The sequence below is a fragment of the Triticum aestivum genome, chromosome 4B (genome assembly GCF_018294505.1).
Source record: "Triticum aestivum cultivar Chinese Spring chromosome 4B, IWGSC CS RefSeq v2.1, whole genome shotgun sequence".
Taxonomy (NCBI): Eukaryota; Viridiplantae; Streptophyta; class Magnoliopsida; order Poales; family Poaceae; genus Triticum; species Triticum aestivum.
The window spans coordinates 667,832,892-667,904,980 of NC_057804.1; the positions used below are offsets into that span (position 1 = coordinate 667,832,892).

Genomic DNA, 72,089 nt, shown 5'->3' on the forward strand with positions numbered 1-72,089 from the left:
CAGGCATATTTTTTGAATTGCCAGAGTTTTTCTTTAAAACATCATGTACATTTATAATGGTACAAAACATGTTTTTACATTGCACAAACATTTTGTTTTACATTGCATCCATTTTTCTTAAATGTTACAAACCATTTTTGGACTAGTGAACATTTAAAAAAAATGTAACATTCATTTTTTGAATTGAGTGTACCTTTTGTACATTGTATAAACACTCTTTAAAATGGCATGTACATTTTCTAATCAGTTGACATTTTTTTAATGCCACAAATATTGCTCGTACACATGATAAACATTTCTCAAATGCATGTTTAACATTTTCTTAAATTATGTAAATAGTTTTATGTAATATATATGGGGAAATACAAACCGGTGGTAGTTACCCACATGTCTCATATACTACCATGTGGTAGTATATATGTCACTTTATCATTCTATATATGTATACTATATCTAAGAATTCTCAAAGTGACCTATATGAAATAAAAAATGCATATGACTGCAAAGATTTTTGTGTATTTTGAAACTAACTCATATTTGCACGCATAAAATAGTATAATAGAAAACTATTATATACTACCTAAATAGTGGAATATATACTACCCAAATAGTCTTATATACAACATAATAAACGTACACACTCTCGATTCTGACAGATACTACATATAACATATAAAACTCACGTGAGGATAACTACCACCGGGTGGTAGGAAACATTTGTCCTACGTATATATTTTGCTCGGGGGGTGGCATCAAGGACGAACGTTGTCTGTTGAGATTTGGTCTTTCCTCTTCCCTCTTTTTTCATTTCTTCTATATTAGATGATAACCTAGTACTTCGTCATATAGACAAATTGAACCACGCACCACGGTTTGTACAACAATTTTGTAGGCTGGCAAAGTGACAGGGTGGCAGTCACATTTCCAAAAGTGACAGGGTGATCCAATAAAGGAGAAGGAATGTGAAGTAGAGATTGTTACATGTAATATATATTTCTTTATTTGGTTGAGAAGCTATTATAATTTTTAGGTGGGCCCTCCTGAAATTCAGGGGGGGCATGATTAGTAGGGACGAGACTTGTCTGCGCCCCACACGTGCGCCCATCGATGCTCCCGCGTACGTGGCTTGATTTGATTGGAACAAAATAAGGTCCGGGCCCACCCCGTTAAAATCAGGGGGACTATTATATTAGAAAGAAAAAAGAAAAAAACAGCCGTAGGATGAAGTGGGAACACGCATGGGAGCAGGGGGAGGGAGCAGGCAAGCTGGATCCTATTAGTAGATGGAACAAAAGGAATGGGGTCCCCCCCGCCCCTAAAAATCAGGAGACGGTTTGACTCAGCCTACATGGTGGACCCTACTTCGTAGGATTTGGTTTCCTTTAAAAAGATTGTCGGGAGTGGTCTGGCGTATTTGGCTGAATCGCTTGCTGCAGCGAGCGAACATCAAAGAGTCTTTTCCATGCGATAATTATATGAGACACTGTTTGTGGAGAGGTAAAGATTTGGAAAAGAAGAACCCGCCACTTGCTGCATGGGAGCTTATATGTAGGACCAAGATTCAAAAGGGCCTAGGTATTTTAAATCGAAACTCGCAATAATGGACTGCTTCTAAAAATGATTTGTAAGTTTTTGAAATGCGACAAAATTCCTTGGGTTAATCCAGTTTGCGAGGCGTACTATTAGAGTAGGTTTCCTCCTCTCGAGTCTGCACAATGCTCTTTTTTATGGAGAGAGTGTCTGAAATTGAATGCAATTTGCATCTCTGGTTCCGACCAAGTTATTATTTTATGTAAAGAGGCCTGGAATAGCAATAGTCTGCAAAATGTATGGCCCCATCTCTTCTCATTTGTCAATAATTCAAACATTTCCTCCAAACGGTGCTGCCACTGTTTTCTCTTTCTATTTGCCTCCGGTTGTTGTAGCTTACTTACAGTTTAAATACATGCATCAATTATGCAACCTTCGACTTTGGATAACTACTCGGATATTTATCTAATTGTGTGCGATGGCTCACCCCATTACACATGGTATTGCCATACAAATGGTGTGTGATGCATCACCCCAAAAATCCTACACTTATGAATGGCTTACGGAAGTCTGCGTAACATTCACTCAACACAATCCCCCCGCCCTATTTCAAGTGGGGGTGGGCCGGGGGTGGGCCCTACCTCCCCCCATCCCAATCACAATCTGCCATGTGGCTAGTTACTTAAAACTGACGTTATCTCACATGGTTTCTTCATCATGTGCAACCTCCCTCCTCCGCCCTATGACACACTCACGCAAGGTGATGGTTCGACGCTCCGTGTGCGATGGAGATTTTGATGTAGGTACCGCGGAGTTCGAAAATGTCAGCTGGTGATTTGAAACCGTGTGCGATAGAGATTTTGAACCATCAGCCGGTGTAGACTTGGTGAACTCTCTGTGATTCGAATTTGCATTTTCAAACTCTCCGCTGCGAAAATCATCAAGTTTACACCCGCGATACTTGGATTTTCGAACTCTCCTAGATGATGCAAATTCGAATAAGTAAATTTAGCGGAACCTATAGGCACCTACTGGAAATCGGTCGTCAGCTGTGTCATTCAGATTGGAGGGGCCAGCTCGGGTATAAACATGTGATTCATTTTCTTGTAGATAGACATAATAATACATACTGACAAGGCCTACACCATCTCGCCATACCTGAACATGTCCTACTCGCTTTATGTCCAAGAGCACTGCTATACACACGATGCTACCAACACGATTTGTGGACGACACTAAAGATCACGCCATGGAATGCACGGCAGCATCACTGGTGCACTGTTGGATATGACTGTCGGTTGTATGTCATGTATGCAATTTCTTTTTATTTTTTGAGGACAGAGTAGGGTACAAAACTACTCTGGAGGAGCACTAGACTCGGACAACATCAGCGATCGTAGACTTTCTGGGACGTCTGCAATCATCACTTTATCATCCATGCTCCTGTTCATTGCCGCTAGCTCATGTGCCAGTTTGTTGATTTGCCTGCTCCCATATTGGGCGTTGCAAGCAGCAAAACCCTTCATTTCCTCCTTCATATCCATGATTAGGCCATAGTAGGCGCTTCGGGTCGGGCGCTGGGATGTTAGCTCTGTGATGATGATATGATTGTCCATCTCGAGCACCACCTCGCCATTGAAGTATCTGCTCATTGTCTGAAGGCCGACCAAGGCCGCACGCGCCTCGGCTTCCTCCACACTGCTGCAGGGCGGGAGTTTTTTTACTGATAGATGATACGTCTCCAACGTATCTATAATTTTTGATTGCTCCATGCTACTTTATCTACTGTTTTAGGCAATATTGGGCTTTATTATCCACTTTTATATTATTTTTGGGACTAACCTATTAACCGGAAGCCCAACCCAGATTTGCTGTTTTATGCCTATTTCAGTGTTTTGAGGAAAAGGAATATCAGACGGAGTCAAAACGGAACGAAATCAACTGGAGAAGTTATTTTTGGAAGGAAAGCAACCCAGGGAACTTGGAGTGCACGTCAGGGGAGATACAGGCTGCCCACGAGGGTGGGGGCGCGCCCCCTCCCTCGTGGGGCCCCCGTAGCTCCACCGACATACCCCCTGCAACCCTATATAGCTACGTACCCTAAAATTTCCAGAACAGAAGATAGATCGGGAGTTCCGCCGCCGCAAGCCTCTGTAGCCACCAAAAACCTCTCGGGAGCCCGTTCCGGCGCCCTGCCGGAGGGGGAACCCATCACCGGTGGCCATTTTCATCATCCCGGCGCTATCCATGACGAGGAGGGAGTAGTTCACCCTCGGGGCTGAGGGTATGTACCAGTAGCTATGTGTTTGATCTCTCTCTCGTGTTCTCTCTCGTGTTCCTCTATGGCACGATCTTGATGTATCCCGAGCTTTGATATTGTAGTTGGATCTTATGATGTTTCTCCCCCTCTACTCTATTGTGATGAATTGAGTTTCCCCTTTGAAGTTATCTTATCGGATTGAGTCTTTTATGAGAACACTTGATGTATGTCTTGCCGTGATTATCTGTGGTGACAATAGGATATCATGTGCCACTTGATGTATGTTTTGTTTTTTTTCTTTTCGAAAAGGGGTGGTCCCCGGCCTCTGCATCAGCATGATGCATACGGCCATCTTATTAATAAAAAGGTTCAACAAGGTCTCAATGTCTCCGCAATTATAGAAAAAAAGATAAAGGCTCACACAGAACCAAAAGGCTAGATACACAAACTAGCCAAAAGAGATAAACCGCAACCGGTTGGCTCGAAAATAGACAGGTAAACTAATTGCCTATCCTATTACATGACCGCCATCCAAACCGGTTGAAGATATCCCGAGCTACCGTCTCCCAGCGGGTAGATCCAGTAACCAAACGCTCCCTGGCCTCCGTCGGAGTGAGTAGCGACCAGGAACGGATCAGCGCCGTAGCTCTGAAGATAACCTGCAAAAAATGAATATTTGTTGTTCTGTTAAAGACCAAATCATTTCTGCAATTCCAAAGCGCCCACACTAAGGCGCACACCCCCACACGAATATGTCTTGCTAACCCGGGCTCTACCCTATTTAGCCATGTTCCAAATAACATGTTGACCAAATTCGGTGGAGAAATATTGAAAGCAATATGGATAGTCCTCCATAAAATTCTAGCTAGTGGCCAATCAAGAAAAAGATGTTTAATTGTTTCACCCCGATCACAGAAACTACACCTAGTAGGCTCTGTCCAATTACGCTTTGTCAAATTGTCCTTGGTTAAAATGACTTGTTTGTGTAGAAACCACATAAACACTTTGATCTTCAAAGGAACTTTGACATCCCACACATGCTTGGAACTAGGAATCGAGCTCGAATTGATGACATCAACATACATTGATTTAACTGTAAATTCACCCGACCTAGTGAGATTCCAGCGTAATTTATCGGGTTGTTGTGAAAGTTGGACATTCATCAGTCTCCTAACTAGATGTAGCCAATCTTCCCAATGATTACCCACTAACGGCCTTCTAAACTGAATATTAAGGGGGATCGAATGAAACACCGTTGCAAAGAAAGCCTCACGTCGTTGAACAATACGATATAACGACGGGTATTGGATTGCAAGGGGCGCCCCTCCGAGCCAAGTATCCTCCCAGAATCTCGTACTGGCACCATCACCAACAATAAACTTTGTCCTCTGAAACAATGAAAGCTTAACTTTCATAAGCCCTTTCCAAAAGGGTGAATCAGTCGGTCTTACTGTGACCTGAGACAACGTTTTGGTTTGAAGATACTTATTACGAAGGATTTGTGCCCAAGTGGCGTCAGTTCCGCTAGATAACTTCCACAACCACTTGAGAAGGCATCTGTTCTTAACTTCAAGATTCTCAATCCCGAGACCCCCTTGGTCTTTCGGTCTACAGATGATATCCCACTTTGCTAAAGGTATTTTCTTTTAAGCTCATCTCCCTGCCAGAAGAAACGCGATCGATAGAAGTCCAGTCTTTTCCTCACACCAACTGGGACTTCGAAAAAAGACAAAAGAAACATAGGCATACTCGTGAGAACCGAATTAATAAGAATTAAACGGCCTCCATATGACATGAGCTTACCCTTCCAGCAACTCAGTTTCTTTTCGAATCGATCCTCAATACACTTCCATTCACTGTTCGTAAGCCTACGATGGTGGATAGGAATTCCTAAGTATGTGAATGGCAACTCCCCCAAACCACACCCAAACAATTGTTTGTAGGCCTCTTGTTCCTCATTGGCTCTACCAAAGCAGAACAATTCGCTTTTGTGGAAATTAATTTTGAGCCCACTCAACTGTTCGAACAAACATAGCAGCAGCTTCATATTTCTCGCTTTTACCAAGTCATGCTCCATAAAGATGATAGTATCATCTGCGTACTGAAGAATGGAAATTCCTCCATCAACTAAATGAGGCACCAAGTATCCCACTTGGCCAGCCTCCTTGGCTCTTCCTATCAAAATTGCCAACATGTCCACAACAATGTTGAACAAAATAGGGGACATCGGATCCCCTTGCCGTAGACCCTTGTGTGTCTGGAAGTAATGACCTATGTCGTCATTCACTTTAATTCCAACACTCCCCTTTTGCGTATAAGATTCAAGCTGGCGTCTCCAGACCTCGTCGAAACCTTTCATACGCAAGGCCTGTTGTAGGAAAGGCCAGTTAACTTTATCGTACGCCTTCTCGAAATCCACTTTAAAGATAACTCCATCTAGTTTCTTCGAATGGATTTCATGGAGCGTTTCATGCAAGACCACCACCCCCTCCAGGATGTTTCTATCTAGCATGAAAGCTGTCTGAGACTGCTGCACCACAGAATGCGCAATCTGTGTGAGCCTATTGGTCCCAACCTTGGTAAAAAATTTTGAAACTAACATTCAGTAGACATATAGGCCTGAACTGCTCAATCCTCAGAGCATCTGTCTTCTTAGGAAGCAGTGTTATTGTTCCAAAATTTAAGTGAAAAAGTTGAAGCCGTCCAGAAAAAAGATCATGGAACATAGGCAGTAAATCCCCCTTAATAATATGCCAGCACTTTTTATAGAACTCCACCGGAAACCCATCCGGCCCGGGAGCCTTATTGTTTTTCATCTGTGAGATGGCATCAAAAACCTCCTTTTCCGAAAACGAAGCAACCAGAATATCATTATCAACAGCAGTTAGTTGAGGCACATCCTCATTCCTAGACTCATCGAGGGACACAGCACTATCCTCCGGAGGTCCAAATAACTGCTTGTAATACTCGGTGATGTAAAGTTTCAGATTATCATGACCAACAATTGTTCCTTCGTCTTGCTCAAGCTGGAAAATTCTCTTCTTTCTGTGTTTGCCATTAGCAATAAGATGAAAGAATTGAGTGTTCGCATCCCCCTGGATCACTTTGCGAACTTTAGCTCTCAACGCCCACTTCAACTCTTCTTCGCGGAGAAGTTCCTTCAACCTCATCTCCGCGTCGAGCTTAAATTGTAACTCAGCAGGTTGCAAAATCGTTGATTCGGCTTTAATATCTAGGGACTGTATAAGAGCTAGAAGTCTGTCCTTCTCAATCTTGTAAGCTCCACTAAGGTTCTTTGCCCATCCTCGTAGAAAACTCCTCAAATGCCTAATCTTATTCTGCCATCTCTCGACAGACGATCTGCCTCCTGTGTCTGTAGCCCATTCCCTGGCTACTAGATCTAGGAAACCTTCTCGTTCAAACCACGCCAATTCGAAGGAGAAAGTATTTTTGTTTCCCACATGGTTGGGCTCGCCTGAGTCCACGAACAAAGGTGTGTGGTCCGAGATCCCGCGTGTGAGAGCCTGAACCGTCACGAGAGGAAACTTCTGTTCCCACTCGGCACTTGCTAGTACCCGATCCAACTTCTCATACGTCGGATTAGGCAAAGAGTTGGCCCAGGTAAACTGTCGACCAGAAAGCTCGATCTCTCTCACATCCAAACTCTCAATGATGGTGTTAAACATAAAAGACCATCTTCCGTCAAAGTTATCGTTATTCTTTTCCTCTCTCCTCCGAATGATGTTGAAGTCCCCCCCAACCAAAATTGGGAGTTGCTCAGACCCGCAAATTCGAACCAGGTCAGCCAGAAATTCCGGTTTAAGCTCAGGTTGTGCGGCCCCATAAACCGCCACCAGAACCCAGTTAAACCCATCTGCTTTAGACCTAACCCGAAATTTGACCGCGAAGTCACCCATCACAACGCTACGTACTTCAAGTGAATCACACCTCACACCAAGCAAGATGCCACCTGATCTCCCTCTTGGAGGAAGGCAATGCCAATCAAAATCGACACCTCCCGAAAGCGTGCTAAGAAACTGTGGCGCAAAATTATCCTGACCGGTTTCAGAGAGGGCAATGAAATCTAATCGATGCTCTAAAGATGCCTCAGTGAGAAACCTTCGTTTAGCCAAGTCCTTCAGACCTCTGCTATTCCAGAATATTCCTTTCATAAGTCATCATGGAATTTTTTGGCCGTACGAATCCTAGCACTCCTACGTACCGCGGACGCGGGGTACACCTTCCGCTTCCACTTACGTTTTGGTTTACTATTGACCTCCGTCCGGTCCTCATAACCGGGCTCTGGTGGTTGAATCACTACATCATCCACACTGAGTTCCTCCTCCTCAGATTCACCAGTGGGAGGAACAAGATCAGCACAAAAATTGTCAAGCACTCTTACCCCCAACGTATCAATCTCAGCATCATTCATAGGTCTTACTGCCGCTAGGTTTCTAATGGTTTCTAAAGCACGTTCTGCTTCCAGATCAAGGAGATCGTTAACCGAGTTTGTAATTTCAGAATTGTTATTCCCAAGCGAAACCCCTACTTGGTTTGCATTATTAATAATCTCATCCTTATAAAAATGCAAAATAGAATTGGATAAGTTGACTGACATACCAGTTGTCACCTCAATGTCACGAAGCTTGGCCGCCCTCATAGCGCACCTTTGCTGCATATCATCAACCTCCGGAAGGTCCTGGAGACGAGAGCTCATCCGTCTCCCCTCGGAGACCGGGTCGGGGATCCCGCCAAAAGCAATGACCTCCTCCCAAGTAGCGGCACTCGGAGGAGGTAGTGGCGAAGGAGTCCTCCGGCGGATGGAGGGAAGGCCGGGGGAAGAAGGTGCCGGGGCCGCCTGCCCGAGCCCACACCCCCCCGCCATATCCCTCAATCCCGAGAGCGTCGCTATCCCGACAGCCGGAGACGCCAGAAGGGTCGGGGCCACCTGGCCCTGACTCCCGCCCATAGCCTCAGGAGATACAGCCGCCTGCACAGCACCCGCACGGTGAACGTCCGAGGCCACCTGCCCCAGACAGACCCCTCCTCGGCCGGCCAACGGCGGCAGAGCTGCCAACACCGGCGAGAAGGTAGAAGGAGAGGGAGTCGTGGCCGCCTGCCCCGAAACCCCCCCTCCTAGGTGTAGCCACCAAGTCAGCCTCCGTCCGGCTCCACGAGAGCACAGAGGACCCTGGGAGAAACGGAACCACCTGAGGCTCCACGTCGCCTCCCCTCCCCAAGGTCGACTCGGAGAGGCCCGTTCCACGGCCTCCCTCCTTGGGACGGACAGCAGATCCAAAGTCCAACACCGGGAGCGAGAACTCGAACGCTGTTGGGGAACGTTGCAGAAAATTAAAATTTTTCCTACGGTTTCACCAAGATCCATCTATGAGTTCATCTAAGCAACGAGTCAAGGGAGTGAGTTTGCATCTACATACCACTTGTAGATCGCGTGCGGAAGCTTGCGATGGGATGGTGATGATGGAGTCGTACTCGACGTGATTCAGATCACCGATGTCCAAGTGCTGAACGGACAACACCTCCGCGTTCAACACACGTACGGGATTAGAGACGTCTCCTCCTTCTTGATCCAGCAAGGGGGGAGGAGAGGTTGAGGAAGATCGCTCCAACGGCAGCACGACGCGTGGTGGTGTTGGTGCAGTAGTACTCCGACAGGGCTTCGCAAGCGCGTAACGGAGGAGGAGATGTGTTGGGGAGGGGAGGGGCTGCGCCTTGGAGGTGTGTACCGCAGCCCTCCCCTCACCCCTCTATTTATAGGGGAAGGGGCAAGGGGGGGGGGGGGGCGACCCCTCTAGATGGGATCTAGAGGGGGCGCGGCGGCCAGGGAGGGGAGGCTTGCCCCCCAAGCAAGGGGGGCGCCCCCCTTAGGGTTTCCCCCCAACCCTAGGCGCATGGGCCCAAGGTGGGGGGCGCGCCCAGCCCTCCAGGGGCTGGCTCCCTCCTCTTTGCGGCCCATGTGGCCCTACGGGAAGGGTGGCCCCTCCCAGTGGACCCCCGGAACCCCTCCGGTGGTCCCGGTACATTACCGATAGACCCCCAAAACTTTCCGGTGTCCGCATGACAACTTCCCATATATAAAACTTCACCTCCGGACCATTCCGGAACTCCTCGTGACGTCCGGGATCTCATCCGGGACTCCGAACAACATTCGGTAGTCACATACTAGTCTTCCTAATAACCCTAGCGTCACCGAACCTTAAGTGTGTAGACCCTACGGGTTCGGGAGACATGCAGACATGACCGAGACCACTCTCCGGTCAATAACCAACAGCAGGATCTGGATACCCATGTTGGACCCCACATGCTCCTCGATGATTTCATCGGTTGAACCACAATGTCGAGGATTCGATCAAAACCCCGTATGCAATTCCCTTTGTCAATCGGTACGTTACTTGCCCGAGACTCGATCGTCGGTATCCCAATACCTTGTTCAGTCTCGTTACCGGCAAGTCACTTTACTCGTACCGTAATGCATGATCCCGTGGCCAACACCTTGGTCACCTTGAGCTCATTGTGATGATGCATTACCGAGTGGGCCCAGAGATACCTCTCCGTCATACGGAGTGACAAATCCCAGTCTCGATCCGTGTCAACCCAACAGACACTTTCGGAGATACCTGTAGTGCACCTTTATAGTCACCCAGTTACGTTGTGACATTTGATACACCCAAAGCACTCCTACGGTATCCGGGAGTTACACGATCTCATGGTCGAAGGAAGAGATACTTGACATTGGCAAAGCTCTAGCAAACGAACTACACGATCTTTGTGCTATGCTTAGATTGGGTCTTGTCCATCACATCATTCTCCTAATGATGTGATCCCATTATCAATGACATCCAATGCCCATAGCCAGGAAACCATGACTATCTGTTGATCACAACGGGCTAGTCAACTAGAGGCTCACTAGGGACATATTGTGGTCTATGTATTCACACGTGTATTACGATTTCCGGATAATACAGTTATAGCATGAATAAAAGACAATTATCATGAACAATGAAATATAATAATACTTTTATTATTGCCTCTAGGGCATATTTCCAACAGTCTCCCACTTGCACTAGAGTCACCAATCTAGTTACATTGTGATGAATCGAACACCCATAGAGTTCTGGTGTTGATCATGTTTTGCTCGCGAGAGAGGTTTAGTCAACGGATCTGCGACATTCAGATCCGTATGTACTTTGCAAATTTCTATGTCTCCATCTTGAACATTTTCACGGATGGAGTTGAAACGACGCTTGATGTGCCTGGTCTTCTTGTGAAACCTGGGCTCCTTGGCAAGGGCAATAGCTCCAGTGTTGTCACAGAAGAGTTTGATCGGCCCCGACGCATTGGGTATGACTCCTAGGTCGGTGATGAACTCCTTCACCCAAATCGCTTCATGCGCTGCCTCCGAGGCTGCCATGTACTCCGCTTCACACGTAGATCCCACCACGACGCTCTGCTTGCAGCTGCACCAGCTTACTGCTCCACCATTCAACATATACACGTATCCGGTTTGTGACTTAGAGTCATCCAGATCTGAGTCGAAGCTAGCATCGACGTAACCCTTTACGACGAGCTCTTCATCTCCTCCATAAACGAGAAACATGTCCTTTGTCCTTTTCAGGTACTTCAGGATATTCTTGACCGCTGTCCAGTGTTCCTTGCCGGGATTACTTTGGTATCTTGCTACCAAACTTACGGCAAGGTTTACATCAGGTCTGGTACACAACATGGCATACATAATAGATCCTATGGCTGAAGCATAGGGGATGACACTCATCTCTTCTTTATCTTTTGCCGTGGTCGGTGACTGAGCCGAGCTTAATCTCACACCTTGTAACATAGGCAAGAACCCTTTCTTGGACTGATCCATTTTGAACTTTTCAAAATCTTATCAAGGTATGTGCTTTGTGAAAGACCTATGAGGCGTCTCGATCTATCTCTATAGATCTTGATGCCTAATATATAAGCAGCTTCTCCAAGGTCCTTCATTGAAAAACACTTATTCAAGTAGGCCTTAATGCTGTCTAGAAGTTCTATATTATTTCCCATCAAGAGTATGTCATCTACATATAATATGAGAAATGCTACAGAGCTCCCACTCACTTTCTTGTAAACGCAGGCTTCTCCATAAGTCTGCATAAACCCAAACGCTTTGATCATCTCATCAAAGCGAATGTTCCAACTCCGAGATGCTTGCATCAGTCCATAAATGGATCGCTGGAGCTTGCATACTTTGTTAGCGTTCTTAGGATCGACAAAACCTTCCTGCTGTATCATATACAGCTCTTCCTTAAGATGTCCGTTAAGGAATGCCGTTTTGACGTCCATCTGCCATATCTCATAATCATAGTATGCGGCAATTGCTAACATGATTCGGACGGACTTCAGCTTTGCTACGGGAGAGAATGTCTCGTCGTAGTCAATCCCTTGAACTTGTCGATAACCCTTAGCGACAAGTCGAGCTTTATAGATGGTAACATTTCCATCCGCGTCCGTCTTCTTCTTAAAAATCCATTTGTTTTCTATCGCTCGCCGATCATCGGGCAAGTCTGTCAAAGTCCATACTTTGTTTTCATACATGGATTCTATCTCGGATTTCATGGCTTCAAGCCATTTGTTGGAATCTGGGCCCGCCATCGCTTCTTCATAGTTCGAAGGTTCACCGTTGTCTAACAACATGATTTCTAGGACAGGGTTGCCGTACCACTCTGGTGCGGAACGTGTCCCTGTGGACCTACGAAGTTCAGTGGCAACTTGATCCGAAGTACCTTGATCATTATTATTGTTTTCCTCTTCAGTTGGTGTGGGCATCACAGGAACATCTTCCTTAGCTGCACCACTTTCCCGTTCGAGAGGTGGTACTTCATCGAGTTCTACTTTCCTCCCACTTACTTCTTTCGAGAGAAACTCTTTTTCCAGAAAGCATCCGTTCTTGGCAACAAAGATCTTGCCCTCGGATCTTAAGTAGAAGGTATACCCGACAGTTTCCTTAGGGTATCCTATGAAGACGCATTTTTCCGACTTGGGTTCGAGCTTTTCAGGTTGAAGTTTCTTGACATAAGCATCGCATCCCCAAATTTTTAGAAACGACAGCTTAGGTTTCTTCCCAAACCATAATTCATACGGTGTCGTCTGAACGGATTTAGACGGTGCCCTATTTAAAGTGAATGTAGCTATCTCTAGAGCGTATCCCCAAAATGATAGCGGTAAATCGGTAAGAGACATCATAGACCGCACCATATCCAATAGAGTGCGATTACGATATTCGGACACACCGTTTCGCTGAGGTGTTCCAGGCGGCGTGAGTTGTGAAACGATTCCACATTTCCTTAAGTGTGTGCCAAATTCGTGACTTAAATATTCTCCTCCACGATCTGATCGTAGGAACTTTATCTTTTGGTCACGTTGATTCTCTACCTCATTCTGAAATTCCTTGAACTTTTCAAAGGTCTCAGACTTGTGTTTCATTAAGTAGACATACCCATATCTACTCAAGTCATCAGTGAGAGTGAGAACATAACGATATCCTCTGCGAGCCTCAACACTCATTGGACCGCACACATCGGTATGTATGATTTCCAACAAGTTGGTTGCTCGCTCCATTGTTCCGGAGAACGGAGTCTTGGTCATTTTGCCCATGAGGCATGGTTCGCATGTGTCAAACGATTCATAATCAAGAGACTCTAAAAGTCCATCAGCATGGATCTTCTTCATGCGCTTGACACCAATGTGACCAAGGCGGTAGTGCCACAAGTATGTGGGACTATCGTTATCAACTTTACATCTTTTGGCATCCACACTATGAACATGTGTAATATTACGCTCGAGATTCATTAAGAATAAACCATTGACCATCGGAGCATGACCATAAAACATATCTCTCATATAAATCGAACAACCATTATTCTCGGACTTAAATGAGTAGCCATCTCGTATTAAACGAGATCCAGATACAATGTTCATGCTCAAACTTGGCACTAAATAACAATTATTCAGGTTCAAAACTAATCCCGTAGGTAAATGTAGAGGCAGCGTGCCGACGGCGATCACATCGACTCTGGAACCATTCCCGACGCGCATCGTCACCTCGTCCTTCGCCAGTCTCCGTTTATTCCGCAGCTCCTGCTGTGAGTTACAAATATGAGCAACGGCACCGGTATCAAATACCCAGGAGTTACTACGAGTACTGGTAAGGTACACATCAATTACATGTATATCAAATATACCTTTGGTGTTGTCGGCCTTCTTATCCGCTAAGTATTTGGGGCAGTTCCGCTTGCAGTGACCCTTCCCCTTGCAATAAAAGCACTTAGTCTCAGGCTTGGGTCCATTCTTTGACTTCTTCCCGGTAACTGGTTTACCGGGCACGGCAACATCCTTGCCGTCCTTCTTGAAGTTCTTCTTGCCCTTGCCCTTCTTGAACTTAGTGGTCTTATTGACCATCAACACTTGATGTTCTTTCTTGATTTCAGCCTCTGCTGACTTCAGCATCGAGAACACTTCAGGAATGGTCTTCACCATCCCCTGCATGTTGTAGTTCATCACAAAGCTCTTGTAGCTTGGTGGGAGCGACTGGAGGATTCTGTCAATGACCGCCTCATCTGGGAGGTTTATGTTCAGCTGGCTCATACGGTTGTGCAACCCAGACATCTTAAGTATGTGCTCACTAACAGAACTGTTTTCCTCCATCTTACAACTGTAGAACTTGTCGGAGACATCATATCTCTCGACCCGGGCATGAGCTTGAAAAACTAGTTTCAGCTCTTCGAACATCTCATATGCTCCGTGATGCTCAAAACGCTTTTGGAGCCCCGGTTCTAAGCTGTAAAGCATGCCGCACTGAACGAGGGAGTAATCATCAGCACGAGTTTGCCAAGCATTCATAATGTCTTGGTTCTCTGGGACGGGAGCGTCACCTAGCGGTCCTTCTAGGACATATTGCTTCCTGGCAGCTATGAGGATGATCCTCAGGTTCCGGACCCAGTCCGTATAGTTGCTGCCATCATCTTTCAGCTTGGTTTTCTCTAGGAACGCGTTGAAGTTCATGTTGACATGAGCGTTGGCCATTTGATCTACAAGACATATTTGCAAAGGTTTTAGACTAAGTTCATGATAATTAAGTTCATCTAATCAAATTATGAACTCCCACTCAGATTAGACATCCCTCTAGTCATCTAAGTGTTACACAATCCGAGTCGACTAGCCCGTGTCCGATCATCACGTGAGACGGACTAGTCATCGTCGGTGAACATATCCATATTGATCGTATCTTCCATACGACTCGTGTTCGACCTTTCGGTCTCCGTGTTCCGAGGCCATGTCTGCACATGCTAGGATCGTCAAGTTAACCCTAAGTGTTTTGCTGTGTAAAACTGTCTTACACCCGTTGTATGTGAACATAAGGATCTATCACACCCGATCATCACGTGGTGCTTCGAAACGACGAACTGTAGCAACGGTGCACAGTTAGGGGAGAACACTTCTTGAAATTTTGTAAGGGATCATCTTATTTACTACCGTCGTCCTTAGTAAACAAGATGCATAAACATAATAAACATCACATGCAATTATATAGTTGTGACATGATATGGCCAATATCATATAGCTCCATTGATCTCCATCTTCGGGGCTCCATGATCATCTTGTCACTGGCTTGACACCATGATCTCCATCATCATGATCTCCATCATCGTGTCTTCTTGAAGTTGTCACGCCAACGACTACTTCTACTTCTACGGCTAACGTGTTTAGCAATAAAGTAAAGTAGTTTACATGGCGTTCTTCAATGACACGCAGGTCATACAAAAAATAAAGACAACTCCTATGGCTCCTGCTAGTTGTCATACTCATCGACATGCAAGTCGTGAATCCTATTACAAGAACATGATCTCATACATCACAATTCATCATTCATCAGAACTTCTGGCCATATCACATCACATGATAAATCGCTGCAAAAACAAGTTAGACGTCCTCTAATTTGTTGTTGCATCTTTTACGTGGCTGCAATTGGGTTCTAGCAAGAACGTTTTCTTACCTACGAATAACCACAACGTGATTTTGTCAACTTCTATTTACCCTTCATAAGGACCCTTTTCATCGATTCTGCTTCAACTAAAGTGGGAGAGACAGCCACCTGCCAGCCACCTTATGCAACTAGTGCATGTCAATCGGTGGAACCGGTCTCACGTAAGCGTACGTGTAAGGTTGGTCCGGGCCGCTTCATCCCACAATACCGCTGAAGCAAGAAAAGACTAGTAGTGGCAAGCAAGTTGACAAGATCCACGCCCACAACAAAATTGTGTTCTACTCGTGCATTAGAGAACTATGCATAGACCTAGCTCATGATGCCACTGTTGGGGAACGTTGCAGAAAATTAAAATTTTTCCTACGGTTTCACCAAGATCCATCTATGAGTTCATCTAAGCAACGAGTCAAGGGAGTGAGTTTGCATCTACATACCACTGGTAGATCGCGTGCGGAAGCTTGCAATGGGATGGTGATGATAGAGTCGTACTCGACGTGATTCAGATCACCGATGTCCATGTGCTGAACAGAAAGCACCTCCGCGTTCAACACACGTACGGGACGGGAGACGTCTCCTCCTTCTTGATCCAGCAAGGGGGGAGGAGAGGTTGAGGAAGATTGCTCCAACGGCAGCACGACGGCGTGGTGGTGTTGGTGCAGTAGTACTCCGACAGGGCTTCGCAAGCGCGTAACGGAGGAGGAGATGTGTTGGGGAGGGGAGGGGCTGCGCCTTGGAGGTGTGTACCGCAGCCCTCCCCTCACCCCTCTATTTATAGGGGAAGGGGCAAGGGGGGGGGGGGGGGCGCCCCCTCTAGATGGGATCTAGAGGGGGGGCGACGGCCAGGGAGGGGAGGCTTGCCCCCCAAGCAAGGGGGGCGCCCCCCTTAGGTTTCCCCCCCAACCCTAGGCGCATGGGCCCAAGGTGGGGGGCGCGCCCAGCCCTCCAGGGGCTGGCTCCCTCCTCTTTGCGGCCCATGTGGCCCTCCGGGAGGGGTGGCCCCTCCCGGTGGACCCCCGGAACCCCTCCGGTGGTCCCGGTACATTACCGATAGACCCCCGAAACTTTCCGGTGTCCGTATGACAACTTCCCATATATAAAACTTCACCTCCAGACCATTCCGGAACTCCTCGTGACGTCCGGGATCTCATCCAGGACTCCGAACAACATTCGGTAGTCACATACTAGTCTTTCTAATAACCCTAGCGTCACCGAACCTTAAGTGTGTAGACCCTACGGGTTCGGGAGACATGCAGACATAACCGAGACCACTCTTCGGTCAATAACCAACAGCGGGATTTGGATACCCATGTTGTATCCCACATGCTCCTCGATTATTTCATCGGTTGAACCACGATGTCGAGGATTCGATCAAAACCCCGTATGCAATTCCCTTTGTCAATCGGTACGTTACTTGCCCAAGACTCGATCGTCGGTATCCCAATACCTTGTTCAGTCTCGTTACCGGCAAGTCACTTTACTCGTACCATAATGCATGATCCCGTGGCCAACACCTTGGTCACCTTGAGCTCATTGTGATGATGCATTACCGAGTGGGCCCAGAGATACCTCTCCGTCATACGGAGTGACAAATCCCAGTCTCGATCCGTGTCAACCCAACAGACACTTTCGGAGATACCTGTAGTGCACCTTTATAGTCACCCAGTTACATTGTGATGTTTGATACACCCAAAGCACTCCTACGGTATCTGGGAGTTACACGATCTCATGGTCGAAGGAAGAGATACTTGACATTGGCAAAGCTCTAGCAAACGAACTACACGATCTTTGTGCTATGCTTAGATTGGGTCTTGTCCATCACATCATTCTCCTAATGATGTGATCCCGTTATCAATGACATCCAATGTCCATAGCTAGGAAACCATGACTATCTGTTGATCACAACGGGCTAGTCAACTAGAGGCTCACTGGGACATATTGTGGTCTATGTATTCACACGTGTATTACGATTTCCGGATAATACAGTTATAGCATGAATAAAAGACAATTATCATGAACAATGAAATATAATAATACTTTTATTATTGCCTCTAGGGCATATTTCCAACAAACGCATCATCAGAGTCCACTCGATCGCTCCAAAGCCTAGGAGGAGCAGACGCAGGATGAAAAGATCCAAACCGCAGTGTGCTCTTAGGCACAGACGAAGCTGGGGCCGGCTCAACCCCGGATCCAGTCTCGGGCCCCTGAGTCACTGGTCCTGATCCGTTGGACATCTCTCGTCCAGCCTCATCAGTCGGTTCCCTCCTAGCACCAGCATTATCGTCCCCCTCGTGCATATCAACATCAAGACCAGTAACCACCTCAGCAAACAACTCGGCGTCCTCAAACTCAATCTCAAGGGGAAACACCTCTCCCCTATAAGTCCAGTTGACCACATCCTGGACGAACTCTATGTCCAAAACACTAACTCGCAATCTGGCCACCCCCTGGGCACGAGTGAATGCCATATCTACCTTTTCTGTTTTACCAACCATGATACCCAGACTAGCCACAACACGAACATCTTTCAGAGCCTCAGATGGTGCCCAAGAAAAATGTAACCACACCTGAGTGAGGGGCTTCCCCTTAGGCTCCACTTTCTTCCAGTCCTGAAACTCCAAAATGCAATTAGTGCCTGGCACCTTACACATCCCAAAGCTCAGCAAACGCCGCAGGTCCTCTACCAACGGGAAGTCAACCCTGAACACTCGCTCTTCAATGAAAACAAGCTCCCACTGAAAATCTCCCGGAGCCAGCTCCTGAAGCCTCTGCAAAATCTGAGCCTGAGAGACATCTCCCTTGGTAACCTTCACCAGTCCAGTAGTCAGGCTCTAAGTATCAACTGGAATCTCTCTCGCAGCTGCGGACTCAAAGAACATCAGCTCAGCACAATATACTCCATACACTGTAAGAGCTGGAATCTGCTCCCGCATAAGAGGGCAATCCCCCGAGGTATGTGCTGGCTTGCCACAAGACTCACACAGCTCGGCCACGCATTCAGCAATGAAGTGGCCCTTCTCCCCACACCGGTAACAAAGCATCCTCTCCTTCTTTCGCGCATATTTGGATGCCCTCTCAGCATTGGTCCTGTCAGTGACCTCAGTCCCCTTCCCAGCCTCAGGAACCTCAACAACGTCCAACGCATTCACCACCTCCATCGCCTGGGGTGGAAGCTCAGAGGAAACATGGTCAGTCTCCATTGCCGATACCGTAGGTTCAGCTACCCTAGGCGGAGGCGGTCGGCGAAACCTCCCACGGCCCCCGCCCCGGCCACCATGATAGCCACGATTACCTCCTCTCTGTCGATGTTCCGGGCCTGAGGCCCCCTCAACAAAACCGCCTGTCGGGCCGAGAAACAGTCTCTCCGCAGACCCGTCACTCTGCCACGCGTATCCACGGCCTCCTCCCGTGGAAGAGGAGCCTCGATGCTGTCCATCACCATATGCATCATACCCATCATCCCCCCACTGGCCTCGGGGGGGGGGGGAATCATTTGAACCTCTATTGCTAGAAGTCTGCCTCGCCTGTGTCTGCGTCTGCCCCATGCGGTTCTGAGCCGGCCTTGCGACGAGGTGCCGTGGAGGAGCACGGTGCTGACCTCCCGAAGGCGCCTGCACTGTCCCGAGGGCAGCACCCCCATGCCCAGCCGGAGCCACACCCAGCGCAGGAGGCCGAGGACCTACAGAGCCCGCCGCCGTTGTCACAGCGGGCGCCACCACCGGAGAAGTTGGCCTTAGCCCGCCCCGTCCAGTAGCAGGAGGCGCCGCTCCCGGCGCCTGGGGCCGCAGCCCGCCTCGCCCAGCTGCATGTGGCAGCGGACCCGGAGGCCGGGCTCCCTGGTGGACGGCGACTCGGCCCGACATATGGAGCGGCACATCCCCTCCCGCGGGTGGCCTCAGTCTGGGCGGCCTATGTTTTGGTGATCAACTTGCGGGTTTCATGACATTGGGAACCTATGCATAGGGGTTGGCACACGTTCTTGATTCTCCGATAGAAACTTTGGGGCACTCTTTGAAGTACTTTGTGTTGGTTGGATGAATCTGAGATTGTGTGATGCATATCATATAATCATGCCCACGGATACTTGAGGTGACAATGGAGTATCTAGGTGACATTAGGGTTTTGGTTGATTTGTGTCTTAAGGTGTTATTCTAGTACAAACTCTTTTATAGATTGATTCGAAAGAATAACTTTGAGGTGGTTTCGTACCCTACCATAATCTCTACGTTTGTTCTACGCTATTAGTGGCTTCGGAGTGACTCTTTGTTGCATGTTGAGGGCTTGTTATATTATCTATCTATGTTATTATTGTTGAGAGAATTTGCACTAGTGAAAGTATGAACCCTAGGCCTTGTTTCCTATCATTGCAATTTCGTTTACGCTCACTTTTATCATTAGTTACCTTGCTTTTTTTATTATTTCAGATTACAAAAACCTATATCTACCATCCATATTGCACTTGTATCACCATCTCTTCGCCGAACTAGTGCACCTATACAATTTACCGTTGTATTGGGTGTGTTGGGGACACAAGAGACTTTTTGTTATTTGGTTGCAGGGTTGTTTGAGAGAGACCATCTTCATCCTACGCCTCCTACGGATTGATAAACCTTAGGTCATCCACTTGAGGGAAATTTGCACTGTCCTACAAACCTGTGCACTTGCAGGCCCAACAACGTCTACAAGAAGAAGGTTGTGTAGTAGACATCAACAGACAGGAAAACCAATCCTCTGTGGTCCCGGGCAACCATCCCTGCTGCACTCTCTCCTGTCTCTGCACAGAAAGCAGCATCGGAGTTGATTTTTGCAGTTCCACGAACCGGCGCTCTCCACTTTTTCTCCTGATTGGCGGACAGCAGCCTGGTATTTCTCTCTCCTTCCTCCAAAACCGTGCACCCTTTTAGCCTATCATCCAACTCCCCTGCGCCGTTCAGATCATCCTCGTACTATTTTAAGAACTGTACTGAGGCCCCGATCGATTCTCTCCCGTTATTCTGCATGCTGTCTTCTCTGAGATGCCAGCATCGCCACAGGAGTAGCAGCAGTTTGGCGCGCGTCTCTTCATTTTCCGTGCCTAGGGCAACCTGTAGCCAATCAACACCGGTGTATCTCAGCCTGTGTTCAGCCGGTATCCTCCATACATCTCTCATAGCAGTTCTCAGGGCCCTGCTTTTAGTACATGCAATCACTGCGTGATATTCATCCTCTACGACATTACCACATAGGCTACACGTGGCATCCACTTCTAGCGATCTCTTCCATTTGTTCTCCTTTGTGGCCAGGGTATTAGTTGCCACTCTCCAAGCAAAGATACGGACCTTCCCGGGGACACTAGTTTTCCAAATGAAGTCCCAGATACTACGATCATTTGGGTCTCTTGTGGAGCTCGACGGGGTATGCTGCACTTGCTCCCGGATTGAAGCCGCAAGTCTATACGCACTCCTGACAGAGAAAGAGCCATTCTTCTCATAATGCCAAGCAATACAATCGCTCACCTCCGACGACGGGATATTGAGCTTGCAAATCTCATCAGCGTCAAAGGGATAGAAGAGTTGTCGTATGAGAGGCTCATTCCATTCCTTCCTATCGGGCAACATAAGTTGGTTGACCCAACGAATCCGGGAATGCCTAATGAAAGAGGCCGTCATGAGGCCCTCTTTCCTTGGGATCCACTGATCTCTCTGAATTTGAATGCTTTTTCCATCCCCCACTAGCCATATCAGACCCTTTTTTAGTAGCTCCAGACCGAATTCAATGGCTCTCCAGACCGGGGACGCATCAGAAGCAAACACTGTGTCAAAAAGGTTCCCATTTGGGTAATACTTTGATTTGAGAACTCTTGCACACAGGCTATCTGGATTTTGAATGAGCCTCCATCCCTGTTTGCCCAGAAGAGCTTGGTTGAACAAATGCATGTCTTTAAAACCAATACCCCCGCCCTCTTTGGCTTGATCATACGATCCCACGCCATCCAGTGCACCTTCCTCTGTCCCTCATCCTCTCCCCACCAGAATTTCCGAATCATTTTCTCATATTTGTCATAGAACCCTTTTGATAGCATGAAGACACTCATGATGGATGTTGGGAGGGCCTGTACGACCGATTTCACGTGGACTTCCTTTGCTGCCAACGACATAAACTTCCCGACCAGTTACTACATCTTTTGCCAAATCTGTCCATAATAGGTTGGAACTGCTCTTCATTCTCCCCTACGGAGTGGGAAGCCCAAGATACCCACTTTCAAAAGACTCGGCGACCACCCCCAGAATATGTTTAATCTCTTCTCTTCTTTCCAGCGGACAAACCTCACTAAACAGTAGAGAGCATTTGGTCTGTCTAAGTAGTTGTCCCGTACATTTTTGAGAAAAGGGTTTCGCCCCGCTTTATATATAAAGCACAGATCAACCACAGCCCAAGTACAAGCACACCCCACGACAACACACCCACACACCCAAGGCGGGATACATAAGCGCTGAGCGCAGCAACATCACCCCTAACACTACAAGAGCAATTGGGGACCTCCACTGTGAACACGCCACCGCGAAGAGATGAAGCCGCATATGACGAACCGTGAGCTCCAAGGCAGCGCCTCCAAGAAGGTTACGATGCTAGCGCGTCACCACCGCCTGACCCGGGGGTCAGAGTTTCCCCTGGAGCGACACGATGACTGGTGAGATCCGCGAGGACACCTTCAAGAAGGTAACGCGCTACGCCGCCACCGGTCCGTCCGAGGATAGAACATGTTTACACCCCAGCAAACACTCACCGCCACCGAACGCCACACCCCTGCCACCATGCCGCTCACACGGCCACGGTCACCGGGCAGTGTTGGGGAACGTAGTAATTTCAAAAAATTTCCTACGCACACGCAAGATCATGGTGATGCATAGCACCGTTACTCCGGCACCTCCGAGTTCTTGACACATGTACAGCTTGATGATTCACCCCGAACTCCGATCCAGCAGAGGTACGGGGAGGAGTTTCGTCAGCACGACGGCGTGATGACGATCTTGATGTTCAACTGTCGCAGGGCTTCGCCTAAGCACCGCTACAATATGACCGAGGTGTAATATCGTGGAGGGGGGCACCGCACACGGCTAAGGAACGATCACGATGATCAACTTGTGTGTCTATGGGGTGGCCCCCGCCCCCGTATATAAAGGAGGGAGGGAGGAGGAGGCCGGTCTAGAGGGGAGGCGCGCCCTAGGAGGGGCAAACCTACTCCAAGTAGGTTTGACCCCCCTTTCCTATTAGGAGTAGGAGAGGGAAGGAAGAGGGGGGAGGAGAGAAGGAAAGGGGGGGGGCAGCCCCCCTCCCAATTCGGATTGGGATTGGGGGGGGGGGCGCCCCCTCCTTTGCTCCTTCTCCCTCCCTTCCACTAAGGCCCAATAAGGCCCATATACTTACCGGGGGGTTCCGGTAACCTCTCGAAACTCCGGTATAATCCCAATCTTATCCGGAACCTTTCCGGTGTCCAAATATATCCGTCCAATATATCAATCTTTATGTATCGACCATTTCGAGACTCCTCGTCATGTCCGTGATCACATCCGGGACTCCGAGCAACCTTCGGTACATCAAAATACATAAACTCATAATATATCTGTCATCGAAACCTTAAGCATGCGGACCCTACGGTTCGAGAATAATGTAGACATGACCGAGACATGTCTCTGGTCAATAACCAATAGCGGGACCTAGATGCCCATATTGGTTCCTACATATTCTACGAAGATCTTTATCGGTCAGACCGCATAAAAACATACGTTGTTCCCTTTGTCATCGGTATGTTACTTGCCCGAGATTCGATCGTCGGTATCCAATACCTAGTTCAATCTCGTTACCGGCAAGTCTCTTTACTTGTTCCGTAATACATCATCTCGCAACTAACTCATTAGTTGAAATGCTTGCAAGGCTTAAGTGATGTGCATTACCGAGAGGGCCCAGAGATACCTCTCCGACATTCGGAGTGACAAATCCTAATCTCGAAATATGCTAACTCAACAAGTACCTTCAGAGACACCTGTAGAGCACCTTTATAATCACCCAGTTACGTTGTGACGTTTGGTAGCACACAAAGTGTTCCTCCGGTAAACGGGAGTTGCATAATCTCATAGTCATAGGAACATGTATAAGTCATGAAGAAAGCAATAGCAACATACTAAACGATCGGGTGCTAAGCTAACGGAATGGGTCATGTCAATCAGATCATTCAACTAATGATGTGAGCTTGTTAATCAAATAACAACTCCTTGTTCATGGTTAGGAAACATAACCATCTTTGATTAACAAGCTAGTCAAGTAGAGGCATACTAGTGACACTCTGTTTGTCTATATATTCACACATGTATTATGTTTCCGGTTAATAACAATTCTAGCATGAATAATAAACATTTATCATGATATAAGGAAATAAATAATAACTTTATTATTGCCTCTAGGGCATATTTCCTTCAGTCTCCCACTTGCACTAGAGTCAATAATCTAGATTACATAGTAATGATTCTAACACCCATGGAGTCTTGGTGTTGATCATGTTTTTCTCGTGGAAGAGGCTTAGTCAACGGGTCTGCAACATTCAGATCCGTATGTATCTTGAAAATCTCTATGTCTCCCACCTGGACTAGATCCCGGATGGAATTGAAGCGTCTCTTGATGTGTTTGTTCCTCTTGTGAAATCTGGATTCCTTCGCCAAGGCAATCGCTCTAGTATTGTCACAAAAGATTTTCATTGGACCCGACGCACTAGGTATGACACCTAGATCGGATATGAACTCCTTCATCCAGACTCCTTCATTGGCTGCTTCCGAAGCAGCTATGTATTCTGCTTCACACGTAGATCCCGCCACGACGCTTTGCTTTGAACTGCACCAACTGACAGCTCCACCGTTTAATGTAAACACGTATCCGGTTTGCGATTTAGAATCGTCCGGATTAGTGTCAAAGCTTGCATCAACGTAACCATTTGCGATGAGCTCTTTGTCACCTCCATATACGAGAAACATATCCTTAGTCCTTTTCAGGTACTTCAGGATGTTCTTGACCGCTGTCCAGTGATCCACTCCTGGATTACTTTGGTACCTCCCTGCTAGACTTATAGCAAGGCACACATCAAGTCTGGTACACAACATTGCATACATGATAGAGCCTATGGCTGAAGCATAGGGAACATTTTTCATTTTCTCTCTATCTTCTGCAGTGGTCGGGCTTTGAGTCTTACTCAACTTCACACCTTGCAATACAGGCAAGAACCCTTTCTTTGCTTGATCCATTTTGAACTTCTTCAAAACTTTGTCAAGGTATGTGCTTTGTGAAAGTCCAATTAAGCGTCTTGATCTATCTCTATAGATCTTAATGCCCAATATGTAAGCAGCTTCACCGAGGTCTTTCATTGAAAAACTTTTATTCAAGTATCCCTTTATGCTATCCAGAAATTCTATATCATTTCCAATCAATAATATGTCATCCACATATAATATTAGAAATGCTATAGAGCTCCCACTCACTTTCTTGTAAATACAGGCTTCTCCAAAAGTCTGTATAAACCCAAATGCTTTAATCACACTATCAAAATGTTTATTCCAACTCCGAGAGGCTTGCACCAGTCCATAAATGGATCGCTGGAGCTTGCACACTTTGTTAGCTCCCTTTGGATCGATAAAACCTTCTGGTTGCATCATATACAACTCTTCCTCCAGAAATCCATTCAGGAATGCAGTTTTTACATCCATTTGCCAAATTTCATAATCATAAAATGCGGAAATTGCTAACATGATTCAGACAGACTTAAGCATCGCTACGGGTGAGAAGGTCTCATCGTAGTCAACCCCTTGAACTTGTCGAAAACCTTTTGCAACAAGTCGAGCTTTGTAGATAGTAACATTACCATCAGCGTCAGTCTTCTTCTTGAAGATCCATTTATTCTCAATTGCTTGCCGACCATCGGGCAAGTCAACCAAAGTCCATACTTTGTTCTCATACATGGATCCCATCTCAGATTTCATGGCTTCAAGCCATTTTGCGGAATCTGGGCTCACCATCGCTTCTTCATAGTTCGTAGGTTCATCATGATCTAGTAGCATGACTTCCAGAATAGGATTACCATACCACTTTGGTGCGGATCTTACTCTGTTCGACCTACGAGGTTCTGTATTAACTTGATCTGAAGTTCTATGATCATCATCATCAACTTCCTCACTAGTTGGTTTTGACGTCACAGAAACCGGTTCCTGTGATGTATTATTTTCCAACAAGGGAGTAGGTACAGTTACCTCATCAAGTTCTACTTTCCTCCCACTCACTTCTTTCGAGAGAAACTCCTTCTCTAGAAAGGATCCATTCTTAGCAACGAATGTATTGCCTTCGGATCTGTGATATAAGGTGTACCCAACTATCTCCTTTGGGTATCCTATGAAGACACATTTCTCCGATTTAGGTTCGAGCTTATCAGGTTGAAGCTTTTTCACATAAGCATCGCAGCCCCAAACTTTAAGAAACGACAACTTTGGTTTCTTGCCAAACCATAGTTCATAAGGTGTCATCTCAATGGATTTCGACGGTGCCCTATTTAACGTGAATGTGGCCGTCTCTAAAGCATAACCCCAAAACGACAGCGGTAAATCTGTAAGAGACATCATAGATCGCACCATATCAAGTAAAGCACGATTACGACGTTCGGACACACCATTACGCTGTGGTGTTCCGGGTGGCGTGAGTTGCGAAACTATTCCACATTGTTTTAAGTGTAGACCAAACTCGTAACTCAAATATTCTCCTCCACGATCAGATCATAGAAACTTTATTTTCTTGTTACGATGATTTTCAACTTCACTCTGAAATTCTTTGAACTTTTCAAATGTTTCAGACTTATGCTTCATTAAGTAGATATACCCATATCTGCTTAAATCATCTGTGAAGGTGAGAAAATAACGATATCCGCCACGAGCCTCAACATTCATCGGACCACATACATCTGTATGTATGATTTCCAACAAATCTGTTGCTCTCTCCATAGTACCGGAGAACGGTGTTTTGGTCATCTTGCCCATGAGGCACGGTTCGCAAGTACCAAGTGATTCATAATGAAGTGGTTCCAAAAGACCATCAGTATGGAGTTTCTTCATGCGCTTTACACCGATATGACCTAAACGGCAGTGCCATAAATAAGTTGCACTATCATTATCAACTCTGCATCTTTTGGCTTCAACACTATGAATATGTGTATCACTACTATCGAGATTCATCAAAAATAGACCACTCTTCAAGGGTGCATGACCATAAAAGATATTACTCATATAAATAGAACAACCATTATTCTCTGATTTAAATGAATAACCGTCTCGCATCAAAAAAGATCCAGATATAATGTTCATGCTCAACGCTGGCACCAAATAACAATTATTTAGGTCTAATACTAATCCCGAAGGTAGATGTAGAGGTAGCGTGCCGACCGCGATCACATCGACTTTGGAACCATTTCCCACGCGCATCGTCACCTCGTCCTTTGCCAGTGTTCGCTTAATCCGTAGTCCCTGTTTCGAGTTGCAAATATTAGCAACAGAACTAGTATCAAATACCCAGGTGCTACTGCGAGCTCTAGTAAGGTACACATCAATAACATGTATATCACATATACCTTTGTTCACCTTGCCATCCTTCTTATCCGCCAAATACTTGGGGCAGTTCCGCTTCCAGTGACCAGTCTGCTAGCAGTAGAAGCACTCAGTTTCAGGCTTAGGTCCAGACTTGGGTTTCTTTTATTGAGCAGCAACTTGTTTGCTGTTCTTCTTGAAGTTCCCCTTCTTCTTCCCTTTGCCCTTTTTCTTGAAACTAGTGGTCTTGTTGACCATCAACACTTGATGCTCCTTCTTGATTTCTACCTCCACAGCCTTTAGCATTGCGAAGAGCTCGGGAATCGTCTTATCCATCCCTTGCATATTATAGTTCATCACGAAGCTCTTGTAGCTTGGTGGAAGTGATTGGAGAATTCTGTCAATGACGCTATCATCCGGAAGAGTAACTCCCAATTGAATCAAGTGATTACAATACCCAGACATCTTGAGTATGTGCTCACGACAGAACTATTCTCCTCCATCTTGCAGCTATAGAACTTATTGGAGACTTCGTATCTCTCAATCCGGGCATTCTTCTGGAATATTAACTTCAACTCCTGGATCATCTCATATGCTCCATTACGTTCAAAATGTCGTTGAAGCCCCGGTTCTAAGCCGTAAAGCATGGCACATTGAACTATCGAGTAGTCATCAGCTTTGCTCTGCCAGACTTAACGTCGTCAGTTGCATCAGCAGCAGGCCTGGCACCTAGCGGTGCTTCCAGGACGTAATTTTTGTGTGCAGCAATGAGGATAATCCTCAAGTTACGGACCCAGTCCGCGTAGTTGCTACCATCATCTTTCAACTTAGCTTTCTCAAGGAACGCATTAAAATTCAACGGAACAACAGCACGGGCCATCTATCTACAATCAACATAGACAAGCAAGATACTATAAGGTACTAAGTTCATGATAAATTTAAGTTCAATTAATCATATTACTTAAGAACTCCCACTTAGACAGACATCTCTCTAGTCATCTAAGTGATCACGTGACCCAAATCAACTAAACCATAACCGATCATCACGTGAGATGGAGTAGTTTTCAATGGTGAACATCTTATGTTGATCATATCTACTATATGATTCACGCTCGACCTTTCGGTCTCCGTGTTCCGAGGCCATATCTGCATATGCTAGGCTCGTCAAGTTTAACCTGAGTAGTCTGCGTGTGCAAAACTGGCTTGCACCCGTTGGAGATGGACGTAGAGCTTATCACACCCGATCATCACGTGGTGTCTGGGCACGACGAACTTTGGCAACGGTGCATACTCAGGGAGAACACTTCTTGATAATTTTTAGTGAGAGATCATCTTAAAATGCTACCGTCAATCAAAGCAAGATAAGATGCATAAAGGATAAACATCACATGCAATCAATATAAGTGATATGATATGGCCATCATCATCTTGTGCTTGTGATCTCCATCTCCCAAGCACCATCATGATCACCATCGTCACCGGCGCGACACCTTGATCTCCATCGTAGCATCGTTGTCGTTTACGCCATCTATTGCTTCTACGACTATCGCTACCGCTTAGTGATAAAGTAAAGCAATTACAGGGCGTTTGCATTTCATACAATAAAGCGACAACCATATGGCTCCTGCCAGTTGCCGATAACTTCGTTTACAAAACATGATCATCTCGTACAATAAAATATAGCATCATGTCTTGGCCATATCACATCACAACATGCCCTGCAAAAACAAGTTAGACGTCCTCTACTTTGTTGTTGCAAGTTTTATGTGGCTGCTACGGGCTTAAGCAAGAACCAATCTCACCTACGCATCAAAACCACAACGATAGTTTGTCAAGTTGATGCTGTTTTAACCTTCACAAGGACCGGGCGTAGCCACACTCGGTTCAACTAAAGTTGGAGAAACTGACACCCGCTAGTCACCTGTGTGCAAAGCACGACGGTAAAACCAGTCTCGCGTAAGCGTACGCGTAATGTCGGTCCGGGCCGCTTCATCCAACAATACCGCCGAACCAAAGTATGACATGCTGGTAAGCAGTATGACTTATATCGCCCACAACTCACTTGTGTTCTACTCGTGCATATAACATCAAACCATAAAACCTAGGCTCGGATGCCACTGTTGGGGAACGTAGTAATTTCAAAAAATTTCCTACGCACACGCAAGATCATGGTGATGCATAGCAACGAGAGGGGAGAGTATTGTCTACATACCCTCGTAGACCGAAGCGGAAGCGTTGACGCAACGTAGAGGAAGTAGTCGTATGTCTTCCCGGTCCAACCGATCCAAGCACCGTTACTCCGGCACCTCCGAGTTCTTGACACACGTACAGCTCGATGAAGCACCCCGAACTCCGATCCAGCAGAGGTGTGGGGAGGAGTTTCGTCAGCACGACGGCGTGATGACGATCTTGATGTTCAACTGTCGCAGGGCTTCGCCTAAGCACCGCTACAATATGACCGAGGTGTAATATCGTGGAGGGGGGCACCGCACACGGCTAAGGAACGATCACGATGATCAACTTGTGTGTCTATGGTGTGCCCCCCGCCCCTGTATATAAAGGAGGGAGGGAGGAGGAGGACGGCCTAGAGGGGAGGCGCGCTCTAGGAGGGGCAAACCTACTCCAAGCAGGTTTGGCCCCCTTTCCTATTAGGAGTAGGAGAGGGAAGGAAGAGGGGGGAGGAGAGAAGGAAAGGGGGGGCCGGCCCCCCTCCCAATTCGGATTGGGTTTGGGGGGGGGGGGGGCGCCCCCTCCTTTGCTCCTTCTCCCTCCCTTCCACTAAGGCCCAATAAGGCCCATATACTTACCGGGGGGTTCCGGTAACCTCCCGGAACTCCGGTATAATCCCAATCTTATCCGGAACCTTTCCGGTGTCCAAATATATCCGTCTAATATATCAATCTTTATGTCTCGACCATTTCGAGACTCCTCGTCATGTCCGTGATCACATCCGGGACTCCGAACAACCTTCAGTACATCAAAATACATAAACTCATAATATAACTGTCATCGAAACCTTAAGCATGCGGACCCTACGGTTGGAGAATAATGTAGACATGACCGAGACACGTCTCTGGTCAATAACCAATAGCGGGACCTGGATGCCCATATTGGTTCCTACATATTCTACGAAGATCTTTATCGGTCAGACCGCATAACAACATACGTTGTTCCCTTTGTCATCGGTATGTTACTTGCCCGAGATTCGATCGTCGGTATCCAATACCTAGTTCAATCTCGTTACCGGCAAGTCTCTTTACTCGTTCCGTAATACATCATCTCGCAACTAACTCATTAGTTGAAATGCTTGCAAGGCTTAAGTGATGTGCATTATCGAGTGGGCCCAGAGATACCTCTCCGACATTCGGAGTGACAAATCCTAATCTCGAAATACGCCAACTCAACAAGTACCTTCGGAGACACCTGTAGAGCACCTTTATAATCACCCAGTTACGTTGTGACGTTTGGTAGCACACAAAGTGTTCCTCCGGTAAACGGGAGTTGCATAATCTCATAGTCATAGGAACATGTATAAGTCATGAAGAAAGCAATAACAACATATTAAACGATCGGGTGCTAAGCTAACGGAATGAGTCATGTCAATCAGATCATTCAACTAATGATGTGACCTTGTTAATCAAATAACAACTCCTTGTTCATGGTTAGGAAACATAACCATCTTTGATTAACAAGCTAGTCAAGTAGAGGCATACTAGTGACACTCTGTTTGTCTATATATTCACACATGTATTATGTTTCCGGTTAATACAATTCTAGCATGAATAATAAACATTTATCATGATATAAGGAAAGAAATAATAACTTTATTATTGCCTCTAGGGCATATTTCCTTCAAGCAGCACCAAGCCATAGGCTCTGCCCATGAGCACCGCGCTACCACCACCAGGGCCGCCGCCCCGGCATCCAAGACCTTGACACTACCGCACCCGAGACCCGTCGCTACCCCAACCAAAGAGACGAGTGGAAAGGTCGCTCCTTTACACACCCCTAGACAACCCCCGGCGCCGAGACCCAAAGAGCCGGCCCAAAAAAGGCCTCCATCACCCGTCCTGCTGCACCGGGTGCAAGACGAGCTCGGTCTTGCTGCCGGGCGCGAGACGAGCTCGGTCCTGCTGCCGGGCGCGAGACGAGCTCTGTCTCGCAGCTGCGGGCGCGAGGCGAGCAATGGACCGCAACTGGGAGCGGTCCAGCCCTATGACGAGGGTAGAGCCCGGACGACGAGGGGAGGAATCGAAGGTCGAAAAATGCCGCTCACCGACGGCCGACGCCGGAGGAGAACAGCCGCCGCCGTGAAATGATCCAGACCTGCCAAGCTACCGTGGAGCCATCCACGGCCGAAGGAGCAGCCACACCGGGCCACTACCCAACTCGCGCCGCCCGCCGAGCTCCAAGCGTCGGAGCCGCCGGACAAGCACCTCTCGCTTCCGGCGAGCCACCCGTAGCCACCCGAACACGCCGGACCGAGCCACCACGAGCCAGCACGCCGAAGCACCACCACGTCGGAGCCTTCACCACGCCGGAGCGCTGCAGAGGCGGCCAAGCCGCGCCGCCCACGGCCCTCGCCGGTCGCCGCGAGGTGCGGTAGCGGACACAGATCTGGCCGAGGCCATCCGCCACCACCGGGCCCCCGCACACGCCTCCATCCAGGCCGTCGTCCGAAGCACGACGAGCACGCCCACGACCTCCAGCCACGCCCCCCCCCCCCGCCGCCGCCACAGCCCGCGCCGCCCACGTGCAGCCCGCCGGAGGGACTCGATCCGGATCTGGATCGAGAGGCCGAGCCCCGGCGTCCACTCGCAGGCACGCCCCCACTTAGCCCGTGCAGCCACTGCTCCCAGCACGCCAGGCAACGCCGCCCGCGCGCCTCGCCGCCGCCGCGCCCCATGCCGAGCACGGCGCTCCCGCCGACCACCGCGTCCCGCGCCGCGCGCCGCCAAGCCAGGAGGAGAGCCCCGCCGCCGCCGACGCGGACCAGGCTTTGCGCGGCCGCGCCCTCTAGTGGCGGCGAGGGGAAAGAGAGGTAGGGGAGGGCTAGGGCCGGCTTCGCCAGCCGCTCGCGGGAGCGGTCGGGACGAAGCGGAGTTTTCCCCCGTCGTCTATTTATTGTTTCTAGAGCCTATTGTTTATCTGAATTTTTGTGGTAGCTACCATTGACGCTGACGCCAGTGGACCGGTAGCCAAGTCCAAGTCTTCTCGGAGTGTGATTGTTCCAAGTCCATCGGTACCTACGTCGTACAAACAAACAAACAAACAAACAGGCTAACAGTGAAATGCCCCGTCCTCCAAGTTAACCGAGACGTGGGAGTCTGTGGTTGGCTATAATGCAGTCCAGAACTTAGCTCATAAATTCCACAACTAAGTTTGAAAAAAATCAAACAGTCGACAACTTAGCGCATAAATTCCACAACTAACTTGTGAAAATTCAAAGTCGTGCATGTAAGTCCAAATTAAGCGATGGGAACTTGGGAAGTTGAGATGAGTACTCCCTCCGGTCCTTTTTACTCTGCACATTGAATTTGCCGAAAGTCAAACTTTGCTAAGTTTGACCAAATTTATATTGAAAATTATTAGCATCTATAATATCTAATAAATATAATATGAAAATATATTCCAAGATGGATCTAATGATATTGGTGTTGTTATGTGAATGTTAATAATTTTTTGTATAAACTTGGTCAAAGTTGGATGAGATTGACTGCAGACAAACCTAATATGCAGAGTAAAAAGGACGGGAGGGAGTACATTCACAAGGGTGCCATGGTACGTACATGCCACCCTCGCTCGTGGAAGTGGAGCTGTGCCGTTATATATAACAGTAAGCAACTCCTCTAAATTAAGCTTGCAGAAGCCATCCGATCCCATCGCTCGCTATTGAATATTGATCTGTAGCTTGGCGATCCATGGATCCCAACATGTTCACCTACAAGACCAATGAGGCGCTCAATGTTGCGCACGAGGTGGCGTCAGAGGCCGGCCACGAGGAGTTGACGCCGCTCCACCTCGCCGCGGTGCTGGCCAAGGACAGGTCCGGCATCCTACGGCAGGCCATCGCCCATGCCTCAGATGGCAGCGACGACGCGGGCAAATCGTTCGAGCGCGTCGTGGCAACCGCGCTCAGGGGGTTGCCTTCGCCGCCCCTCTCCCAGCCGCGGGAGCGGGAGCGGGACACCGTCCAAGCGTCCACCTCGCTGTTCAAGGTCATCCGCCGCGCCCAGTCGGCGCAGATGTCGCTAGGTGACTCCCACCTCGGTGTCCACCAGCTGCTTGTCGGCCTCCTTCAGGACGCGCACATCTCCGACGCGCTCAACGAAGCCGGCGTGCCCGTCGCGCGGGTCAAGGATGAGGTGGAGAAGCTCCGTGGAGGCGACAACCGGCGCGTTGATTCCGCTTCGGGAGACACCAACTTGCAGGCCCTCAAGACGTATGGCCGCGATCTGGTCGACGTGGCTGGCGCGGGCAAGCTCGACCCCGTCATCGGCCGCGACGAGGAGATCGGCCGCGTGGTGCGCATCCTGTCGCGGCGCACTAAGAACAACCCCGTCCTCATCGGCGAGCCCGGCGTGGGCAAGACCGCCGTGGTGGAGGGACTCGCTCTGCGCATCATGCGCGGCGACGTGCCGAGCAACCTCCGCGACGTGCGCCTCGTGGAGCTGGACATGGGCATGCTCCTGGCCGGCGCCAAGTACCGTGGCGAATTTGAGGAGCGGCTCAAGGCCGTGCTGAAGGAGGTGGAGGAGGCCGAGGGGAAGGTGACACTGTTCATCGACGAGATACACCTAGTGCTCGGCGCCGGGAGGATGGAGGGGGCCATGGACGCGGCCAACCTTTTCAAGCCGATGCTCGCCCGGGGCCAGCTGAGGTGCATTGGCGCGACGACGCTGGACGAGTACAGGAGGTACGTTGAGAAGGACGGGGCGTTCGAGAGGCGGTTCCAGCAAGTCTTTGTGGCAGAGCCCAGCGTGAACGACACCGTGAGCATACTGAGGGGGCTCAAGGAGAGGTACGAGGGGCACCATGGTGTAAGCATACAGGACCGTGCATTGGTGGTAGCCGCGCAGCTCTCGTCAAGATACATCACGGAGCGTCATCTGCCTGACAAAGCAATCGATTTGATTGACGAGGCATGCGCAAGCGTCAGGGTGCAACTCGACAGCCAGCCTGAAGAGATTGACAGCCTCGAGAGGAAGAAGATCCAACTGAAAATCGATCTTCTTTCTCTCAACAAGGACAAAGACAAGGGTAACCAAGATGATCTAAGGAAGGTCAGTGAACAGTTGGGCGCTTTGGAGGAGAAGCTGAGGCCGCTCAAGGATCAGTATGAGGAGGAGAAGGCGAGAATCGATAGGATCAGGCACCTGAAGCAGCGTCGTGATGAGCTGCAGACCGCTGTGCAAGAGGCCGAGCGCCGAATGGATTTGGCCCGTGTGGCTGACCTCAAGTATGGTGCTCTGAAAGAGATTGACGATACCATTGCCAAGCTAGAGGATAAGATTGGGACTGGTGTCAAATTGATGTTAACGGAGACTGTCGCCCCGGAGCGGATTGCAGAGGTCGTGAGCCGCTGGACAGGCATTCCTGTTACTAGGCTTGGACAAAATGAGAAGGTGAGGCTGCTTGGGCTGCTTCAGAGACTGCGTGATAGGGTGGTCGGACAGGATGAAGCCGTCAATGCAGTTGGAAAGGCCGTCCTAAGGTCAAGGGCTGGTCTTGGACGGCCACAACAGCCTACTGGTTCATTCATGTTCCTTGGATCCACCGGTGTTGGTAAGACTGAGCTCGCCAAGGCTCTTGCTGAGCAACTATTTGATGATGAGAACCTAATGGTTCGCCTTGACATGTCTGAATATAGGGAAGAGCATTCGGTTGCCCGGCTAATCGGCGCGCCACCAGGCTATGCTGGTCACGAGCAAGGGGGCCAACTGACAGAACCAGTGAGGAGGAGGCCATACAGTCTCATCCTCTTTGATGAGGCTGAGAAGGCAAATGTACAAGTATTGAACATTCTCCTGCAGGTTCTTGATGATGGAAGGTTAACTGACGGGCAAGGCAGGACAGTTGACTTCAAGAATACCGTCATCATCATGACTTCAAACATCGGGGCCGACCACCTCCTCAAGGGAATCAAGGGCAGTTCCACTTCCATGGAGCAAGCTCACGGTAAGGTCATGGAGGAGGTGAAGGGGCATTTCCATCCGGAGCTACTGAATCGTCTGGACAAAATTGTCATCTTCGACCCTCTGTCCCATAAGCAACTGCGCAAGGTCGCTCGACGCCATATGAAAGATGTGGAAGCCCGTCTTGCAGAGAGGCGCGTTGCTCTGGTCATCACTGACGACGCCCTGCACGTCATCCTGTCACAGCCTCACGATCCAGGCCATGGTGCTAGGCCTATCAAGGGATGGATCGAGGACAATATAGTCACCGTGCTCTCCGTGATGTTGATCAACGAAGAGATTGCTGAGAACTCCACAGTTTACGTAGATGCTGCTCCCAACAAAAATGAGCTGACCTATAGGGTCGACAAGGATGGAGGAGTGGTGAATGCGCAGGCAGGCCATGAATCTGATATCGTCATCTATGTGCCTAGTGGTAGTGGAGCAATTGGGAAATAAGGGTACGTACGTGGCAGACATATCCATGGACCGGGACATTTACCAATGAATTCTCGTGGGCAGTTACCACTGAACTCGCAGGTTACATATATGCGCATAGATTTTGATCCAGTCATAGCCATGTGATATCCGTGTTATATATGTTCACACACACGTATATGAATGTAGCAGGTATGTATGTATGCATGCATGTATGTATGTGGGGAGAGGGTGCTTTCCCTCTTGTCAAAACATATATGTATGTTTGTATGTATGTCCGTAATTTGCAGCAAAAAACAAAAACAAAAACATATGTGTCTATATTATACACCAATATTGTACTTTCGGAGTGTTCGGTGAGGCCTTTTTTGTTCCTACATAACTTTGTATACTGTACACCAGCATGCTCATTAGTTTGCTAATGCCCGCGGGTCTAAAGATCAAGTGGTGTATATTTGAGATAGCCCTTCAGTTCATCCTTAAATGTCCAATATTTATGCACACTCCCCCGGTGACAGTTCAAAAAATAATAATTTATGCACATGCCCAACATGCCATTAGTGATGTGGGTGAGGCACGCCACTGATGGGAATCAAATTAGTTCAGGTGGAGCACCCAATTTTAATGGGAATCCATCAGTTTCTTGTGGAGATCGAAGGGAGAGGGAGTGAAGTGTCAATCATCAATGACCTGCAGCCCAAGAGTTTCTTTTCGTTTTACGGTGGCCGTAGATGGCAACGGAGAAGGTAAACAGTGTGGGCCATTTGGAGTATTGGGCTGCACATGCGTTCAGGCAGTGGGCTTTATGGTTGGTGTTAGCATTAGCAAACGAAAAAATAAGGCGACTGATAGGCGCCGGTGCGCCGGCCCAAATTTGGGCAGGTCGCACCAACAATGTCCGATTAAACAATCATTAGCCGCCCTATTGCCTTCCTTCCTTCCTGCAATCGTCTTCTTTCAGAAAAATTCTCCATCGCGCCGCCATTAAGGAGACGCGCCGGGCCTTGAAGCACCGCCAACGCGTTCTCGTCTGTGGCTGCCCTCGTCGTCGGTCGCCGTCACTGACCTCGTCGTTGGTCGCCATCATCGTTGTCGGTTGCCGTCACTGACCTCGTCGTTGGTCGCCATCATCGTTGTCGGTGGCCGTCGCCGGCTTCGTGCATGCAGCAGCCTGCGCCTACGGTTGCAGCTCCCCATGGCGACGGCCACAGCTCCGGTGGTGGTCGCTGCAACCCTGGCGCGCGCCGGTCGCCGGTCCAGTTGTAGCAAAAAAATGTATCGGTTCTAGCAAAAAAAAAAAAAACTCGCCGATGTCACCCGTCATCGCCGTTGTAGCAAAATTGTCAACCGGTTGTAGCTTTCGTGGTTGCCGGTTCCAGCAAAAAAAGCTTCAACAACAAAAATTGGTTTTCAAACCAAAAACTATTCCAGCAAAAAAGTAATACAGTTCCAGCAAAAATGTGTTGCCGCCAATGGTCTTAAACAAAAATCTCACCAGTTCATGCTCTGTTTTCGGCAGGATGTAGCAAAAATAATTGCTAATTCCAGCAAAAACTCGACGCAGCAAAACGCATGGCAGCCACCGTCCATTGCCGCCCCAGCACCATTCTAGCATAACAGCAAAAGTCGAGTGCTGGTTCCAGCAAAAAAGGGTGCGGTTACAGCAAAAAAAAAATGATGTAGCAAACAATCATGCGGCGAAGGCACCACCATCCTCTCAATTTGCAGCAAAAATAAAAAGATGGTTCCAGCAAAAACCAAAAGCGCTTCCAGCAAAAAATTATGCAGCAAAAAATCATGGCTACCCTGCTCGCGGCGAACATGGCTACCCTGCGACAGGAGAGAGGTTGAGCCGAGCATGGCAACAAAAAATCGACGGCGGTACACGCCATCTCTCCCTGGAGCCTGAGATACCATGGATAGAGTGATCTGCGAAAGAAGAAGCAGAGAAGGGAATGCGTGTGGAGGAGGATGGAATGAGTGGAGGACGAATGAGTGGAGGAGCTTGGTCCTGAGGAGATAAGGTGAGAGGCAGGAAGCGGTGCGTGTGACCAGAGGGTGCGTGGCACCAGAGCAACATTGTTTTTTGAAACGAACCAGAGCAACGTGGCTGTGTGTAACTGTAGCTAGCATAATGCGCGTCGTGAGCGAGGCGGCCGGCCGAAGTTTCGGCCGGTACGCCAATTTTAAACGTTTCCCAAAAAAATATATTGAAGAACAACATGATTACATGACTTCAACTGCAGAAGGTTAAGTCAGTACCAGTGAAGTAAATGGGTTGATGCTCACCTGAGAAGCTACATGGCAAACCGGAACCACATGTCCACCCTGTGGCCCGTGTCTGCCCTGGAAGCCTCGCTGCCAGTAGCGGGGAGGTGTCCTCGGCCACGCCCGCGCAGCCGATCATCGGAAAGCACCTTCATATGGTCCTTCCGGCCGCCATCGCCTTCATCGACGAGTCCATCGTCGTCGTGAAGCCGTTGGACGACGTTGTCATACACCTCTAGCGCACACGCCCAGACGCTGCGCTACCTGCTATGCTCACCGGTCTCCATGGTGATGACCTCTTCCATACCCTGGTGGCTCTGCGGCTTGCAGCCATCACGCCGGACAAATTCCACCTCAAGTTTGTGCTTGGCAAGAGCAAAGTGAAGTGAGAGGGAGAGCAGGGTGCACGTGCCTAGCCCTGTGCGTTCGGTTTATTCGGTTTACATGGTTCGGTTTATACGGTTTTTCGGTATGTACGGTATTAATACTTCGGTAAATACGGTATGAAATTAAAATACGGTTCGGTTTCGGTATATACCAAATTATTTCGGTATGATTTCGGTATATACCTAAAAACCAAAGTTGACGCGAATTTGAAAATGACGTAATAATAATTTGCAAATTTATGACTCAAAATACATTCTATTTTACACAAATAGTATATGACTATATATATAAGTATATATGCATGCATTGATTCATCTGTTGATGATTATGGACGTGCTTAGCATTTTAAAAAGAGAAAAATGACAATGTTACAAGAAAAATGTAGGTGCTTAGTAGTGAATTTGACTCATGTACAAGAAAAATGACAACTTGTACGGTTGTTCATCTCAAGAATATAAATTTATCTTTTACTTCGGTTTATTCGGTTAACCATTCGGTTTTTCAGTATATACCATAAAAACCAAAGTTCAAATCGGTATGAAAAGTTCATACCATACCGAAACCAGAAACCATAAAAACAAAAAAATTGGTTCGGTTCGGTTTATTTTCGGTATGGTTTTTCGGTTTGGTTTTAAAATGCACAGAGTGACGTGCCCAACATGCGGCATAAAATGCAACTGTGTGAGGAGAAAGATCAACACGGGCCCGCCCAGTCAGCGGGGCGACGCCTCGGTTTCGCGCGGGGAATCAGTGCCAAGGCTGCCGCGGGTTAGCCTTCCATTGATTCCTCACGAGCGGCGCGCGCACGGCGACGTGCCACGCGTACACACGACACCGACGACCGGCCGCTATATAAAGCAGCGCCTCCCTCGCCGGTGGCCGCACCCGCCCGCAGCCCCCTCTCTCCCCATGCACAGCCGCCGCCGCTGACCTCTCTCTCCTCTTTCCCCTCTTCCCGACGCGACGATGAGCGAGAGGTTCCCCAGCGATGGGGCGGCGGCCAATGGCTTCAGCCGCCGCTCGCTGCACGAGTGGGAGGCCTACCTCCTGCACGAAGCGAACATCCCGACGCCACCCGACATGCGCGCGCTGGTGTTGTGCAGGCTCAGCACCTGGGGCGTCCCGTTCCCCTCGCTGCCCGACGTCACCACGCGCCTCGACCACTTTTACTTTTATCTTCTATCCTTATACAAGAGTCATGGTGATCATCACCTTCTTTTTACACTTTTTTCTTTGGCAAGCACTTCGTGTTGGACCGATCCGAATATATATATATATATATATATATATATATATATATATATATATATATATATATATATACATATCCACTTGGATGTAGGTTTTCATAAATTATTACTGTTGACATTACCCTTGAGGTAAAAGGTTGGGAGGCGAAATTATAAGCTCATATCTTTCTCTATGTCCGATTAAGACTTTGAACCCATAAATATCACATGAGTGTTAGCAATTGTGAAAGATTAAATGATAGTTGAGTATGTGGAGTTTGCTGAATCAAAGCTCTTACATAGACCCTTCCCGAAAATAAGATAAATTGCAATTGTTTGATGACTAAGAGCACAGTTTGTTAGTTTTCAAGAGAATTTATGATCCATACTTTAACATGTGAATAGCTTATAGTGGGTTGCTTCAATGACAGAAGCATAAATCCGAGTAAAGGGGTTGTTGCGTATGGGATAAAGGGGACTTGCTATGTTAATGCTATGGTTGAGTTTTACCTTAATGATCTTTAGTAGTTGCGGATGCTTGCTAGAGTTCCAATCATAAGTGCATATGATCCAAGAAGAGAAAGTATGTTAACTTATGTCTCTCCCTCAAATGAAATTGCAATGACGACTATCGGTCTTGTTAACAATTGCCTAGGATAATTCCACACACCGACCCATCATTATTCCACACTCGCTATTTATAATATTTAGTAATATATTCTAACTTCATGATAACAGCACATACTTTTATGTTTTAGCTCTCCGATATCATGCAAAGTTATCCTCTTCATACCCACAACGTAGTTTTATTTTTAGTTTCTAGTTGGAAGCAAACGTTCGATGTACGTAGAGTCGTATCAGTGGCAGATAGGACTTGAGAGAATATTGATCTCACCTGTAGCTCCTTGTTGGTTCGACACTCCATACTTATCACTTCCACCTTTGGGAATTGCTACGATGATTCCCTGCGCTTGGGGATTATCAGGTATTATGCACCATGCGGCCCGAACCTGGGTAAAGTATCGTGTCGATTGTGTATATTTTCGTGCACAGACCCATGCAGCGCCTCCCTCGCTGGTGGACGCACCCGCCCGCAGGCCCCTCTCTCCCCATGCACAGCCGCCACCGCCGACCTCTCTCTCCTCTTTCCCTCTTCCCGACGCGACGATGGGCGGGAGGTTTCCCAGCGATGGGGCTGCGGCCAATGGCTTCAGCAGCCGCTTGCTGCATGAGTGGGAGGCCTACCTCCTGCATGAAGCGAACATCCCGGCGCCACCCGACATGCGCGCGCTGGTGTGGTGCAGGCTCAACGTCAGGGGCGTCCCGTTCCCCTCGCTGCCCGACGTCAGCACGCGCCTCGACCACTTTTACTTTTATCTTCTACCCTTATACAAGAGTCATGGTGATTGAGGGAGTCCTGGACTAGGGGGTGTTCGGATAGCCGAACTATCATCATTGGCCGGACTCCAAGACTATAAAGATACAAGATTGAAGACTTCGTCCCGTGTCCGGATGGGACTTTCCTTGGCGTGGAAGGCAAGCTTGGCAATACGGATGTGCAGATCTCCTACCATTGTAACCGACTCTGTGTAACCCTAGCCCTCTCCGGTGTCTATATAAACCGGAGGGGTTTTAGTCCATAGGACGAACAACAATCATACCATAGGCTAGCTTCTAGGGTTTAGCCTCCTTGATCTCGTGGTAGATCCACTCTTGTACTACCCATATCATCAATATCAATCAAGCAGGAGTAGGGTTTTACCTCCATCGAGAGGGCCCAAACCTGGGTAAAAACATCGTGTCCCTTGTCTCCTGTTACCATCTGCCTAGATCCACAGTTCGGGACCCCCTACCCGAGATCCGCCAGTTTTGACACCGACATTGGTGCTTTCATTGGGAGTTCCTCTATGCCGTCGCAATCAGGAAGGATGCCTCTTCCCGTCTTTAAAGACGGTACCATTGCCGAAGGAGCTTTGGCCACCGGCCAAACTATCCGGCTGGGTGGTTTTCTTATGACCGCCTGTTCGGCCGCCGCTCCGACAATGACCTCTCGGGTCATCAAAAGCGATCTTCACGTCAACTCGGAACTCGCCGAGCAGCTAGATCCGATGGAGCTCTCCTCCGTAAACGAGCTCTTGGATCGCATTGCCGCCCTGGGAGTCGCTACAGACTACGATCAGATTGGGCTTAAAATCGATGTGAGAGAGATCAACTTTCCCCAGGCTACCCACCACGTTGCTGTGGTAGAGGAACAGCGCGGCGACTCTTCTTCTATATTAAAGACCAGTTATGTCCGGATTCCTGATCCCTCCATGCTGGATTCCCGCGGAGGGACGGACGTCAATCAAGTACTGAACCTAAAGTCAGGCAGCGGACCAGATTCGTTGGACAACATCCAGAAATCCAAGCTTCCAAATTCGGAAACTTTTCGGCCCTTGAGCCTCACATTGGGCGGGGTTCCGAATTTAATTCCACCCGCCTACCCAAACACAAGCGATCTATGTCAAATTCGGCAAGAGCCCGCTGAAATAGTACATCATTACTGGGCCAGATTCCTCTTGGTTATGGACAGGATAAAGGACTGCCGTGAGGAAAGCGCAATCTCAATTTTCTACAACAATTGCACGGACAAGGGAATCATGAACGCCATAAGTCGTCGTGAAATTCCACGCTTTGCCGACCTGGCGTCCATAGTACGAAAGTACTGTGCGATGGAGAGTGCCTGGAAAACCAAAACCAAGTTTTGGGACAATCCGGCTCTGAACACAACCATAGTCCGAAATAAAAGGGTGCATCATGCTCAGGCACCTGGGACAAAAACCAAAAAGCAAAAAGCCCCTAAAGGGCACAGAACCGTACTGGAGGGATGGCTCAGCGGACCCTGTAAAATCCATAGTACAGAGGGCGCCACTCCAACACATAGCCTTCGAGCATGTTGGATACTACGACAGGTGGCCAAAAGTGGCGAAGAGCTTCTAGCCCCAGAAAACCAGCCCAACAGTATCAGTACGGTATTAACAGTCTTCGAGACTTTCACATCAAATAATATGCGGAACGAACACTCCGCAGCCTCGCCGAAGTATACCAAGTAGCAACAATAAATCCATGGAGCGACACGGCTATCACCTTCAACGCCAGCGATGAACCTAAATTCCAAACAGCCCGAGCACCAGCCGCATTGGTCCTCAGTCCAATAGTGGATGGCTTTCGTATTACTAAGGTACTCATGGATGGCGGCAGCGGAATTAAACCTCATCTACGAGGAAACCCTTCGAAAAATGGAAATAGACTGGAGCCGCATTGAGCAAAGCAGCACAACCTTTAGAGGAATAATCCCTAGTCGGGAAGCACGCTGCACAGGAAAAATTACACTGGATGTGGTGTTCGGTTCGCCGGACAATTACAGGTCCGAGGAGGTCACGTTCCAAGTGGCCCCGTTCAGCAGCGGATATCACGCTTTATTAGGGCGAGAAGCATTCACAATTTTTCAGGCTATACCCCATTACGGGTACATGAAGCTTAAAATGCTCGGGCCCAATGAATCACTGTTGTCAGTGATCCGGACATAGCACTCCGCGCCGAAAATAAGACAGCCGCACTAGCCCTAGAGTCACTATCCGAAGCCCTAGCGGTAGAGGAACTCACTGCGCTGCGCTCCAAAGTGAACAGGGACGATGTGATACTCGATAAGAGATCCAAGTCCACCTCTTTTAAGCCAGCGGACGAAATAGTCAAATTCCAAGTCCATCCAACGGACCCCACAAAGACGGCCTCCATTGGGGCACAATTAAACCCTGATGTAGATGCCGCACTACGAGAATTCCTTCGGGAAAATTGGGACATCTTCGCCTGGCACCCTTCAGACATGCCAGGAATCCCACGCAGGTTGGCAGAACACAGCCTAAATATCCTAAAAGGATTCAAGCCAGTCAAACAGGCTCTTCGGCGATTTTCCGAACCCAAAAGACAGGCAATGGGAGAGGAGCTAGCCAAACTATTAGAAGTCGGATTCATCAGAGACATAAAACATCCGGACTTCCTAGCAAACCTGGTAATGGTACCAAAAAAGGACAAATCCTGGCGCCTGTGTGTCGATTTTAAGGATCTTAACAAGGCTTGTCCAAAGGATCCTTTCCCCCTTCCCCGCATCGATCAAATCATCGATGCTACCGCAGGGCACGATTCATTGTGCTTCCTCGACGCATACTCCGGCTACCATCAAATCAAGATGGCAGAGACAGACCAAGCCGCAACGGCATTCATTGCTCCATACGGACCATTCTGCTTCAACACAATGCCCTTCAGGCTCAAAAACGCCGGCGCAACATATCAGCGCATGATTGAGACATGTCTGGCAACCCAGATCGGCAAAATAGTGGAGGCATACGTAGATGATGTGGTCGTCAAGACCAAACACGTCGAAACTCTAGTAGACGATTTGAGGCTCACATTCGACAACCTCCGAGCATATGACATTAAGCTCAACCCAGAAAAATGCGTTTACGGCGTACCAGCCGGAAAGCTCTTGGGCTTCATTGTATCCAATAGAGGAATTGAAGCAAACCCAGCCAAGATCCGAGCTCTGCCACAGTTGGATATCCCAAAAGACCTCAAACAAATACAAAAATTGACTGGATGCGTGGCGGCTCTAAGCCGCTTCATCTCCCGCTTGGGAGAAAAGGCATTGCCCCTTTATCGCCTCCTCCGGCGCACCGAACACTTCGGATGGACGGATGCTGCCACGGACGGACTCGAAGAAATAAAGGCCATATTGGCAACAAATCCAGTCCTGGCCGCGCCCAACTTGGGCGAACCAATGTTATTATATATCGCGGCAACACATCAAGTCGTAAGCGCGGTGCTCGTCGTCGAACGAGAAACAGAAGGACACAAATTCCCTCTTCAAAAACCAGTGTACTATGTATCCACTGTCTTAACTCCATGCAAGTTCCGGTATCCACATTATCAAAAGATAGCGTACGCGGTGTTCATGGCATCCCAGAAGCTACGACACTACTTTCAAGAGTGTTCAATAACAGTAGCCTCCGAAGTATCTCTCAACGACATTATAAACAACCGCGACGCGACGGGAAGGATTGCAAAATGGGCCATTGAGCTCCTACCATTCGACATAACCTACAAACCACGGCGAGCTATAAAATCACAAGTTTTGGCCGACTTCATCGCTGAATGGACCGAAGCCGAACTCCCTAAAGAGTACGGCGCATACTCCAATTGGATCATGCACTTCGACGGCTCCAAAATGTTGGCCGGCTTGGGGGCTGGCGTCGTCTTGACGTCCCCAACCGGCGACACAGTCCAATAAGTACTTCAGATAATGTACACGGACTCCAACAATGCAGCCGAATACAAGGCCCTTCTACACGGTCTCCGGATGGCAATCTCCATGGGCATTCAACGCCTAGAGGTCCGCAGGGATTCAAACCTCGCAATATCCCAAGTAAATGGAGACTTTGACACCAAGGATCCAAAAATGGCAGCCTACCGTAACACCGTCTTAAAAATGTCAGCTCGGTTCGAAGGACTCGAATTCCACCATGTAGCCCGGGATAATAACCAGGCGGCCGACGTGTTGGCACGCATCGGTGCAAAGTGCGACGCCGTCCCTCCAAACATCTTCCTGGAGCGGATTTTGAAGCCATCCGTATTATGGGAAGAGGAGTCCGGAAACAACAACACGGAACCAACCGCACCGCCCAACACCGAACATTCTGACACAATCGGTGGCTCAGCCAATGAAATAACACCTTCAGCCCACGAAATAATGGCAGTCATTGCCCCGTGGACGGAGCCATTCCTAGCCTACTTAATTAGGCAGGAACTTCCCGAAGACCAAAATGAGGCCCGCTGCATAGTACGGCGATCCAAAGCCTACAAGGTCCATGAGGGAGAGCTTTATAAGAAAAGCACAACCGGAGTCCTTCAAAGGTGCATCTCCGAAGAGGAAGGGCGAAATCTTCTGGCTGAAATTCATGCCGGACTCGGCGGGCACCACGCCACAGCCCGGGCCCTAGTAGGCAAGGCCTTCCGTATAGGATTTTATTGGCCGACGGCCCGGGCAGACGCTCAGGACTTAGTCCAACGATGCGTCGGTTGCCAGCTCTTTGCTAATCAAAGCCACATGCCACCCACCGCCCTCAAAACTATACCCATCACCTGGTCGTTCGCGGTCTGGGGGCTTGACATGGTTGGACCCTTTAAAGGGGGAACCCACAAGCAAAAATACCTATTGGTCATGGTGGACAAATTCACCAAATGGATAGAGGCTAAGCCAGTTAGAACGGCCGAATCCGGACCTGTGATAGACTTCATATCTGGGGTAGTACACCGTTATGGCGTCCCCCATAGCATCATCACTGATAACGGCACGAACTTCACGGCCGACGAGGTTAAACTCTGGTGCAAAAATATGGGCATCAAGCTCGACTACGCTTCAGTCTATCACCCTCAAGCTAACGGTCAAGTCGAACGAGCAAATGGTCTAATCATGAGCGGCATCAAACCCAGGTTAGTGCGGTCCCTCACGGAATCTAACACACACTGGGTGGAGGAGCTCGACTCCGTACTCTGGGGGCTGCGGACCACGCCAAACCGCACTACCGGATTCACACCATTTTTTATGGTATACGGCGCAGAGGTAGTTTTGCCCTGCGATATAATCCATGACTCACCTCGCGTGCGCATGTACGAAGAAAGAGAAGCCGAGTTGGATCGGCAGGACAGTTTGGACGCCTTAGAAGAGGAGCGCGACGTGGCAAAAGCTCGTTGCGCATTCTATCAGTAGCAGGCTCGAAGATATCAAAGCAGAGAAGTACGGGCCAAAACTTACAATGTTGGCGAACTAGTTCTACGCCTGCCGGACAAGAAAAAGGACAAACTCAAGCCCAAATGGGAAGGTCCCTTCATCATCGACCAAGTCCTGACCGGCGGAGCATACCGTCTACGAAACGCATCTGACAACCGACTCGAGCCGAACCCATGGAACACAGCCCGTCTCCGAAGATTCTACGCCTAGTGCCGGACTCAGAGTTCGTCTCCTTCCTCCATCCACATTTTATACTTTAGTTGTCTGGTGTTTCGCTCTTTCTTCCCCCTTTTCTCGTAAAGCCTTTGAGGGCTGATTTGCGCATTGTTCGCACACACTTGACGTGCTACCCGCACTCATTATACCCGGGGGCTTCTTTAACAGAAGCTTATTTATATGGGCTTCATGCCCAACACATGTGTCACACTTCCGCATGTACCTTTTATTCACCATTATATGCATCGATATGACTTAAGTTTTGGCCAAGCTGGGTTGCGTGGCTCCTGTGCTTACCCCTATGTTCCCAATTGTTCGGCTAGGAGGTAAAGGGAGCACCTCTGCGATTGTTACTCCTGGGTTAGCTGGATGCGTACCTCAGACTGGGTGAAGCCGAAAGCTAGCGTTCTTAAGGGAATATTCGGTCGGTGACATGAAAGATGATTTCTTACTTATTTATTTATCTGCCCCCAGATGCTTTTCTACTCTTTTCGCAGTCCGGACATGCACTTTAGGGCATGCCTCCCAGGGAAAGGAACCCCTAACGGAACTATTCTCCCTGGAAGATGTTTCTTACTAACCATGTAATATAACATAACTAGTTGGGCACTTGTCTGATAAAGCAGTAATGACCCCTACGCCTGGTCTCCATGCATGCCCCGGTTTTTTCATAACCGTGAGGGTATTCGGACACACTCCGGACTGTTGGGTCCCGAGGTTGAATCGAAAAGGTCTGCAAAGACAAACGATCTACAATCCGGCTAGAAGGCATTTTACATGTCATTTTAAATTACATCGTCAAATTGACTGATTGTACTCCTCTTCAATCCCATCTAACAGGCTGTCTAGTTTACAGTCCCGTTGGGAATACTTAGCGGCCAACTCTACTTGGCCGTACATTAAGCTCACAGGGATCTCCTTCCCATCGAGCCCCACAGGTTCGACCTCGGCCATGTGGTTTGGATCAGCCTTCGTGTACCGCGTCTTTACCATGGCCCAGGCCTCCCGGGCGCCTTGACGGTAGGCCGATATCTTCCATAGACGGAAGCGCTGCCGTGCTCCCTGAAGCTTCTCCGCAAGCCCTCCAAGACCCTCGGGTAGGGAGACGGACGGCCATAAGGCCTGGGCGACGCCGCTCATCACCTGCCGAACACGTTCGTGCAGTTGCAGCAGCTCGGGAAGTAGGTCACCCGTTGAACCGGGCCTTTCCTCCGCAGGACCACCTGTGAGCACACCTACAGACCCATTTCTGTCAATCGACTTCCTCGCCGAACTCTTCTTTTCAAAAGAGTTTGCTCAAGCACTTACTATAAATGCCGCGACGAAGCCGCCGATTCTCCTTCACGGAGTTAGACAGCTGGGCCCGAACATCTTTTAGTTCTTCGCCCAGCTGGGTGTTGGCATCTTGGAGTTTGTTCCTCTCCTGCTGCACCCTCATAAGCATCTTCTCGCCGGACTTCAGCTGGCGCAGTAGTTGTTGCTTGTCCGGATCAAGTCCGGCACCATCTGCAATATTATTGTCAGACTTGTACACACGCCGCACTTCATAAACTACTTATCTTTTCGAAGTATGTATTACCAGAGGGGGTCTCTGTGGCTCCCCCTGCGGCGGCTAGTGCGGCCTCAAGTTGGGCCTTGCACCCTTGAAGCTCCTGGGAAAGGTGGGTATTCCTCTCCGTAAGATCCTGCATAACAAATGATCCTTAAATCAGTTATTCTAACTATTTTAAGTCTCGGGGGCTACTGGCATATATAACTATTAAAATTCCTCACCCGTATGTCTTTCACATACTGCTCCGTGGCTCTGGTTAGACCATCTCGAGCGGCACGGAGGTGCACGTCTCCCGCATTAAAGGCATTCAACGCCTCCGAGGAGAAACACGCGTCACGAAGAACTGTCCGGCGGCGCCTATGATTCATGGCGCTCTCCACCTCAGACCTTGTGGCGGACAGCCTGTCGGCATCCTCCGTTGGAGGAGCATCCGGCTCACGCCTTGTGTTCGCCTCCCCCTCCGGACCAGGCGTTGGAGCCTGGCTGGCGGAGGCTTGATTGGCAAACTCTCTGGACACAGTCCGGCGAGCGCTCTTTCTCCTGGAAAAATCATGAGCATTAATATACCTCCTAGGAATCTTTCCTTTAAACACGGTGGTGCGTCATACCGTTGCGGCGACGTTTCGATTCGCGCCGCACTCCTCTTCCGCCTGCTTGGCCGAACTGACCCTTGTTGGGCAGCAGCCGCGGGTTCGGCTTCCCGCCTTAAAGGCACCTCCTGCGGAGCATCGTTGGTATGCGGTGGTCAGGAATAAGCATGGATGAGTAATGATGTTAGGACTCCGGTCACGGTTACCTGGGAAGCCGGAGATAAACCGGGGTAGTCGGCCGTAATGGCGACCAAAGCATTGTCCATGCTAAGTTGGTGGAATACCCCATCGATCAGCTCCACCTTTATGTTCGGATCCTCTTCAAAGGCCAGATCAAGGGATCGTCCCAGATCCTCGGGCTGTGGAGTCAGGCTGTGTATGCCCTCTACATCCCGGCGTAGTTCCTGCGTCGAAGTCACAAAGTGAGACACTTAACTTTGGGAATATGGATCGGATAGATAAACGTCCGCTTACCCAGCTCCGAGGGTTATTCATGGAGAATCCATTCAATGGACTCGCGCGGAGGAAGTCCTCCTTCTCCCCCTTGTACAAGCCGGACAGGATCTTCACCAGATCGGCAACCGATCCCGGCCCCTTGCAGCCATGACGGGTGGCGTCATCCTCCCCGTCGAAATCCCACATGGGGTGGCACCTATATTGGAGTGGCCGCACCCCTCGCATGATGCACGTGGCCATGACTCCAATCATGGTCAATCCGGAATGAGCCAGTAAACTTATCCGGCCCATCAGATATTGGACGTCCATGTCATTCTCCCGTTGAGGGCTCCGCGGGCGCCAACTAAGGCGTTTCTTCAGAGGAGCGCTGTTGAACTACGGGAGGCCGATCCGAACTGGGTCCGGCAGCGGGGCGTCTTCCATATAAAACCATTCCGAAGGCCAGTCTTCGGACGCCTTCTTCGGGGTTCCGGATAGATATCCGGTCCCGGCGATGCGCCATATTTCGGCTCCGCCCACTTGATATATCGACCCCTCGCGAGAACGGGGTACGAGGCAAAACAATATCTTCCACAACGCGAAATGGGCCTCGATGCCCAAGAACAGTGTCGGTGTCAAAACCGGCGGATCTCGGGTAGGGGGTCCCGAACTATGCGTCTAGGCGGATGGTAACAGGAGACAAGGGACACGATGTTTTTACCCAGGTTCGGGCCCTCTCGATGGAGGTAAAAACCTACTCCTGCTTGATTGATATTGATGATATGGGTAGTACAAGAGTGGATCTACCACGAGATTAAGGAGGCTAAACCCTAGAAGCTAGCCTATGGTATGATTGTTGTTCGTCCTATGGACTAAAACCCTCCGGTTTATATAGACACTGGAGAGGGCTAGGGTTACACAGAGTCGGTTACAATGGTAGGAGATCTACATATTCGTATTGCCAAGCTTGCCTTCCACGCCAAGGAAAGTCCCATCCGGACACGGGACAAAGTCTTCAATCTTGTATCTTCATAGTCTTGGAGTCCGGCCAATGATGATAGTTCAGCTATCCGGATACCCCCTAGTCCAGGACTCCCTCAGTAGCCCTGAACCAGGCTTCAATGACGACGAGTCCGGCGCGCATATTGTCTTCGGCATTGCAAGGTGGGTTCCTCCTCCGAATAATTCAAAGAAGATTGTGAACACCAGGATAGTGTCCGGCTCTGCAAAATAAATTCCACATACCACCGTAGAAATAATAATATTTACACAAGTTCAATCTGCTGACGTACTTCGTGGCGTGACGTCACACCACGGCCAAGCCTTTACTCGAATCGTTTTTGTCATACCACCTCAGTGCGTTTAGCGAAGCGGTTTCCTTGGCACGTCTTGTCGAAGCAGAGATCGTGTTCCCCTTATTCCGGGATTCCCATCAATACGGACGTGGGCAACCCAACCTCACCATTGATTGCAGCGCTTGGGAGATAAGCAAGTTTTACCAGGCCGGTGGGGACGCATAGTTTCGTCCGCCCATATATAAGGGGATAAGGATCCACCTTTTTACCTACGCCTTCTTCCTCCTTTGCTTATCCATCTCCGTGCACTCGAGCTCCAACGCCCAAGTCCGCACATCTCACCTCAACCTTCTCCAACCATGTCCGGATCGGGAGGCAAGTGGATGGCCTCCTCCGTTACAGAGGGGCACATCAAGAAGCTGCGCAGCGCCGAATATTTGTCTAGCGATATCGTGCACGGGCTCCCGACGAGGGGCAGCTCATCCCCACCCCGGGCCCCATGAGAGGGTGGTATTCCTTCCCCATTTCCTCCGCGGACTGGGCTTCCCACTCCACCCCTTTGTCCGAGGGCTCATGTTCTACTATGGCCTGGATTTCCATGATCAGGTCCCGAATTTCATCCTCAACATCTCGGCGTTTATCGTCGTGTGCGAGGCCTTCCTCTGCATCTAGCCCTACTTCGGCTTGTGGCTCAAGACCTTTAATGTCAAGCCTAAGGTTGTGAAGGGCAGCCAAGCGGAGTGCGGAGGTGCCATGGTGGGCAAGATGCCCAACGTAACTTGGCTCGAGGGCGCCTTCGTGGAAACCATCAAAGGGTGGCAATCGGGGTGGTTCTACATCACCGAGCCGCGCAACCCTGAATGGGCTGCTGTCCCCGAATTCAGATCTGGCATCCCCATGCAGCTCACTTCATGGAAAGAGAAGGGCCTGCTGTGGGGTAGTTCGGAAGAGCTGACCGGACTCCAATCCTGTCTCCAAACCCTGGTGAACAAGAAGCTCAAGCTTGTCAACGTAATCCAGGTCATGCTCATCCGCCGGATTCTCCCCTGCCAACAGCGGGACTTCAACTTGTGGGAGTTTGATCCGACACAGCACCGGACCTTGAGTGGGCTCTTCGACACTATGTACGAAGAGGCCTGGAAGGTGCTGTTCAAGGGAGCCGAGGCTCCCGCATCCGCTACCGAAGATTGCGGATTCAGCTCGCAGCGTCCAGCTGGCGAGGTAAGCCATGTTATCCTTTATGGGACACTTGCTTTTCATAGTTTGACTATATGTGGGATCTAAATTCCCAATACCTTTAACAGGCCTGGCAGGAGACGTTCGGACAGGTTAACAGTCCGGCTCCCCTTCCAGAAGACCTAGCGGACGCCCGTCTGACAGGGCTGCTGGTCCCGGCACCTTACGTAGTGCTGGAGAAGAAGGCCACAGGAACCTGGAGGAGTTCCCGGCGTCAGGTGTTATCGAATTCATTGTCCGATGACTCGGAGGCGGACTCCTCCCACGAGGACGAGGAGGAGGAGAAAGAGGCCTCTCCCCCAGCGGGGGGAGAGAAGAAAAGGAAGGCCTCCCCAATGAGGGAGGCCGAAGGGTCCAAGAAGGGAAGGACCCTTCCCCCGGACTGTTCCGCCAACGCCGGCGACGACAATGAGGATTGGCCCTCAAGGGCCAAGCCCCTGGCGAGATCGTAAGTATCCGGACTCCTGAATAACTCATGACTTTTCTTTTTGTCGCATGGTGTCTTTCTAACGCCGCGTACAACCTTGTAGCCCGCCCAAGGACGATCTTCCCGATTTGTCGAGCGGGTCCTTGGGTACGTCGGATGTGAATAGCACTTCACTTCCAACCGCCTCCTCCCCCCGTGACGCCGACGACGCCGAGGTAGGATCCCGGAAAGGGACCTACCAGGAGGAGGAGGCCCCGGAGGTGCCGCAAGGCAACCTCCCGGACTTTGGACCGGACTCCGCACCGGAACCTGCAGTGGTTCCAGAGTTTGGCGGGCGGCCCCTTCGTAAGAAGGGCAAGACTGTGACGCCGGCGGCCTCCGTCCAGCCGGAGGCGCCGGATAACTTGCTGGGGGCGCTCAACGGTGCTTCCATCAAAGAGGAACACCGCATTGTCATGAGTGCGGTGATTCAGAAGGTTCAACTCGCCAAAAGCGGGCTGATCGAAGCCTGCAGCAGCCTTCTAACGGGCTTTGAGGTAAGAATTTAAGATATGTAAAATAGTACCGCATAGACAGTAGCCCCTGATGCTCGGTTCGGTGTTCGGAAAGAAAAGCCGGACCGAGGATCTAAAAAGATATATGCAGGAGTCTTAACAAAAATATGTCAATATGAGAATGCAGGCTGCGCTGCTAACCTCTACCGCACTGACTGCGGAGGTCAATGCCTTGAAGCAGAACCTCGAGCGGTCCGAGAGCGAGCTCGGCCGTGCCAAGAAGCAGCTCGAGGACAAGGAAGGTGAGTAACACCTTATTAAAGTTGTACCTTACAGAAAAGGATTTGGTTGCAAGAGGAATGGCAAGGATAACATGGGTACTCCAGGGGCTACGGACGAGGTGGCAACCCTGAAGGAGGCGGTGTCCGCGGCCGAACGCAATGCGGCCGCGGAACGCGCCGAGAGAGAGAAGCAGGAGGCATGGGTGGCGGAGGTACGGCAAGAGCTCCAGGCCCTCGTGGAAAAACACGAGAGTTTGGAGCGTGACTCGAAGACTCGAGAGTCCGAGCTTGCGTCGGCTCTTGAGAGTGCCAAAGCCACTAAGGCTGAATCCCACAAGGCCCTCCAGGAAATCGAGGCATTGAAGAAAATAGCGGTGGGTAAGGCATTCTTCATGCAAAGCAAGCATGTAAAAGTGAATTACCTATTACTTACCCGAATTCGGAGCTCTCCAGGAGCGTTCGCAGATCTGCCCCGTAGCGTGTCCGATGCTGCCGCTTTCTACAGAGCCGAGGAAGGGAGCTCGACGGAGAAGGTGTTCTGGTTTCAGTACGCTGAGGCCGGACATCCGGTGCCCCTTAGCGACCAGCTGAAGCAGCTGGTCGAGCTCCACAAGGTGGCCGAACAGGCCATGAAGGGCCTCATAGTTTGGCTGTGGCCCAAAGAGGCCATGCCTGGGAGCTACTTCGGCCTGGTGCGGCGGCTGGTGGATGCTTGTCCATGGGTTGAAGTCATCAAGCACTCCGCCTGCATTGAGGGTGCCCGTCGGGCCCTTGCCCGTGCTAAAGTGCACTGGGGCAGGATGGACGCTGAGAAGCTTGTGACGGACGCGCCACCGCCGGGCAAGGAGTATCGCACGCCCGAGATGTATTATAAGGGTGTCCTGAAGGGTGCCCGCATTATTGTGGGTGAGTGCTCCAAAGATGTAATATTTGAGTAGACTCGCATTTTGTTATCCTGTGCGCTGAAAAATTTGTTCATATGCGCTAAGCAATGCTTGTTAATTTAAAATATTACCTTCTATGCGGCCGTTTTTCAAATCTAAGAGATGGCAAGTCGTCGGCTTCAGGCCCCATGCCACGAGTGCTGGGGTGTTCGGGATAAACTTGAGCGCTCTTGTTCCCATTTTTGGGTCCATCTAGGGAGTCGCTCAACACAACGAACGAGGCAACCGGACTTATAATGCTTGAACACTCTCACTTAGCCATAGAATTCTATAATTTTAAATTTCGGCGAAGCCCCTAGTGTTCGGAAGGCCGAATTCGGGGCGCTATCCACGCCTGGGCCGAACAAAGCTGGGTCCTCGCTCTAAGCGGCATAAGTCTTTAGGGACTCGAAAAAACCTCTCGAACAGCGACCGGCTCTCGCCCCATCATGACGGTCAGTTTTAGCTTTCTCCACTGAGGTGCTCGCCCAGCTCAACTGGGGCACAATCGTAGTGGTTCTCCCAGCAGTACCTTAGCCGATATAACGGAACGTAATGTACCAAAACATGGGAGCCGGGCAAACCCAACTATTGACCCAAGACATGATTCGGAGCCGATGCATATAATGCTATAAGTTCGGGGTGCCGCACTTGTGAAAGTGTTCGGACTTATCACACCATAATGTGGGGAACTTAAGCCCCTGGTGTGTTTAGCCGTACCAAAGTGTACAGATGCAACATGTCATAAATGAACATATGTATAAGAAAGTAATGCAATTGTAGGCAAGAAGCGATGCATTGTTTATTTAGAAAATACTGCCATGAATGCAGAACGATACAAATAGTGCGACAAGCAAGGGGTGGGATTATTTAACATGTCCCCCTCCAGGGGTAGGATGCGGAATAGTGTATAAAATAGGTATAATGCTCGTAATGGAGACCACCTGGATGTTCGTCGTGGCCTTTCTTCCTCCCTGGCGGATGTATCGTGGGTTCGGCGGGTCCACTGCCGGACAAGGCCTCTGGTAAACGGAGTCCTGAGAAAAAAAAGAAGAAAGATGATGACCTATTTAGGAGCCCCTGGTGTGGTTCACTCTGGGCCTGCCGTGGTCGTGCCCCTCCCCCTTTGCCCATGGTATTTCCAGAGCGTAGTGATGTACGCGGAGTACTGGTTTTGCAATTTTGCAAGGGCTGGGGTTGGGGCTGCATTGCTACGCGTGCTCAGAACGTGCTAGGTGGTCTTGTTGTAGGTTACTCCGGGCGCGCTTGGTGGTGTCCGGTCGCTTAGCAGCCGGACTCGAGAATTGCCTTAAGAGGCTACTCTGAACCTCCGCTGCGAGGGCCGCTGTATGCTCCTCCGTTCGGAGAGAGCGTTCGGTGTTTCTGTTGACTGTGATGAGTCCTCGAGGGCCTGGCATCTTGAGCTTGAGGTATGCGTAGTGCGGCACCGCGTTGAATTTTGCAAATGCGGTTCGTCCGAGAAGTGCGTGATAGCCGCTGTGGAACGAAACTATGTCAAAGATTAACTCCTCGCTTCGGAAGTTATCCGGGGATCCGAAGACCACTTCCAGTGTCACTGAGCCTGTACAATTGGCCTCTACACCTGGTATGACGCCTTTGAAGGTCGTCTTTGTGGGTTTAATCCTTGAGGGGTCTATGCCCATCTTGCGCACTGTATCCTGGTAAAGCAGGTTCAGGCTGCTGCCGCCGTCCATCAGGACTCTAGTAAGGTGAAACCTATCGACGATTGGGTCTAGAACCAATGCGGCGAACCCGCCATGGCAGATGCTGGTGGGGTGGTCTCTTCGATCAAAAGTGATCGGGCAGGAGGACCATGGATTGAACTTTGGGGCGACTGGCTCCATCGCATATATGTCCCTGAGTGCACGCTTCCGCTCCCTTTTGGTTATGTGGGTTGCGTATATCATGTTCACCGTCCGCACTTGTGGGGGGAAACCCTTCTGTCCTCTATTGTTCGGCGGCCGGGTCTCTTCCTCGTCATCGCTATGCAGCCCCTTGTCATTGTTTTCGGCAATTAACTTGCCTGCCTGCTTGAATACCCAACAATCCCTGTTGGTGTGATTAGCTGGCTTTTCGGGTGCCGTGTATCTGGCACGAGCGGTCGAGTATTCGGTCCAAATTGGACGGACCCGGAGTAGTTCTTTTGAATGGCTTTTTCTGCTGACCGGGTTTGGAGCCTCTGAATCCGGCGTTGACTGCCGTATCCTCAGTATTATCGCTGTTAATGCGGCGTTTGTGCTTGTTGCGACGCGACCTGTCATTGCGGTCCTTGGTATCTGGACTGCCAGAATTTTTGTTGAGGTTGTTACTGCGGGCTAGCCAGCTATCCTCTCCCGCGCAGAAGCGGGTCATGAGTGATGTGAGGGCTGCGATGGATTTCGACTTTTCCTATCCTAGGTGCCGGGCAAGCCACTCGTCGCGGATGTTATGCTTGAAGGCTGCGAGGGCCTGTGCGTCCGGACAGTCGACGATTTGATTTTTCTTGGTTAAGAACCGTGTCCAGAATTGTCTGGCCGATTCGTCTGGCTGCTGAATTATGTGGCTTAGGTCATCAGTGTCTGGTGGTCGCACATATGTGCCCTGGAAGTTATCAAGGAATGCGGCTTCCAGGTCCTCCCAACACCCAATTGATTCTGCTGGCAAGCTGTTAAGCCAATGCCGAGCTGGTCCTTTAAGCTTGAGTGGGAGGTATTTGATGGCGTGAAGATCATCACCGCGGGCCATGTGGAAATGAAGGAGATAGTCTTCGATCCAAACCGCGGGGTCTGTTGTGCCATCGTAGGATTCAATGTTGACGGGTTTGAACCCTTCGGGGATTTGATGATCCATTACTTCATCTGTGAAGCATAGTGGGTGTGCGGCGCCTCTATATTGGGCTATATCGCGACGTAGCTCAAGCGAGCTTTGTCTACTGTGTTCGGCCCGACCGGAGTTGCTGTATCCGGCGCGACGGTCATCGTCGCCCATCGTGGGGCGCCCACGCAATCCATAGATTGATCTTGATTGTCTTGCCTTATCCTCCAATATGTCTCGTAAGTCCAGCGCATTCCCCCGTGGCTTGGTGCTTTTCGAGCGATGCCGAGTACGGCTTTAGTGGAAGGCCTAGAGGCCTCTCTGTCGCGGCCACGAGGTGGCCGGTCGGCCGTATTGTGTGCTGGTGATGTGGGTTTATATGCTTCCTCCTCTAATCGGGGCAGCAGCTTGCGTTTGGGGTAGCTTTTGGAGGGGCGTTTGAGTTCGTACTCTTCGGCCGCAAGGACTTCGGTCCATCTATCGGCTAGCAAATCTTGGTTAGCTCTAAGCTGTTGCTGCTTTTTCTTGAGGCTACTTGCCGTGGCCATAAGCCTGCGTTTAAAACGCTCTTGTTCGACGAGATCCTCAGGCACGACGAATTCGTCGTCATCGAGGCTTGCCTCGTCTCCGGAGGGACGTATGTACTTATCGTCCTCTACCTCTTTGTCTGCCGCTCTCTCATGAGGGCTGGCTTCTTCATCCTCCTATGCTGAATCTTGCTGAAGGGGGTTGTATTCGGCACTGTCAGGGGTGTTATTGTCTCCGGTGCCGGAATCTCCATTCTTGCTGTGGCGGGATTTAGAGCGGCGCCGCTGACGTTGGTGCTTAGGCTGTTTCTTGGAGGGGTCTTCCTCCGCTGTTCCATCGCCATTCCCATCCTTTGGGATGTCCACCATGTATATGTCGTATGACGAGGTGGCTTTCCAGTGCCCCATAGGCGCTGGTTCTTGGTCGTCTCCGGCATCGTCGTCCATACCGTCGATGTCTTCGGAGTCGAAGTCTAGCATGTCGGTTAGATCGTCGACAGTGGCTACAAAGTGGGTGGTGGGTGGGCTTTGAATTTCTTCGTCGTCCGCATCCCAACCGTCCTGACCGTAGTCTGGCCAGGGCTCTCCTGATAACGAGAGATACTTTAGCGAATTCAGGATGTCGCCAAAAGGCGAGTGCTGAAAGATGTCCGCAGCGGTGAACTCCATGATCGGCGCCTAATTGGATTCGATTGGTAGGGGCGCGGGAGGTTCGGAGTCCGGCGAGGGGTCCGGCACCTCGGAGTCACAAGCTTCACAAGGGACAGGGTCGATATTCGGCTCTATCGCCGTAGAGGTAGCAGCCCCCGAGGCGGTTTCTAGCCACCCATCCTCGATCGGCGCAGTCGGCTCCGAGTTAAGGGTCGGAGCAGACTTTTGTGCGGCCTCCAGGGCACTGTCCGGCAGCAGAGCTAAATCATGCCCATCACGACAGTGCGGCACGCTCGGCTGTGGCTCGAATCCATCGAAGATCAATTCTCCGCGAACGTCGGCCGTATAGTTCAAACTTCCAAATCTGACCTGATGGCCAGGAGCGTAGCTTTCGATCTGCTCCAGATGGCCAAGCGAATTGGCCCGCAGTGCAAAGCCGCCGAACACGAAGATCTGTCCGGGGAGGAAAGTCTCACCCTGGACCGCGTTGTTGTTGATGATTGAAGGAGCCATCGGGCCTATGGGCGATGACACAGAGGAACTCTCAATGAAAGCACCAATGTCGGTGTCAAAACCGGCGGATCTCGGGTAGGGGGTCCCGAACTGTGCGTCTAGGCGGATGGTAACAGGAGACAAGGGACACGATGTTTTTACCCAGGTTCGGGCCCTCTCGATGAAGGTAAAACCCTACTCCTGCTTGATTGATATTGATGGTATGGGTAGTACAAGAGTGGATCTACCACGAGATCAAGGAGGCTAAACCCTAGAAGCTAGCCTATGGTATGATTGTTGTTCGTCCTATGGACTAAAACCCTCCAGTTTATATAGACATCGGAGAGGGCTAGGGTTACAAAGAGTCGGTTACAATTGTAGGAGATCTACATATCCGTATTGCCAAGCTTGCCTTCCACGCCAAGGAAAGTCCCATCCGGACACGAGACGAAGTCTTCAATCTTGTATCTTCATAGTCTTGGAGTCCGGCCAATGATGATAGTTCGGCTATCCGGACACCCCCTAGTCCAGGACTCCCTCAAATAGCTCGCAAAGGGCTACAAAGCCCGCGATGTGCAAGATGGAGGCAGGTGTAAGGTGGTGAAGCTGGATCCCATAGAACTCCAGGAGCCCCCGGAGAAACGGATGTATGGGAAATCTGAGTCCCCTTATTAGATAAGGGACGAAGCATACCCGCTCTCCTTTGGAGGGATTGGGGATGCTCTCCGCCTGCTTTCCACCCTTGTAGGTGGCCAGTCCGGCTCGAACCAGAACCATGAAGGCTGGGGGAAGGTATCCCTCTGCTTGGAGCGTCACTAGCTCGCTATGCGGGACTGAACATCTCCTCCAATCTCCTGGCTGAGGGCTGGGAGCGCGAGAGGAGGAGCCGCGTCGACTATCCATGATGGAATGGATTTTTGTCGGAGGCGCTTTGATGAGTACTCGCGGAAGGAGGATGGTGTGATTCGGATCTAGATCCTCGCCTCTCTTATAGGCAGCTTATTCGCGCGGCAAGGGGGTAAAATGTAAAAATGCCCTGGCTTTTCGCATTCATATGACACGTGGGAGAGGGCCATTATTGGACGTGGAAGCCAAGGAGCGCAACATTTATAAGGAAGCCGGACACTATTCAGCAAGCACATGGAATTTGGAGGAGAACCCGCCTTGCAACACCGAAGACAATATACGCGCCGGACTCATCGTCATTGAAGCCTGGTTCGGGGGCTACTGAGGGAGTCCTGGACTAGGGGGTGTCCGGATAGCCGAACTATCATCATTGGCCGGACTCCAAGACTATGAAGATACAAGATTGAAGACTTCGTCCCATGTCCGGATGGGACTTTCCTTGGCGTGGAAGGCAAGCTTGGCAATACGGATGTGTAGGTCTCCTACCATTATAACCGACTCTGTGTAACCCTAGCCCTCTCCGGTGTCTATATAAACCGTAGGGGTTTTAGTCCATAGGACGAACAACAATCATACCATAGGCTAGCTTCTAGGGTTTAGCCTCCTTGATCTCGTGGTAGATCCACTCTTGTACTACCCATATCATCAATATCAATCAAGAAGGAGTAGGGTTTTACCTCCTTCGAGAGGGCCTGAACCTGGGTAAAAACATCGTGTCCCTTGTCTCCTGTTACCATCCGCCTAGACGCACAGTTCGGGACCCCCTACCCGAGATCCGCCGGTTTTGACACCGACAGTGATCATCACCTTTCCTTTTTACACTTTTTTATTCGGCAAGCACTTCATTTTGGAGCGATCCGGATATTTATATCCACTTGGATGTAGGTTTTCATAAATTATTATTGTTGACATTACCCTTGAGGTAAAAGGTTGGGAGGCGAAACTATAAGCTCCTATCTTTCTCTGTGTCTTATTAAGACTTTGAACCCATAAATATCACATGAGTGTTAGCAATTGTGAAAGATTAAATGATAGTTGAGTATGTGGAGTTTGCTGAATCAAAGCTCTTACATACACCCTTCCCGAGAATAAGATGAATTGCAATTGTTTGATGAGTAAGAGCACAACTTGTTAGTTTTCAAGAAACTTTATGATCCATACTCTAACATGTGAATAGCTTATTGTGGGTTGCTTCAGTGACAGAAGCATAAACCCGGGTAAGGGGGTTGTTGCGTATGGGATAAAGGGGACTTGATATGTTAATGCTATGGTTGGGTTTTACCTTAATGATCTTTAGTAGTTGCCGATGTTTGCTAGAGTTCCAATCATAAGTGCATATGATCCAAGAAGAGAAAGTATGTTAAGTTATGTCTCTCCCTCAAATGAAATTGCAATGACGACTACCGGTCTTGTTAACAATTGCCTAGGATAATTCCACACACCGATCCATCATTATTCCACACTCCCTATTTATAATATTTAGTAATATATTCTAACTTCATGATAACAACACATACTTTTATGTTTTAGCTCTCCGATATCATGCAAAGTTATCCTCTTCATACCCACAACGTAGTTTTATTTCTTGTTTCTAGTTGGAAGCAAAAGTTCAGTGTACATAGAGTCGTATTAGTGGCAGATAGGACTTGAGAGAATATTGATCTTACCTTTAGCTCCTTGTTGGTTCAACATTCCATACTTATCACTTTCACCTTTGGGAATTGCTACGATGATTCCCTGCGCTTGGGGATTATTAGGTATTATGCACCATGCGGCCCGAACCTGGGTAAAGTATTGTGTCGATTGTGTATATTTTCGTGCATAGACCCAAGCCTTCGTGCTGCTGGGGACCGTAGTAATTTCAAAAAAATTCCTACGCACAAGCAAAATCATGGTGATGCATAGCAACGAGCGGGGGGAGTGTCGTCCATGTACCCTTGTAGACCGTAAGCGGAAGTGTTATATCAACGCAATTGATGTAGTCGTTCGTCTTCACGAGCCGACCGATGCAAGTACCGAACGCATGGCACCTCGGAGTTCAGCACACGTTCAGCTCGATGACGTCCCTCGTACTCTTGATCCAGTTGAGGCCGAAGGAGAGTTTTGTCAGAATGATGGCATGATGATGACGATGATGATGCTACCAACGCAGGGCTTCGCCTAAGCACCACTACGATATGATCGAGGTGGATTTTGCTGGAGGGGGGCACCGCACACGGCTAAAAGATCAACTGATCAACTTCTGTGTTCTAGGGTGCCCCCTGCCCCCCGTATATAAAGGAGCAAGGGGGGAGGCCGGCCAGCCTTGGGGCGTGCCAAGGAGGGGGAGGAGTCCTCCTCCTAGTAGGAGTAGGACTCCCCCTTTCCTAGTCCAACTAGGAGGAGGAAGGGGGAAGGAAGGAGAGGGAAAGGAGAAGGAAGGGGGGCGCCCCCCTCCCTAGTCCAATTCGGACCCCTATAGGCTGGGGGCGCAGCTGCCCCATGTGGGCTGCCTCCCCACTTCCCTATGGCCCATGTAGGCCCAATAGTCCCCCCGGGGGTTCCGATAACCCCCAGCACTCCGATAATTATCCGGTGACCCCAGGAACTCATCCAGTGTCCGAATATAGTCATCCAATATATCCATCTTTATGTCTAGACCATTTCGAGAATCCTCGTCATGTCCGTGGTCACATCTGGGACTCCGAACTATATTCGCTTCATCAAAACAGATAAACTCGTAATACTGATCATCACCGAACGTTAAGCGTGCGGACCCTACGGGTTCGAGAACTATGTAGACATGACCGAGGTCATCTCCGGTCAATAACCAATAGCGGAACCTGGATGCTCATATTGGTTCCTACATATTCTACGAAGATCTTTATCGGTCAAACCGCATAACAACATATGTTGTTCCCTTTGTCATCGGTATGTTACTTGCTCGAGATTCGATCATTGGTATCTCAATACCTAGTTCAATCTCGTTACCGGCAAGTCTCTTTACTCATTCCGTAATGCATCATCCCGCAACTAACTCATTAGTCACATTGCTTGCAAGGCTTATAGTGATGTGCATTAGCGAGAGGGCCCAGAGATACCTCTCCGACAATCGGAGTGACAAATCCTAATCTCGATCTATGCCAACTCAACAAACACCATCGGAGACACCTGTAGAGCACCTTTATAATCACCCAGTTACGTTGTGACGTTTGGTAGCACACAAAGTGTTCCTCCGGTATTCAGGAGTTGCATAATCTCATAGTCATAGGAATATGTATAAGTCATGAAGAAAGCAATAGCAACATACTAAACGATCAAGGGCTAAGCTAACGGAATGGGTCAAGTCAATCACATCATTCTCTAATGATGTGATCCCGTTAATCAAATGACAACTCATGTCTATGGCTTGGAAGCTTAACCATCTTTGATTCAACGAGCTAGTCAAGTAGAGGCATACTAGTGACACTCTATTTGTCTATGTATTCACACATGTACTAAGTTTCCGGTTAATACAATTCTAGGATGAATAATAAACATTTATCATGAAATAAGGAAATAAATAATAACTTTATTATTGCTTCTAGGGCATATTTCCTTTAGTCGCCCACTTACACTAGAGTCAATAATCTAGTTCATATCGCCATGTGATTTAACACAATAGTTCACATCACCATGTGATTAACACCCATTGTTCACATCGCCATGTGGCCAACACGCAAAGGGTTTACTAGAGTCAGTAATCTTAGTTCACATCGCCATGTGATTAACACCCAAGAGTACTAAGGTGTGATCATGTTTTGCTTGTGAGAGAAGTTTAGTCAATGGGTCTGCCATATTCAGATCCGTATGTATTTTGCAAATTTCTATGTCTACAATGCTCTGTACGGAGCTACTCTAGCTAGTTGCTCCCACTTTCAACATGTATCCAGATTGAGACGCAGAGTCATCTAGATCGGTGTAAAAGCTTGCATCGACGTAACTCTTTACGACGAACTCTTTGTCACCTACACAATCGATAAATATTTCCTTAGTCCTCTAAGGATAATTTTGACTGCTGTCTAGTGATCGACTCCTAGATCACTATTGTACTCCCTTGCCAAACTCATAGCAAGGTATGCAATAGGTCTGGCACACAGCATGGCATACTTTGTAGAACCTATGGCTGAGGCATAGGGAATGACTTTCATTCTCTTTCTATTTTCTGCCGTGGTCGGGATTTGAGTCTTACTCAATTTCACACCTTTGCAACACAGGCAAGAATTGTTTCTTTGATTGTTTCATTTTGAACTACTTCAAAGTCTTGTCAAGGTATGTACTCATTGAAAATCTTATCAAGCATCTTGATCTATTTCCATAGATCTTGATGCTCAATATGTAAGTAACTTTACTGAGGTCTTTCTTTGAAGAACTCCTTTCAAACACTCCTTTATGCTTTCCAGAAAATTCTACATCATTTCTAATCAACAATATGTCACTCACATATACTTATCAGAAAGGCTGCAGTGCTCCCACTCACTTTCTTGTAAATACAGGCTTCACCGCAAGTCCGTATAAAACTATATGCTTTTATAAACTTATCAAAGTGTATATTCCAACTCCGAGATACTTGCACCAGTCCATAGATGGATCACTGGAGCTTGCACATTTTGTTAGCACCATTAGGATTGACAAAACCTTCTTGTTGCATCATATACAGCTTCTTCTTTAATAAGTCCATTAAGGAATGCAGTTTTGACATCCATTTGCCATATTTCATAAAATATTGCAATTTGCTAACATGATTCAGACAGACTTAAGCATCGCTATGAGTGAGAAAATCTCATCGTAGTCAACACCTTGAACTTTGTCAAAAACCATTTTCAACAAGTCTAGCTTTGTAGATAGTAACACTACTATTAGCGTCCGTCTTCCTCTTGAAGATCCATTTATTTTCTATGGCTTGCCGATCATCGGGCAAGTCAACCAAAGTCCACACTTTGTTCTCATACATGGATCCCATCTCAGATTTCATGGCCTAAAGCCATTTCGTGGAATCTGGGCTCATCATCGCTTCCTCATAGTTTGTAGGTTCGTCATGGTCAACTAACATGACCTCCAGAACAGGATTACCATACCACTCTGGTGCGGATCTCACTCTGGTTGACCTACGAGGTTCGGTAGTAACTTGATCTGAAGTTACATGATCATCCTCATTAGCTTCCTCACTAATTGGTGTAGGAGTGACAGGAACAGATTTCTGTGATGAACTACTTTCCAATAAGGGAGCAGGTACAGTCACCTCATCAATTTCTACTTTCCTCCCACTCACTTCTGTCGAGATAACTCCTTCTCTAGAAAGGATCCATTCTTAGCAACGAATGTCTTGCCTTCGGATCTGTGATAGAAGGTGTACCCAACTGTCTCCTTTGGGTATCCTATGAAGACACATTTCTCTGATTTGTGTTTGAGCTTATCAGGATGAAGCTTTTTCACATAAGCATCGCAACCCCAAACTTTAAGAAACGACAACTTAGGTTTCTTGCCAAACCACAGTTCATAAGGTGTCATTGAGGGAGTCCTGGATTAGGGGTATCCGGACAGCCGGAATGTGTACAACGTCCAGACTATTGAAGCGTGAAGATACAAGACTCAAGACTTCGGCCCGTGTCCGGATGGGACTCTCCTTTGCGTGGAAGGCAAGATTGGCGATCCGGATATTGTGTTTCCTTCCTTGTAACCGACTCCATGTAAACCCTAGCCCTCTTCGGTGTCTATATAAACCGGAGAGGTTGGTCCTTAGAAGGCCGATCACAATTACAATCATACCATCATAGGCTAGCTCTTAGGGTTTAGCCTCTACGATCTCGTGGTAGATTTACTCTTGTACTACCCATGTCTTCAATATCAATCAAACAGGAAGTAGGGTTTTACCTCCATCGAGAGGGCCCGAACCTGGGTAAACATCTGTGTCCCTTGCTTCCTGTTACCATCAGCCTTGACGCACAGATCGGGACCCCCTACCTGAGATCCACCGGTTTTGACACCGACATTGGTGCTTTCATTGAGAGTTCCTCTGTGTCGTCACTACGAGTCTTGATGGCACCTTCAATCATCAACAACACGGTCCTGGGGGATACTTTTCTCCCTAGACAGATCTTTGTGTTCGGCGGTTTCGCACTGCGGGCCAATTCGTTTGGCCATCTAGAGCAGATCGACAGCTACGCCCCTGGTCACCAGGTCAGGTTCGGAAACTTGAACTACACGGCTGATATTCGCGGAGACTTGATCTTCGACGGATTTGGGCCTGCGCCAGGAGCATCGAACAATTACAATGGGCATGGCTTAGAGCTGCTGTCAGACGATGCTCACCCCTACACTAGCCCCGGATCTAAATCCGGAGCAGGTTGCGTTGCCTGAGGATGGAGGGGTGGACCCCGCCCCACAGGCCGCACACTCATCGGCGGTGGAGCCGAACACATGCCTCACTTCTGAGGAAGCCTGTGACTCTGGACCCCCGGATTCGTACCCGGTTGTAGGTTCCAGTCCGCGCGCTCCTGAGCCCGCCGAGCCTGGTTGGGCTCCGGTAATGGAGTTCACCGCTGCGGACATCTTTCAGCATTCGCCCTTTGGCGACATGCTAAACTCATTAAAGTCTCTCTCTTTGTCAAGAGGCTCCGGGCCGAACTATGTCCGGCTTGAGTGGGAAGCAGATGACGACGGAATTCGTTGCCCACCCACCACCCACTTCATTGCCACGATCGATGATTTAACCGACGTGCTTGACTTCGACTCCGAAGACATCGACATTATGGACGACGATGCAGGAGAATTACAGGAGCCACCGCTCACAGGGCGGTGGACAGCCACCTCCTCATACGATATATATATGGTGGACACTCCGAAAGAAACCAATGGCGACGAGGCAACGGAGGATAACCCCTCGGGAAGAAAATCAAAGCATGGGCGGCGTCGGCGCCGCTCCAAGCCCCGCCACAGCAATACTGGCCCCGGAGATGAAAGCAATCTGGATGGCACCTTTGAGCAGGCCGAACAGGAAGAGGAGCAGGTCAGCCCAGAAGAACAGGCGACGGACAGATACCCGGAGGAGGACAACTACATGCCCCCCTCCGAAGACGAGATTAGCCTCGGCGACGACGAGTTCGGCGTGCCTGAGGATCCCGTGGAGCAGGAGCGCTTCAAGCGTCGGCTTATAGCCACTGCGAGGAGCCTGAAGAAGAAGCAGCAGCAACTCCAAGCTGATCAAGACCTGCTCAAAGACAGATGGACTGAAGTCCTGGCAGCCGAGGAATATGGACTCGAGCGCCAAACGGCTGACCGGCCACCCCGTGGCTGGGATAAAACGGGATATCAGCCCGAATACCAGCCTGCACCCCCACGTCGATACACTATGGACCAGGGCAACAGGCAAGACCTGCAAGATATTCTGGAAAACAGAGCAGGACATCCAAGATCGATCTATGGATTGTGGGGGTGCGCCTCAGCGCGCGACGATGACTGTCACGCTGGATACATTATCAACAAGTCCGGCCGAGCCGAACACAGCAACCCAGACCAATTCAAGCTGCGTAGCCACACAGCCCGGCACAGAGGCGCTGCACACCCCCTTCGCTTCACTGACGAAGTGATGGATCATGAATTCCCAGAAGGGTTCAAATCCGTAAACATCGAATCATACGATGGCAGAACAGACCCTGCAGTATGGATCGAGGATTTCCTTCTCCATATCCACATGGCCCGTGGAGATGATCTACACGCCATCAACTATCTTCCCCTTAAGCTCAAAGGACCAGCCCGACACTGGCTAAACAACCTGCCAGCAAATTCCATTGGCAGTTGGGAAAACCTGGAAGACGCATTCCTCGACAACTTCCAGGGAACATATGTGCGACCACCGGACGCTGATGACCCGATCCACATTACTCAACAGCCCGGAGAGTCAGCCAGGAAATTCTGGACTCAGTTCCTAACTAAAAAGAACTAAATAGTTGACTGTCCGGACGCCAAAGCCCTGGCGGCTTTTAAGCATAATATCCATGACGAGTGGCTTGCTCGACACCTCGGTCAGGAAAAACCCAAGTCCATGGCAGCTCTCACAACACTAATGACCCGCTTTTGCACGGGCGAGGACAGCTGGTTGGCTCGCAGTGGCACCACGCCACATTCCGGCACTTCGGATGTCCGCGATAACAACGACAAGCCATGACACAACAGACATAAGCGACGGAACAACGTCGACAACACTGAAGACACGGTACTAAAAGCCGGATTCAGCGGATCCAAGTCCGGTCAGCAGAAAAAGCCGTTCAAAAGAAATAATCAGGGACCGTCCAGTCTGTACCACATACTAGAGCGCTCGTGCCAAATTCAAGGCACCCCGGACAAGCCAGCCAACCACACCAATAGGACTGCTGGTTGTTCAAACAGGCTGGCAAAATAAAAGCCAAAAATAAGGACAAGGGACTGCGCGGCGACGATGACGAAGAGCCCATCGTCCGAACATGGGGGGACAAAAGAAATTTCCCCCCCAGGTGAAAACGGTCAACATGATCTACGCCACTCACATCCCCAAGCAGGAACGGAAGCGAGCACTACGGGACGTCTATGCGATGGAGCCAGTCGCCCCCAAATTCAACCCATGGTCAGCTTGTCCGATCACCTTTGATCATAGGGATCATCCTACTAGCATCCGTCACGGCGGCTCAGCCGCATTGGTCTTAGACTCAATCATCGACGGATTCCACCTCACACCAGTCCTTATGGACGGCGGCAGCAGCCTGAACCTGCTTTATCAGGACACAGTGTGCAAAATGGGCATTGACCCTTCAAGGATCAAGCCCACCAAAACCACCTTTAAAGGTGTAATTCCTGGAGTAGAGGCCTGCTGTACGGGCTCTATAACATTGGAAGTGGTTTTCGGATCCCCGGACAACTTCCGGAGCGAAGAGTTAATCTTCGATATCGTCCCTTTTTGTAGTGGTTAGCACGCACTGCTCGGACGAACTGCATTCGCTAGATTCAATGCGGTTCCACATTATGCATACCTCAAGCTTAAGAAGCCAGGTCCGTGCGGGGTCATAACAGTCAACGGAAACATGGACCGCTCTCTCCGTACAGAAGAGCATACTACAACCCTCGCGGCAGAAGTACAATGCGGCCTCCTCCGGCAAACCAACAATCCGGCGACGACAACCTTAAGCACCGTCAAGCGAGTCCAGAGCACCCCGCAACAGGATCATTAGGAACGCCAAGAGCGTGATTAGCAGTCCAGCCTCCGCTCAAGCCCCATCAAAGCAGCATTCGTGCCACGCGTGCACAATTACGCACTCAAGATACCATGGGCATAGGCGGAGGTGCAACAACGACTCAGTCAATAGTGCGGGTAACCGCCAAATACCTTCATAATTTTCCCTTTTACCTTTCAGGACATCGCTTTAGCGCAGCATCCTCAGAAGAGCCGGATTTCCGGACTTACATGGGAGAGACAACCAAGGAGGCAATAGGCGTTGTGCACAGAAGGAAATACCCAGGTGGAATCTATTTACGATCATTATACCTGCTTTATCTATTTGTACACAACCTGCCCCTTGATAGGACATGCCAAATAGTTCTATTTATCTCTACTTAATGCATCCATTGTAAACATACGCTTAAACGTATTATTCATCAATGGGAGATCATATATAGCGTCAGCTTACTATTCTTATTTGAGCATTTTTTTATCATAAATGTTTATTTGATATCGCATCCGTACACCTTGTTACGGTCAGTTTGCCAAGGGCTTATTATGGCGCCGCATCATATGGCAAGACAAGTCCGAACACTTTCAACAAGTGCGGCACCCCGAACTTATAGCACTATATGCATCAGCTGTGAATCATGTCTTGGGTCTACAGTTGGGTTAGCCCGACTCCCTTGTTTTGGTACCTTACGTTCCGTTATATCGGCTAAGGTAGCGCAGGGAGAACTACTGAGATTGTGTCCCAGTTCTTCCGGACGAGCACCTCAATAGAGAAAGCCGAAAACTAACCGACATGATGTGGCGAGAGCTGGTCGCTATTCGAGAGGTCTTAAAATCTTTAAAGATTTTCCGCTTCAAACGATAAATCGGCTTCGTCCGATCTAGGCGTGTATAGCGCCCCAATTCGGCCTTCCAGATTCTAGGGGCTTCACCGAAATTTAAAATTGTAGACTTCTATGGCTAAGTGAAAGTTATAAAGCCGCATAGTCCGATTGCCTTGTTCGCTGCGCCGGACACCTCCTTAAGGGACCAAAAATTTGGATAAAGAGTGTCCGGGTTTTCCACGAACACCCCAGTACTAGTTACGTGGGGGCGGAAGCCGACGAGTGGCCTACTTTCAGAATTTTATAAACAGCCGCACAGAAGGTAATATTTTAAATAACAAAAGCGCTACATAGCGCAAGTAACTTCGTCTTTAAATTACAAACATGACAGAAGTGAATTCATTCAAAAATGGTGTCCTTGGTACATTCATCGGCAACGAGGCGAGCGCCCTTCATAACGCCATCATAGTACATCTCGGGATGGCGATGCGCCTTGCCCTCCGGCGGCCCGTCCTTGACCAGCTTCTCCGCATCCAGCTTGCCCCAATGCACCTTGACGCGGGCAAAGGCCCGGCGGGCACCCTCAATGCAAACGGATCGCTTGATCACTTCAAGCCGCGGACAGGCATCCACCATCCGCTAGATCAGGCCAAAGTAGCTAGTGGGCAGGAGCTCACCAGGCCACATCCGGACTATGAAACCTTTCATAGCTAGTTTGGCTGCCCTGTGGAGTTCGACCAACTACTTCAGTTGGTCACTCAGAGGCATTGGGTGTTAGGCCCCAGCATACTGGGACCAGAACAGCTTCTCCGCTGAGCTCCCCTCCTGGGAACGGTAGACCTCCGTAGCGTCTGATACGCTGCGTGGCAGATCTGTGAATGCCCCTGGAGAGCTTCGAATTTGAGTAAGTAAAAGAAACGCCTCCTCCACATGTTTGCTTTGCATAAAGAACTACTTACCCGCTGCTATCTATTTGGCCTCCTGGATTTCCTGCTGTGCCTTCTCGGCTTCAGCCTTGGCGTCTTTTATACTCACAAGGGCCTTCGCAAGCTCGGCCTCTTTCATCTTCAGATCATGCTCCACGGACTCGTACTTCTTACCGAGGTCCCGGAGCTCTTGCTGTACCTCGACCACTCTAGCACTTTGCTTTTCGCGCTCCTTGCATTCCAAGACCGCCTTGTCTGCGGCCTCGGACAACGCTTTCTTCAGGGACGCCACTTCAATGGTGGCCCCTGTCACACAGTCACGACGCTTTGGCGCTAGACTAACCAATTCTGTCTATCCTTAAATACATAAGAGCGGGGAATCACTTACCCTTGTTCTCTTTGAGCTGCCTCTTAGTGAGGTCGAGCTCTCCCTGCGCCTGCTCCAGGTCCCGCTTTAGTTTGGCAACCTCGGCCGTGCGGGCGGCAGCAGCAAGCAGCACAACCTGTTTATTCACACGAATATTTATTATTAAACTCATGCGGATCATAATTGACCCTCTGTTTGGCTTTTACTTCCGAACACCAAACAGAGTATCAGGGGCTACTACCTATCGGGTGGTAATCTTATACATTTTTCATTACTCACCTCAAAGCCGGTCAGCAGGCTGGTACAGGCTTCGGTTAGTCCGCTCTTGGCGGACAAAACCTTCTGAATCACCGCACTCATAAGAGTGCGGTGCTCTTCATCCATGGAAGCGCCGCGAAGCGCTTCCCCCAGACAATCCGGCACCTCGGGCGCAACGGAAGCCCTCGACACAGACAGCTCGCCCTCCCTAATGAGGGGCTGCCCGCCTGAGTTCGGAACCAGTGAAGGTTCCGGAACAGTGTTCGGCAGAGAGCTCGGCTTGCCGTGGCTCTCATCGACACGATCCACGGGGATCTTGAACCTCGCGTGCCCGACATCGGGAATCCCGCCTTGGGGCGTCTCCAGAGTCACCTCCCCCCACTCTGGGAGCCTTCAGGACAACACCTCCGTGTCATTCGCGGGTTGAGGAGTAGTGGCCGTTGGAAGCAAATTCATCTCTGAATCGCTCAGGGATCCGGAGGAAGATACCTTGGGATGAACCCTGGCCGAACTGCATATATATTCGACATTATAAATACAAAAACTATGAAGTGAAATCATGATAGAGTACGGACACTTACGGTCGCATTGGGGGCTTCCCCCTGGGCAGCCACCCCTCCTCGTTGTGAGTGGCCGTGGCGGAATAATCCGGAAGGGATACCTTTCCCTTCTTGGAAGCCCCTGCCTCCCCCTCTGGGGCGGCTTTTCTATTTTTCTCCTCCCCAGTGCGGGGAGGTAGAGTTTCTTCTTGCTTCACCCCGCCTCCACGGGAGGAATCTGTCTCGTCGTCATCAGACGACAGGGGTATGATGGGCTTACGCCGAGGGCCTTTTTCGCCCCCCTGGTCCGCCTCCCCGGACCCCTCGTCCTTTCCATATGGGGCGTCTTCTTCTTCTTCTTTCTCCTCCC

The 72,089-nt window shown here is 49.4% G+C and overlaps 1 protein-coding gene and 1 long non-coding RNA gene across 2 annotated transcripts; one reads left to right on the forward strand and one right to left on the reverse strand.

The window, feature by feature from the left end:
- The first annotated feature begins 33,286 nt into the window (after positions 1 to 33,286).
- Positions 33,287 to 36,370, forward strand: LOC123094044 (chaperone protein ClpB1). The gene has a single exon (XM_044516124.1). The coding sequence runs from the start codon at positions 33,346 to 33,348 to the stop codon at positions 36,055 to 36,057; it is 2,712 nt and encodes a 903-aa protein (XP_044372059.1). The 5' UTR covers positions 33,287 to 33,345; the 3' UTR covers positions 36,058 to 36,370.
- Positions 36,371 to 36,722: 352 nt separating this feature from the next.
- On the reverse strand, positions 36,723 to 38,102 carry LOC123089824 (uncharacterized). Its single transcript, XR_006442383.1, has 2 exons — positions 37,532 to 38,102; positions 36,723 to 37,320 (listed from the first exon to the last, which is right to left on the reverse strand). It is a non-coding gene; the product is annotated as an uncharacterized lncRNA (long non-coding RNA).
- Between the last annotated feature and the right edge of the window lie 33,987 nt (positions 38,103 to 72,089).

What these genes read in the sequence shown, in the direction of transcription:
- LOC123094044 (XM_044516124.1), top strand. Translation starts at nt 33,346, where the DNA reads ATGGATCCCAACATGTTCACCTACAAGACCAATGAGGCGCTCAATGTT.